At 47.5% G+C, this 60,948-nt stretch overlaps 1 protein-coding gene across 1 annotated transcript; it reads right to left on the bottom strand.

Annotated features, from left to right (window-relative positions):
* Positions 1–213: 213 nt before the first annotated feature.
* On the bottom strand, positions 214–43,880 carry ZNF185 (zinc finger protein 185 with LIM domain). Its single transcript, XM_043974669.1, has 20 exons — positions 43,853–43,880; positions 42,515–42,635; positions 41,737–41,802; positions 38,751–38,789; positions 37,952–38,029; positions 36,651–36,743; positions 31,940–32,026; positions 25,124–25,216; positions 23,941–24,036; positions 21,835–21,921; positions 21,406–21,504; positions 18,048–18,146; positions 14,304–14,399; positions 13,889–13,978; positions 9,944–10,030; positions 9,566–9,766; positions 7,261–7,365; positions 3,278–3,380; positions 1,245–1,343; positions 214–304 (listed from the first exon to the last, which is right to left on the bottom strand). The coding sequence occupies exons 1-19, from the start codon at positions 43,878–43,880 to the stop codon at positions 1,245–1,247; spliced, it is 1,767 nt and encodes a 588-aa protein (XP_043830604.1). The 3' UTR covers positions 214–304.
* Between the last annotated feature and the right edge of the window lie 17,068 nt (positions 43,881–60,948).

Below are 60,948 nucleotides of genomic sequence, written 5' to 3'. Positions count from 1 at the left end.
AAAACTGCATAATTCAAAAAATCAAAACTAATTTAAAAAGCTAGATAATTTAAATAAAACAAAGCTAATAAAAAGCTGGATAATACAAAAAATTAAAGCTGATCAAAAAGCTGGATAATACAAAAAATCAAAGCTAATAAAAAGGTAGATAAGACTAATTATCTTTGTGAAACATTTTCAACTGATTAGAAGGGAAGAGATGAAGGAAACAACTGGGAATTAGTAATAAAGGGAAACAGTGTAACTGGAGATTTAAGAAGATGGGTCCCCATCTTCACGATGACTCTTTGCAGGCTGATTGAAGCTGTAAGAAAAGAGAAGAAAACATGAGATCTGAAATGTGGAGATGGGAAGATGGTACTTCTTCCTCCAGTCATCACCAAAGCCCTGGGGCTGAAATGGAATGAATAGCGCGTCTTGAAAAAAACAAACCAAACCAACAAAGCACCAGCCCACTATTTTACTCAAAATTGCATTACACAAATTGGACCAAATTTTGTGCTTGGGTACCCACAGAGAAATTCAAATGGCTTCATGGAGGAATGCATGGCATTTCTTAGGACAATAACCCCAAGGCTGCTCTAGGAGTGCTTTGGATAAAATTGCTTTTGCTTATCTCATCACTTGTGGAAATATCTGGGGGGTCTTCCTTCACTTAAATGATGTTCTCATAGTTTGACTGTTTTACTGAGCAACTGGTACCAATGGGTGTTGGGTAATCTGTACTTTACAGTATAGACATCTGGAATTGGAAAGCAGGGGTGGTTAAATTGGATATTGTGTGCGTGTGTGTGTGTGTGTGTGTGTGTGTGTGTGTGTCTCGGGCCTGCACACATTCTAGCTCTGTTGTTTTATGATCTGTCCTTGAAATAGGGGAACCTAACCTGTAAAAGTCCAAGCTTAGCAAGTCATCCCCAATTACTCATCTTCAATGAGGTATGTGCCAATGGCCATGCATGCCCATACCCTCCAGTGGGAAATCCAATCAAAGACCCAGACAAAGGCTCACTGCCCTTTGCTCATCAAGTTGATCAGGGGACTCCCCAGATTAACCTCTTATAGTAAGATTCACTGCAAATGAATGACGACATGTGGAAAGTTTGAGGGATGAAAAGGCCCAACTGACAAGAGCAAAGGGAACATCTGCACTAATAATGCATGATTCCTGCATCCAAAGTGCTTCCCAAAAGACCTTAAAGGAACCTCATGTTCTGGGCCCAAAGAATGGAGAAGGGCAGACTCACCTAGAAGAGTCTTGCATAGCATTGGTCACAGTGAATGATTCCCTTGTGGATGTACACATGGTCCAGCATCGTGCCCATTTTTCTCTTGCAAATCCCACACTGCAAATGAGATGAAGAATGGTTATAAGGTTAGTGGAAATCCAGCCCTAAGTAAATAAGCACAGGGCAGACCAGAATCAAAGCAACCAGATGAGGAAGAGGCAGCATCTGTACTGTGGGAGGGAAGTCCTCCTCCTTCAGTCCCTCTGAGACCATGGCCAGTATAGAGAGATGTAACTAAAAATCCACTTCTGACTCAGGAAAGGAATCTGAAAGTTGTTGCAGACTGTTTGTTGAAGCCCTCACCACCCAATCAACTTCTGTGGTCAAAACACCTCAGAATACTCTGGGAATCATCAAAGGTTAATTATGGGAAACGCCCTTAGGCAAACATCTTGCCCTTCAGGACTGGCTTATGGGTTCTATAGTCCAGAAGCTGGACAACCTTCCAACAAGCTATCAACCCTACCATTAGCATTTCATCCCTGGAGAATCAAGACAACTTCACTCTCAGACCTCAGCCCATTAAGACGCAAATGGGGGCGGGGAGGGGAAGAGACACCTTGAGCTCCTATGGGCTAAGACATTAATAATCAATTAACACATGAGCAGGGACTATAATCAGAGACTGGAAAGGCCCTTAGAGATCTAGTTCTACCCCATTTATTTGATAGATAGAGAAACTAGGCTACCATGAGGGGAAGCCACTTGCTCAAGGTTACGTAAATACCTTCTAGCAGAGCTCAGAACTGAAACCAAGTCTCTTTGACTCCCAGTCCAGCTTTATTTCTATTACTGATGCCAGAAATGGGGCACAGCTTGAAGTGGGATTGTGTGTATGTGTGTCTAAGAGAGGTTCTCATTGGACAGATTGAGGGGAAGATACCAAAGACCAATTTGAGTTAATTCACAGTGGGTCTGGGTCTGCAGTTCGAGAATATATATGGCACATACATAAACGTGTATTATAAACGAGAGAGTGTGGGCATGTCCCATCCCGCCTATGTGTGCTGCACAGGTGCCCAAAGGAGCATTTTTCTGGAGCTGTGGACTCTCAGGGTGGGAAATTCTTGATGGCATGTGGCATTCCCTCAGCTGAACCAGATCCTCATAGGTTTAGCATTGCCTAGGGCACTGAGAAGTTAAGTGACTTGTCCAGGATCATATAACCAGTATGGGCCTGAGGCTGGAATTGAACCAGGTCTTCCTGGCTTTCAGGCTGACCTGTATAATAAAAATGTCTATGTGTATATGGCTATATTTTCTATATGAATCAAATTTTATAGCAATGCGTTCCACAATCGTATTACTTTTTTGGAGCGAATAGGGTTGAAATATCATTAATGAGTGGTTAGAGCACCAGCCCTGGAATCAGGAGTACCTGAGTTCAAATCCGGCCTCAGACACTTAACACTTACTAGCTGTGTGACCCTGGGCAAGTCGCTTAACCCCAATGGCCTCACTTAAAAAAAAAAAAAGAAATATCATTAATGATGAAAGGAAAGCTGCCACTCATATCCTATATTGCTGCTGACCCTGGGTTACCGTAAGCCATGCCAATGCATAAACTTTGGAAGGTCCTACCCACCCTGAGCCTGTTATCCAGGGATGAAGTGGAGAGGAGCTAGTTCCCTGGCAGTGGCCCCCCTGAAGCCTCAGCTACTCACAGAGACCAGCTACCAGGGCTTTGGGTTAAGATCCACTGATGAAAATCACTCATCTGTTGGTTTCCTTCTCTACAAAATGAAGATACGTTGATGATCCTGAAGGTCCCTTCCAGCTCTGAATCCATACGGCTCTGAATCTAATGGCTGTAGGTCCTGCATGTTCTTTCAAAAGCCTGTGGATCTACTTGGGCGTAGTTACACAAAAGGCCTCAGCTTTGGATAACCTCTGGAATTTGAAGAACTACCATGCTTTCCCAACAGAGGGGGATGGACAGGGGAAGAGGGAAGTAAATGGATTTGGGTTTTTAATAGGAAAACAATCCTTACCTTGAAGCAACCCTCATGGCAGCAGATGCCCAAGTGCTCCAGAGTAATTTTGGGGCCAGATCTGATCTCGTTGCAGCAGTAAGTGCAGATAACACCACTTATCCTAGGGACAAGGAGGAGATCTTGGTGAATGGCCAAGGGGCAGGCTAAGACAATGCTAGTTTGGGTTCCTGGCTCCAGATGGTTCGAAATCCGTTACATCAGCCACAGGCCCAGGGCCAGGATCACAAACAATCTACCTCCATTCCCACTTTAGAGACGGCCTGAGTACAGTTTCCTGCAGGTCTGCCAGGAGTTGGCACAGAAACTTCTGATTGGAGGGCATGGGACTTGCTGGCTCTCCTCAGCTCCAAGGACTAAGCAGTGGGCATGTTGGGACCACCCTCTTTCTTTCTGCCTTCCCCCTGTCTAGTTTTACAGCTCTTGGCTGGAGCCTTGGATAGCAGAACTGGCACCTGCTATGCCAGATCCACAGCAACATTCCACCCAGCTCTAGATCTCTGAAGAGGTATATTGCAGTTCATTCTCTTAAAATGAATTAGCAGCTTATTTTCCTGAGCTCCCTACTCCAAGGTTAGTCTGGCACCAGAGGTCTTCATTTCACCTCAAACTAATGTCAGCCAACACTTTCTATCTATCTATCTATCTATCTATCTATCTATCTATCTATCTATCTATCTATCTATCTATCTATCTTCACGTCCCATGTACTTATTCATCTCTATGAATTAGCTCCACCCTACCTTCCCCTCAAAAGGCACTACTCAGAAGAAGCAAGCTGAGGGGGCATGTGTTAGGGTTCTTAGGTAAAAGGCAAGTGAAGACTGCTCCCCACACCCAGTGGTTAAATAGCTCCCAAGGACCCAGACCAAGGCACTGACAAATGTCTGTAAGCATTTGAGGCAATTAGCGGCAGACTAAAGATTTGGTCCATTCTTCTAGCCCGTCAAGTTACTTTGGGACTCTGATCTTGTTAGCTATCATGTCATCCCTCTCTCCCACATCTGTCATCTCCAAATTCAGTAAAATGCACTTGTGTGCTATACAACAGTATATGAACATTTTCTTCAGTTGTCTTCCATTCCTGAATAGTCTTCCTTCTCTGTTTTGACTACTGACCTTCCTGGCTTCCTTTAAGTCCCAAATGAAATCCCACCTTCTCCAGGAAGCCTTCCCCACCCCCTCTTAATTCTAGTGCCATCCCTCTATTAATTATGTTCTATTCACCCTGTATATAGCTTAATTTGTATATTTTTGCATGTTGTCTCCCCCACTAGACTGTAAGCTCTTTGAGGGCAGGGACTGTCTTTTGCCTCGTTCTGTAACTGCACAGTGCCTGGCCCATGGTAGGCATTTAACGTTTGTTCATTGATTGACCAGAATAGGGCTAAGGACAGAGAGATCTGTGGCACCTAACATAGGTCTTATTGGCCACTTGGGTCCTATTCAACCCAAATGTGTCATCCTATCCTTTCCATCTCGTTCATAAGAACATAAGTATGCTGTCCTGACACAGATTCACTGTCAACATATGTAGGGTTGCTGGCCTAGTTTGTTATCTAGCTCTGTGCCTCTACAAGCTTCTTAGAATTGTGTTAAGTGAAATCCAACAGGTTTGTAGCAGGCCCAGAGGAGCACGCAGGTGCTGTAACAATTGCTGTGCTGTATTTCCTGGCTCTCATGTTCTGAAGGGTCAGAATTTCAGATCCCAAGTAAGCCAAGTACTGTAGCAGAGCATCTGTGGATCAAAATAACTGGCACAATTTCATTGGTGTGCATATCCTGGTAACCCTGCAAGACCATCCTGTAGTAAAGCCACAAAATGAACATCTCTGGAACAGGCACCCCCACAGGAGTGGACTGACCTCTGTGTAAAGAAGAGACATGCTAGGAGGACTGTTCAGTGTCAGTCCAGTCATCTGGGTTTCTAGTGCTCCAGGAAAAGGGTGGGAAGGATGGACTCTTGGTCACTCATCAAGGAGCAATGGAGAAGCATTCAGCAGAGCTTTAACTGAGGCCCAAGGCAGACCAAAGAGCCCTAGGGTTAGACAGTTTGCTAAGCCAGTCAGAAGAAAGGAGAATTCTGGGAGCCAGGGCCCAAGAGTAAGAATCACCATGTTCATAGGAAGAAACCTTTTGTTGGTAGACTAGAAAGCCGAAACACACCACGGCCTTCCCAGCAATGGGGATTCAGAGAGATATGTATACCAACTCTAATCAAGCATTTACCAACCTCCATGGGGATTCAGAGAGATATGTATACCAACTCTAATCAAGCATTTACCAACCTCCATGGGGATTCAGAGAGATATGTATACCAACTCTAATCAAGCATTTACCAACCTCCATGGGGATTCAGAGAGATATGTATACCAATTTGAATCAAGTATTTATCAGCCTCCTGCTAGGCACAGATAGTCCTTGCTCTCAAGGGGCTTTATAATCTAGAAGAGGGGATGAAATAAAGGCACCTGGAGTGGCTGTAAAACAAATTGGAAAGGGAGGGCAAGTGAGGCTAATGGATTGGAGGAACTGGGGAAGAGCTTGGGAAAGCTTTGTGGAGTAACTGACACCTCAGACAGGCCTTGATTCAGGAGCTGAATAGGTGGAAATGGAGTAGAAAGGGGGAATGGACCTAGATGTGAGGGACATGCAGCTAGATTGTGGAGGCCCTTGAAGGACAGAAGCAGCCCTAGTGTTCTATTCTTTGAGTCAATAGGGATCCAGTGAAGATGTGTGAGTACAGGAGTAGTGGACATAGCCAACTTGTGCATTAACAAGGCGGCCAGATTGGAGAGGAGACAGACTGGAAGCGGGGGCCAACATAAGACATGTAGAAAGGTATACATTTGGCACAGGACTGGCTGGTTGGAGCATCCTCAGGACACCAAAGATCACAGGTAAGCATGTCTGGAGGCTGAAACCCATAAAGTTCAAAGGGACACTTTCTCTTACTTGCTGAAACGTGAGGAGGGCCTAGCAGATGACAGTGCTCGAGCATTCATATACTCCTTTGCGGAGAACATCCCTTTGCTATAGAAAAGCAAAGAACAGAAATGTGGAACAAAGGACTCAGAGCAAGGAGAAACTGAGAAAAGGCTCTCTCTCTCCCTTGTGCCGACTCTTCTCTGAAGAGCTTGCATATTTCTTTTCTTTTCTTTTCTTTTCTTTTCTTTTCTTTTTTTTTTTTTTTGGTGAGGCAGTTGGGGTTAAGTGACTTGCCCAGGGTCACACAGCCAGTAAGTGTTAAGTGTCTGAGGCTGGATTTGAACTCAGGTCCTCCTGAATCTAGGGCCGGTGCTCTATCTACTGCGCCACCTAGCTGCCCTTGCATATTTCTTTTGAGGGGGCTAGCAAATGGCACAGATATTCTCTCTGGAAGCCTTGACTACAAGCCCTTTTATGATATCAGGCAATAACATCCAGCATTGCACCATCTATCAAGCAAGGGGCAAATACCCTTGTCAGTTGGGCCCCAACATTTCATCCCCAGTAGGGTGAAAGGAGAAATGAGGAAGTCAGGTTGTGGCTCAGGTCCACAAAGAAGTATCTCACCCACCCAGTCTGGATCACAGAGGTCCAGTGGACAGATGGGAATCTTGTGTTCTAGAGCCAAGGCAGGCCCAAGTTAAATGACATCAAGGCCAAATGGATCCCACAGTTTGCTTTTCTTGTATGACCTCTCTACCTAGAATGGACCCTGAGGGACTATCATGGACAAGAAGTCACCTCCCTTCTTCTAAGCCTACCCTAGATCAGGCCCACAGGTCTTGGAACTAAACCAGAACTTGGAAGGACCTTCAAGTGGATCGAGTCACCAAAGGGCATTCACTACTCGCTGGTCTTCCTAAGGCAGTGGCCCAGCCAAGAAAAGAAGCCAAGGTATCTGGCTTTAGGCAAGCAGCAGGGGAGCCAAGATGGCTACTCCTCTCCTTTCTTGTTCTGGGATAACAGAGACACTGACCACCCTTTCCCTTCCTTACTTGGCAGGGTTAGAGGAGCCTTCGCTGCCCGAGCTCGAGGCACTGTCTCTGAGGCTGGCAGCCTTGCTGCTTGCAGATGTCTTCTCCCCTGAAATAGGGACACACCTGAGAAAGGAGGAGAAGTCTTTGTGAGTACAAGAAGCCAGGGCTTCCTCAGGGCACAAGGTTCCACAGCAGAAAAAGCAGAAAAGCCATAGCTTGATGCTTCTCTGGAGCCACCATATCCTTTGTAGGTAACACATCCTCTGGGCTTTACCTGAGGGATTTCAAAGTCCCTGTTGAGAGGCGTGCTATGATCTTAGGAAGATCCCGCACAGAAGCAATTGAGGTGATGGACTAACATGCAAGAACCAAAAGAAATTGGGGGATATCTACTCTTCGGGAGCTATGGCTCCTGTCCAGGGTGAGGGGCCCTCCCCTGCCTCAGAGAACCAGCAAGAAGATCCAGAAAGGAGAATGAGTCACCTGAGCTACAAAGTCAGCAAGAAGGCCTCTGGAGTGGTTCCCACAGCAAGAGGGAGACGATTTGGAATGTGCTCGCTGCACAGCCCTAGGAAACACCAGCAAATTCTGCTAGGAGGCACAGCTCCTCAGGGTATGCAAGGCAATCTGAGAGGGGAGAGCTGGCGTATCTCTGTTAGACAGTAAGTAGAGAGAGTATAGGCATAGTGGCCAAGAGCACCAAGGAGGAAGGATTGCTAAGCTAGCAGCAGCAATAGCCCCTAAGCTCACAGCCTTCCTTCTGTTGAGTGTAGGTTGCTCTTGGATGTCAGTGTCAGACCAGTGGGGTCATAGCTTGTTAGCACTACTCCAGAGCCTATCCACAGCAGACAGGAGAACTGTGCCTCAGACCTGGCCTAGAACAGCCTGTCTGATCATCCTAAGTGTGCTTAGTTATACTTTGTCTCCCAAAGGCAGGCATCCAGATGTGTCACCTACAGAGAAGTCACCAAAAGAAGTCAGGCATCCCCCAGTATCCAACTCTGGGGTTCATTCCATCTAAGATGGCTTTGGTGTTAGGGAGGTGCTTAGCACAGTGCTTGGCACATAGTAGGCGCTTAATAAATGCTTTCTCACTGTTGACCGACTTGACCACTTTGCTGAAAAGCAAGTTAATCACTGCTTCAACATGCTTTCCCTTGCCTTGGAGGCCATAAGGGCTTCCTGTAGTGGCTCTCTGATCCTGGGCAATGACACCCAGTGGTTCTAACTTAAGAAGGCTGCTTCCTCAATTCGCAAACCAACAGAAGCATCTCCTTCACCGGAGGTCTGCTCTAGCCATAAATTTCAATGACCTCTATGGGAAAGGTCTTTGGACTGCAGCCCATCCATCTTCTGAGGGTGGACTTAATTTTGGACATAGCCAGAAGTTATTTGAAGTCCTGTCTGGTGAATAAGCTTGGCATACTGGCTTAGGGCTAGTGGCTTTGCCTCTAGTCAACAGGAGTGTCGTCGTGATCAAGAGGCCAATGGCTAGGCCCCCATTCCTGCCTTCCTCTGTTGAGCCCGGACCCTTGCAAATGTTTCAGAACCCAAATGTCTGACCTGCTGGGATGAATTCCTCAGCAACAATACCATCAGTGTGTAACAAACAGCGGCATCATGTCCTCTCGTCCTCACATGCCCAAGCTTTCCACCATAGACACTAACATTTTCTGGTTCCCCGTGGAAACACCATGTCTTATGTCTCTCATCATCGGCTCCTATTTGCCTCAAAAATGTGTTCAATTTTCCAGGTTTCCTTCAAGTCCTAGTTCCTGCCAGACTAGAGCCTGGCCCTGGTCTCTACCAGTCCTAGGGATCCATGTCCTTCCCCTTCAAGTCCTCCCCCCACACATGCTGCCTTCTCCCCATCCCCTCCATTCCCCTACACAGACTTGCTGCTGTTCACTTTGATGAACATGGAAAGAACACTAGCTAATCTAGCTAGAGAAACTCAGTTCAAATGCCACCTTTGACACTAACTACCTGCAACATCGGGCAAATCAATTAGCTTCCCCGAACCTCAGTTTCTTCATCTGCAAAATGAAGAGGTTGGCCCCTTCTAGCTTCCCAAATGATCTCCATCCCCCCACTCATCACCCTCAGCAGATCTGTCTGGGCCCTGGGTCCACCAGAAACATCCAATGAGACTCCTTCCTCCTCTGCCTCCCTGGGCCATGTGAGAACAGTATGATAGAGAGCAAGTATAGCTACAACTGGGTGGGGGAAGAAGCAAGTCCTGGCAGAAGATTTGGCTTAAAAGCACCTAAAACCTACATTTCCACCATCTTTTAGAGTTCACCAGCCTCGCCTCAGCCCTTACCTTCTGGAGCTGGACTCTTGGCCACTGCCCTTCAGGGGCAGCTGGTGAGTAGAATCTGGAGTGTTGACTCTATAGTCACTACTGTAGTGAATCTTTGGATCCGGGCGGGTGCTTCCCTTGGCTCCAGCAGGTCCAGTACTGTCCCATCTGGCCTCCCTGACGATGGTAGTAACACTTCTCTCCTCATAACCAGAGAGAGAGCTAGAAAAGAAGGAAACCATCAATGGAGCCCATGCCCCACACTACACTAACATGAATTTGAGATTTCATTTACAAGCAAAAGCCACTGTCCTCATAGTTTCAGGGAATCCCCTCTTTTGCCACTATTCATTTTGCTGATCAAGTGAATAAATAGAATCCCTAAATCTTTAGGCTAACCTCCTGTGTTCGGATGTCATCATGTTATCCACGCTGGGCAGAGTTCCAAATCTTTGGTCAGTGGAGCTGACAGAGGATGATGCAAATCTGCAAGAACAGAAGAAGATGTGAGATCCAAAGGGACCTTCGAGGTCATCTAAGTCAACCTCTTCATTGTACAGATGGGGAAACTGAGTCCTAGAAAAGGAAAGTGACTTGGCCAGAAGTCACATGGGTAGTGGACTGAAGAGCTCATGTAGGCTATTTGTTCAGTCATGTCCAACTCTCTGTGACCCCATTTGGGGTTTCCTTGGCAGAGATACTGGAGTGGTTTGCCGTTTGTTCCTCTAGCTCATTTGACAGATGAGGAAACTGAGGCAAACAGGGTCAAGTGACTTGCCCAGGGTCATATAGCTACTAAGTATCTGAGGCCAGATTTGAACACAGCAAGAGATCAGAATCTTTTACACATGTACTGTACTCTCTTGCTCCAAACCCTTTCACATTCCTTATCCTTCCTTAACTACACAACCACCTGAAGGAGGGCAAGAGAGTATTCAGCTCATGCTGCCCACCAACAAGTTTGCCCCCCCCCATGCTCATCAGCTTGTTTGCCAATTTCTGGCAAGTCCCAGGAAAATCGTCTATGGTAGTGGGCAAGAACACTAGATTCCCATGTAGCTAACCAGGGTCCAAGGCTTGACTCTCTCTTGCTTTCTCTATGAGCTTAGGAAAGGTGTGATATCATGGAAAGAGCTCTGCAAAGCAAGTTGAAATGCATCCATTTTAGCCCCAGCCTGCTAAAAGTTGGGCCATTGACTAGACATGTGACCTTAGGCAATCTCTCTGAGATCCCTAGCTTAAAGAGGATGAGCTGATCTCTAAAGAGAATGCCAGCTCTCCGTCTGTGATCCCCTCATAGATGATGCTAAGTTGCTTAATTTCTGAGGCTCAGTTTCCATCTATTCACCATGTCTTCCTCACAAGGCCTATTTTTTAATCAGATGAGATCACCTCTCTATTACCTCAAAGGCTTTTAGAACTACAAATTTAGTCTAATCCACAAGTGAACTGGAAACCCCTTCCATAACATCCCTAACAAGTGGTCATCTAGCTTTTGCTTGAAGCCCTCCAGGGAAAGGGAATCCCACTACTTCCTGGGGCAGCACATTGCTTTTTAGCACTGGGGAATTTGCATTTATAACAAACCTAGATAGGTCTCTCTCTATCACTGCTACTCATTGCTCCTAGTTGTACCTTCTGAGGCCAAGAGGAACCAATCTAAGCATTTAGTGTTCTCATGCATATCAAGAGGGACTATCTGGATGAAGGCATCAGCAATGCCTTAGCTGGGACTCATCTTTCTCCCTGGGGTCCAAGGCAGGTGGGAGACTGGGACAATTAGGGGAAGGGATCCCTGGGCATCCCAGAAGCCTTTTCCTGCTTGCATAGAGATCTTAGCCTTGGACTGCTTCCCTCCATGGAGGAGCCAATGTATAGACTTGGGAGGGGCCTTGGGCCTTGGAGGTCCTATCCTCACTTCTGCCCCTAAGTCTCCATGCAATCTTTTTTTTTTTTTGCAGGGCAATGGGGGTTAAGTGACTTGCCCAGGATCACACAGCTAGTAAGTGTCAAGTGTCTGAGTCCGGATTTGAACTCAGGTACTCCTGAATGCAGGGCCGGTGCTTTATCCACTGCACCACCTAGCCACCCTCCATGCAATCTTGGTCAAGTCATCTATGTATACCCTCTATGAACCTCAATTTCATCTTCTGTAAAATGGGGGTCAGCTTAAATGGTCTTGGAAGTTCTCAGTAAGCAGGTTACTCATTGGGTACATGGCAAAATGGATAAGCGTTGTTAATAAGAAAGCCCCCAAGCCTCAGTTTCCTCATCTGTAAAATGGGGGAGTTAGACTAGATAATTGCTAAAGTATAATATATTCTGTGGGCTGATCAGGTAGCTTGGCAGAATAGAAAGAGCACTAGACTTGAAGCTGGAAAACCTGGTTCAAGTCCCAACTCTGCTACAGACTAGGCAAGTCACTTCCCCATCTCTGGGTCTCAGTTTCCTCATTTGTAAAATAAGAGATTTGGAATAGACGATATCTAATACCTGTTGTGGCTCTCAGGCCAAGGATCTAAAAAGAACAGTATTCTCCTGGGGAAAGAGCCATGCATGAGAAGCCTGAGCCACTTCTGCTACTTACTACCCTGGAAGGCTCTAGACAGGTCTCTTTCCCTCTCTGGGCCTCAGTCTCCACATCTATAAAATGGGGAGTGAGTGTGAAGGTGGGACCAAGTGATCTTAATAAATGTCTTTGTTCATTCTTTCATCTGTTAAGTCCCTTTTACACTGATTCAAGAGTTTCTAATCTAAAGTCCATGGACTTTTTTTTTTTTTTAAGAAAAATAGGGGGCAGCTAGGTGGCGCAGTGGATAAAGCACTGGCCTTAGATTCAGGAGGACCTGAGTTCAAATCCAGCCTCAAACACTTGACACTAGCTGTGTGACCTTGGGCAAGTCACTTAATCCTCATTGCCCTGCAAAACAAATAAACAAACAAACAAAACCAAGAAAAATAACTTGACAACTGCATTTCAATATAATCTGTCATCCTAGACTGCATCCGACTGCCACAGTGGGCCAGGGCATAACAAAGGTTAAAAAACCCTGCTTCTAAATACATGAGCCCTGATTCTTTCATGAGAAAGGAGTGCCCTCTAGTGTTCGGAAGAATACCTCACACCAGCCTTCTAATCGGCTAATGCAATATGGCAGCAAAAACACCATTCTCCACCCCTACTCCTTTTTGGGATTGCTGCTGGAGGAAGCTGGAGGGTTGGGAGTGGGGAGGGATCCCCCAGATATTCTGGAACCCTACCTTTAAGCGCTCCATCTGTTTTTCTCTCCTTCCCTCCCTCCTTCTCTCTCTGTCCCTTACACAGTCATCAGTGCAAAAAGGACCTCTCATACATAATAATGGATTCCTCCCTCAAGGGCAGCATAGTGCATAGGAAGAAGTGAGAAAGGAGTATCAGGACATAAGGTTGGGAGATAGAAGTCATTTAGTCTAGACCCAGATCTGCCATTTAAGCCTGGGTAACCTTGGCCAATATCTTCCTTTCTGCAGGCCTCAGCTTCCCCATCTGAAAAACAAGGGAACTGGACTTCCAGCTCATGATGCTAAGAGTCTCTGGATTACAGTCTGGTTGGCTTCTTTTTTGGACCCAGGACAAAAGAGAAAACAATGGCGAGTTGGGAGGGGGCCCCTCCCCTCTCCCCTCAGCCTCCTTCCTAGACAAAGCTTTTCCTCATCTTCCCCAATGATCCTGACCTCTCCTTTTCTAACTACCTGGGATTTATTTAAAGAAATCCCAGTAGACACTGCTCTCAGCAGGGTATTGGCTCCTTGAGATCATTTCTTTTGCTTTGGGTTCTATCTAACACTCTGTATGGAACACAGGAAGCCTTTGACAAATACCTGTTGCTTACTTGAGGGGACAAGTGCTGAATTTGGGGGCAGAGCCCCAAGTTCAAAACCAGGTTCTGGTACAATGGCAGCATATCACTCATTACATGCTGTGGCCATGCCATGTGCTGCATCAGGAGGCAGACAACCTGGGTTCAATTTTCAGCTCCACCACTTACTGCTTGTGTGACCTTGGGTAAATCACTTCCATTCTCTGGCCTTTGGTTTCATTATTTGCAAAATGGAAACTGGGCTACATGACTTCCAAGGTCCCTTCAAGTTATATATCTGTTAAGTAATAATTGATATGTCTCACATTTGGGCGACCTCAACTGAGTTTTCTTAACCTCTGTGGGCCTCAGCAACCTTTTCTGGGCTAGATGACCTCTGAGGTCCCTTGGATTTCCACAGAGATGATCCTGTCATCCAAGGCCACGTTTCGTGTGGCCCTCCCCTTCCAACTAAGGCCAGTCTTGATAAATTCTCCTTGCTTACCTCCGGTTTTCAGATGGTATAGGATCATCCAAGCTGGCTGAACTTCCGTATCTCTCTTCAGTGGTGGTAACAGTGGAGGCAGAGGCATACCTGCAACCACAGAAACAAAGAACCTTTGGAATGAAAGGAGTTTCTGGAGACTGTGTAGTCTACCTCTCTCACTTTGTCTTACTTTCTATGTGGGGGAAACTGAGGCCCAAAGAAGAGGGACTTGGCCAAAAGCACACAGCTAGAGGGGAGGCCAGGCCTAGCACACAGAGTTCTCTCCTCCCTAGACACCATAGTGCTCTTTGCTAAGAGAGGAGAGGGCCTGCATATTGCACACAGTACTAGGATACACAGTTCTAGCACCCGAAGCCTTCAGCCCAGTAGCCGCGGTGGAAGTGAGTGGGTCCCCATTAGTGTCTTTTCCTACTTTGTAGTGTTCTCGCTGGGTATGGAGTATTGCAGGTTCATCGAATGATCATACTGGTCATCTGGAGAAAGCGCACCACATTCCTCGGAGCTGAGCCTACTAAAGACAACAAATTTTAAGTCACCTGAATTAATGGATAGATCTGAGTTCCCATTGGTGAGAGCTGGTGGACAATACCTTGCACTGGAAGGTTTGGATTCTAGTCTAGCATCTACAACTAGCTGACTGTATAAGTCAAATTTCTTCCCTTCTCTGCCCTTAAGATTTTTCCTCTGAAAAATGAGAGGGTTACATCAGATTGGCAAAATTGACAAAAAAGGAAAATGACAAATGTTGGAGGGGTTGTGGAAAAACAGGCACATTGGTATCCTGTTGGTGGAGGATGAACCCTAAATTCTAGCTATTCTGGAAGTTACTAAAGTATACACTCTTTGACCCTGCAATACCACTACTAACTAGGCCTATAGTCCAATAAGATAAAAAGCAAAAGGTTCCATGTAAATGAAGTGAGAAGAACTAGAAAAAGTTTAAACTACAAGTAACAATATTGTAATTTTTTTTAAATTGGCAAGATTTAAGAATTCTGATCAATACAATGATCAACCCTAATTCAAGAAGACCTATGAAGAGTGGTACCTACCTCCTGACAGGAGAGGTCATGGACTCACAATGCAGAATAAGATCCACATTTATGGATATGGTCAATAATTGAAAAAAAGAACTTAATTACAAATTTTCAAAGGGGTTCTTCCCTTTAAGTAAAAGTAAATGAAGGAGTTAGCTGAGCTCCTGTCTAAGGGTCCTTGTAGCTCTAGCATTCTATTCTGATTCTCCAACTCCTGGAGTCTTTTGAGTCAATCAGCTCCACTGATAGGAGCCTCTAGGATGATATAGCTTTCCAAAGCCTCCATGAGCTGGCCCTGAGCTATGTGATCCAGTTAAACTGGCCTTCTCTCAGTTCTTCACACACAGTCTTCCAGCTAGTACCTTTGGGCTTTTGCCCTGGCCATTCCTCCTCACCTCCACCTCACAGAATCCATCTCTTCCTTAAGTACTATCTTTCTCATCCCCATGACTGGGGCTACTGTCCTCTCTCCCAAACCCCCCTGTGTTGAAACTAGTACTTGCTATTTTTTCCTGTACATACTTGTCTCTCTTGACAGAAAGTAAGCCCCTTGAGCTCCATGGACTGTTTTTGTCTTTGCATCCCCAGCACCTAGAACACACTAGACTAAAAGGTCTGTGGATAAATTTCCAGGGGTCGTGGACTAGAATGGGAAGTACTTTTCCATGGCCACATCTTCAAGGAGCTGGCCTGGCTCTGGCAAAGTGAGTGATCCAGAGGGTACTCACTACATGTCCAGTAGCCACTAACTGAAATGTAGCATCACCTTTAACGATTTCCAAAAATGACTCTGGGAAAGGATCCTCAGGGGACTTTCAGCAGCTCGATTAAATCAAAGGGGCTCAGGACCCCAAAAGTAAAGAATTTCTGGGCTAGACTTTCATAAAATTCGGTTGGCTGACTGATTGATCAGTGTGTTTGGTTGATGGCACCAGGGCTCGGGGAAGCTTTAGAAATCGACACATATATAGCATACTAAGAGAAGAGGGAAGAAGGGAGAGGGGAGAGGACAGGGAGATGGAGGCATGCATTCAGTTTCCCTTGAAGAAAAGACGATCAGCCCAGCAGTGAGGAGCATGCTCATTTCTAGGTGTCCAGAAGGAAGCTCCTGGTTAGTTTAATAGAGGCAGAGAACATTAGAGCTGGAATAGACAGACCCTAGAGAGAAACTTGCCCAGCCATTATTTTGCAGATGGTGAAACCAAAGCCCAGAAAAGGAAAGCGACTTGCCCAATATCACACCGCGAGTCAGAGGGCCAGGGCCAGGAGTCGAGTATAAGGTTCTTTTTTTTTTTTTTTTTTTTTTTTGGGTGAGGCATTTGGGGTTAAGTGACTTGCCCAGGGTCACACAGCTAGTAAGTGTTAAGTGTCTGAGCCAGATTTGAACTCAGGTACTCCTGACTCCAGGGCCGGTGCTCTATCCACTGCACCACCTAGCTGCCCCCAAGTATAGGGTTCTTGACTCCCATTCCAGCACTTTTCCAGTATGATGCCATGGTGGGGTTTTTTGGAAGCTCATTCAACCACTTTGCACACCGATGTGATTGACATAGCAGAATAGGAAAGTTTTAAGTGCCTCCCAATTCTGAGAGTTTCTTTTCCTCCTGGATCACTTAGCATAGAGAGGTGTTTGACAAAGCAGGTACCTGTGGCCAATGTGACCAAAGGAAAACTTGAAGAAATGAGGGCCTGGTGGCCTGGTGATCCAGAGAGATCCTCCTGAGGAAGCCTCCCCATGTGGCACGTAAGCCTTGTTCAAGGAGTAGTGGGGCTCATTCTCACTTGTGGCATTCAAGAGTGGATGCAAAGGCACCTGCCACTTGTGGGGCTGCTTTAGTGCTGCCAGCCCATGAAGCCAATGAGAATTCTCCAGGAAACACAACTTAAACTCCCTGTTAGAACAGTAGAGAGGTGTATTCTTTGACCAAGTGTGAAACATGGCTTGGATCCACTGGCTCCTCATTTAGCTCTTCTGGAGGCCTGGGGTTGGAGATGCAAATACCTGTAGTCTGCATCCTGACCAAGGAGCAACGTTAGGCTTTTTGAAAGTTTACTTTTCTTAGGATGGCTCAGAACCAAAGCACTCTGGGTCAGGGAGGGGTAAAGGAGAACAGTGCTGACCTTTTGAGGTTCCAATATGACACTGTGAATTCTCTGCTTGAAGGTGGGGCCAGAGGAAAACCTCGAATAGGGTTCTCTGGGGCAAGCATATCAGATCTGATAAAGGCAAGAAAACACGAGGGCCCATGGAACAAGATTAGAAACATGTTACTCTTCTCTGGAAATCTATGGAGAATCTTAAAAACCCATGATTTAGAACTCTTGTTGAATAAATCAGCACCCCCCCCATGAGAGCCCATCTTTGTAGTTCGGGAAATACAATTTGATATGCCCATTTTGCATATATAGACTTTTCTGGTACATAGTGGATTACGTGAGGTCCAAATCCCCTGGTCTGGGATGAGCAAGAATCCAGATGCCCTGGAAGGCCTGTGAACCATGGAGGCAGGAGACATTGTTTGGACTTCTGGCTTTGCCACTAACCTCATAATAGCACTTTACCTGCAGGGCTATTTGGAGCATCAAATATAAAGTGCTCGGCAAACCTCAAAGCACTGTAGAAATGCCAGTTATGAGGATTGGTGATCATGATGGGGCTGGGCAATTCAACTCCCTTCTCTAAGCCTCAGTTTCCCTCCTATGTAAAAGGAAGGGATTTGGAGTTGATGATCTCCAAGTGCTCTTTATAGCCCAACACGCAGTAAAGTAAGTATTATTTTCCCCCATTTTGTGGTTTGACAAACTGAGGCTCGAGTGACCTATGCAGGGTCACATAAAGAATCAAGAATGTAGTTGGGATGAGTAGTCAGCTGGGAAGTGTAACTAACATGCTTCTCTTTCCATGTTTCTCCATTCCCCTGGATTTAGAAGGTAGGGTTCTCAGTAGGAAACGTTATGAGCAAAGCTAGTTATCGTTCATGTGAAAAAAGTCTTCTCGATTCCCTCTGAGAAATCGTTGTTGGCTCTAAGGCCACATGGAAGATCAAATGGTTGAGGCGAGGAGATCTGGATCGGTGAAGATGAAGGTAAATGTGTCTCTCATTTTGGGAGTTCCCTACCTTATCAAATTCCAATAGGGAAGTCTGTATTCTCTGGGCACAGGTGGAACCAGAGGCATCTCTCGAATACCGCCTTCTCGAGAATGCGGCTCAGATCGGCTAAAGACAAGGAAACATGCAGCAGGTTGACAAATATTTGATTCCTCTCAGGAAGTTTATTTTGTGCCTTTAAAGGCCCTGATTCAGAATGGTTGTTAGTGAAATGTTTCTCAAAGTAAATAGCACTGCTGGCTGGTCTCCGATCAAATTTCATTCCAGGGTAGGCTCATTTCTAAATACCTTATAGCAAAGTCATCTTCAGATGGCATAAGGTACCATATTCATTTACTGTCTATTGGATGGCCTGAGGGGCAGAGAGTAGGGGGCAAGCCATCTTACCTCCTTGGATCTCTTATCTCCTTAGACCTTAGGTGTCCCCGAAGCAAGGCAGGGCCTAGCCTAGGCTCCCTGGCCAGTGTCTGGTGGCATCTAATTGTTTCCCCCTTTTCTCTCCACTTTCACACACAATTAAAGAGGCAGTGGTGATGTGGTGGGCAAAGAGCATCAGAACAGAATTATTCGCTAGATGTGTACATGGTCAAGAGACATTACATGATAGTTTTCAAAATAAATGCAAACTATGAATGATGACCTAAGAAAACTATTCAAAATGATTAATGATCATAGAAATGTAACTCAAAACAAGCCTGTGGTAGGAAGCACTTCAAATCCATCCAGTTAGCAAGGGTGCTAAAAAATGGAAGAACTTATTAATGGAGGGGCTGTAAGAGAGCCATGCTAATTCAGTGTTGGTAGAAGGGTAAATTGCTTCAAATATCCTGGAAAACAATCTGGAATTCTCCCCTAAAAAGTAACTACTAAGACTATATGCCCCAAGGAAGTCCTCCCACTCACCTTCCCTTCCCCACTAGAACCTTGGACTCTGTCCCTGGGACAGCTGGTTCTTTGGCTTTTTATTGTCTAGAACCAGGACTTCATGCAACTTCCTAGACATCTCTGTAACATACCTCCTTTCCCCGCCATCATTTTCCAGCATCCCTTTTTTTGTTTGTTTGTTTTTTGGTGAGGCAATTGGGGTTAAGTGACTTGGCCAGGGTCACACAGCTAGTAAGTGTCAAATGACTGAGGCTGGATTTGAACTCAGGTCCTCCTGAATCCAGGGATGGTGCTCTATCCACTGCACCACTTAGCTGCCCCCAGAATCCCTTTTTGTGTTGTCTTTCCTCATTAGAATATAAGTACCTTGAGGGCAAGGAATAGTAGGCTTGTTTGTATTTATGCCCTTAACACTTCCGAACGATGTCAGGCATATGTAGCTAAGTTCTTAGTAAAGGTGCTATCCAGCCATCTGACCAAGGAAAGTACCTAAATCTACCTTTTGACTCAGATTCTGCTACCAGGACTACCTCCCAGGGAGGTGACCGATAATAAAAAAGACCCATAGAAGTATAATTTGCAATAATAAAAAATCCAAAACAAAATATGTGCTCATCAGTTGGGGAATGGCTGGACACCTGAACAAACATGAAATAGACTGAGAATTTCCATAGAGGTGTAGGGAACGGTGCTGCACCCTGAAGAATCACAAGTGTGAAGAATTCAGGAAAGCATTGCAAGATCTACAGGAAGTGACACAGAGTAGAGGTAGCCAAGCCCCTTCTCCCCCATTGCCACCATGACCTCCAACATGGAGGAGAAACACATTCCAGGTCAAACCCAGTGGTCAACAGGAGTAGCCTAATACCAAAGCTAGGGGACAGAGAGCCCTCCTTTCTGTTAAGAACTGATCATCTGCTTTGGGGGGGGATATTCTTTGTAAAGGGGTTTGTCGGAATGTTTGGTGGGAAGTTATTTTGTACCTTGTTTTCTTAAATACAGAACATAGGATTTGGATCAAAAGCCTTGTGTTTATTCAAATCCCAGTTCCATACTTACTAGCTGTGGGTAAATTAGCTCCCTGCTCTAGTCTCAGTTTTCCTTATCTGTATAATGGTGACCATATCACCTGCATTTAGGTAGTTCAAATAATTGCTGTGAGGGGCCAGTGGAAGAATGGATACCAAATGATCTGTAAGACTTAAGACACTCAAACCAGGTGAGTGAGCTTATTTGGATTTAAGGGGCTAACTACTGATGGCCTTCTTAATGGCTGGAGATTGTTTGATCCAAATTCCTCATATTATAGCTGAACAAAGGATGCGAAAAGGAAAATTATTTGTCCAGGCCATTCAGGAGTTCAATTCAACAAGCATTCATATTAAGCACCTACTATGTACAAGTCACAGTCCTAGGTGCTAGTGATACAAAGACAAAAAGGCAAGAAAAAAGAAACAGTCTCTTAGGGAGCTAACATTCTAGTTAGTGTCCTAGTCAGGAATAGAGCTAAGAATTCCTGATTACATATATAGCTGTTAATCCAAAGGAATGAATCTCTAACAGTTGAATATCAGGCACTGTGACAAACTAGGTTTGGACTAGAATGGTTTCTTAGTTCCTCGAGTTACACCAGTAATACACCTCCCTCAGCTGCCTTATTAAGTGCAATATTAAAAATTGGTTATTACTGGTGAACTGAGGAGAGGACATGGAGGAGAATAACAGGGCATGGGCAGTCATGGCAGTCTATGATCTGCATCATTAGCAGGAATTCTCAAATTGATGGGACTCCAGATCACTTAAGCATATTAATAATCACGTTATATATTAATATCATATTTGAGCATAGCTGGCAAGCAGATATAATATTTACATTGGTATAGGCCCAGAGAGGTTAAGCCAATTTGCCCAAGGTCATACATCTAGTAAGTGTCTGAACCCAAGCCCTCCTGACTTTGAGTCCAGTGATCTTTCTGCTACATACCATGGGCTGCCAGGCTCTGCTGATAAAAATCCAAATCCCTGATTTTCCAGTTGAATTTGGCATGCTCTTTATGCTCTACGACTCATGGACTTCATGATGCATGCTATGACTGTACGTCATTGCTGCTGCAAATGCCTGGAAGAATGAGTTTCCTTCAGAAGATAATGATGTGTGCACTTCACGGTTGGAAAATGAAAGCATCATCACTGTTCTGTCACTGGACCATGAAGAAAATGGCCACTCAGTGATCAGACTGAATGTGAATTTGACTCATTGTAACAAATACACTGCTCTGATGCAATGAAACCAATTTTCACCGTAGTGAAAATAAACACATTTTTTTATCCCTCTTGGTTCTAGTCTTGGCTGTCCAGTAGTTTTACTGTATGACCTTGGGTAATTCACTTGCCCTCTGTAAGCCTTTGTTTCTTCCAGAGTAAAATAAGGACCTTGGACAGGCCAGGCTCTACTTATCCATGGAGCCCTGTGACTCCTCACCTTGGTTTGTTGGGTTCAGCAGCTTGTTGTTTACTGGGACCCTCGTAGCCTCCTCCGTGAGTGCTACTGATGTGGCGGTCATCAAAGCTGACGGTAGATCTGCATGGGAAGAGAAGCACACTCGAGCCCTTTCGGCAGGACTCGGGGTCAGCTGAAGGAATGCTGAGGCCCATTCTGAAGAACCAGGCTGTCTGGGTTCTGTGGGCAGCATCCACTTAGGCCTCGGGAGCCAAGCAGACTGACAGAAGGGCCAAGGGCTTTCTACTGATTTTGGTCCAAGGCCCTTGTGAAGTGCTCCCAGGGTTCTCCTAGGGCTAGATCTGTCCTCTACCTTCCTCAGGCCTCATCTGCCCCGTCTGCCCTGCTAGGAATGCTACTACAAAGTCCAGCACTCACCGGGGAGAGGATGAGCTCTGAAGCCAGACTTACCCTTTCTTAGAGGTAACCTCTATTTCATCCACATCATTTTGTGAACCAGTGGAGCCTTGGTTACTGTCAGTGGACCAGGTACTTGACCTGTCAGAGGTAAAGACCCATTAGAAGCCTCAGGATTCTGCATCTGCTCTCCCCTAACCACAAGTACCCACCGTTAAGACATGAAGCATGAGAAGTTCAAGACTGAGTTCCTTGTGGCAGCACTCATGTGTGTCTCAGTTTCCCAATCTGGAAATTGGGGGCCATTCCAATTCATGTTTGAAATTTCTGGCTCAGCTAAATCCAAGCATAGTAGAGGGACAGAGCATCCTGCTAAGTGGAAATTGCAAAGCCAGCTTTAGGCTCCATATAAACACAAATTGCTAGCAATTAGAGCTCACCAAGAGTGGAATGCATGGCCTGGGGAGCTAGTGAGCTCCCCCTTGCTGGTGGGCCAAGCGAAGGGCTCTTCAAGCAGAGGTTGGAAACAGTTTGTTAGGGCTATAGAGAGAATTGTCAGGAATGAGCTGGATAACGTCCTGAGATTCTAGGAGAATAAGTCATGGGATTGTTGCCAATCATTGAGCAATCTGAAATATGATTTGATTGCAAGGCATTTCCCTGCTCCAGGCCCTGGTTTCTCCATCTGTCAAATGAGGGAGCTGGACAAGATAATGTCTAATGATGGTCTTTGCCAGCTCTGTAATGTTCAGCGATTTCATCAGGTGTCATGGGCTAGAGTGATACCATCCCAGCATTCATTACACCCCAAGCGCTGGGCACTGGGCGACAAGGACAAAAGCAAAATCATCCTGGCCTTCAAGCAGTTTCCATTCTACTGGGGAGACAGAGCATGGCCACAGATACCAAATAGGTGCTAGGTAATGTGGGGAGGAAGGTACCAGCAGCTGGGAATGACAGGAAAGCCCTCCCATAGAAGGTAGCATTTAAGCCAAATGCTCTTGGAGGAGACTAAGGATTCTAAGAGGTAATGGCAAGGAGAGAGTGCATTCCAGGCAAGAGGGACAGCCAGCCAGTGCAAAAAACAAACAAACAAACAACAACAACAACAAAAACAGGGAAACAAGAAATCAAGTGCCACGGATTAGGAACAGCAAGAAAGCTGGTGTGAATGTACTGTGGTGTGTGTAAAGAGCAATAATGAGTAATAAGGCCAAGAAGGTAGGTTGTGGTCAGATTGTGAACGTCTTTGAATGCAAAAAAGAGTTCATATTTGCTCCTAGTAGCAATAGGGAGCCAGTAGAAGGTCTCGAGTAGGGGAGGGACAAAGAGCTGTGTTTTGAGAAAATCACATTGACTGCAATGTGGTAGATTGAATCAGGAAGAGATTTGAGGCAGGGAGACCAGTTAAGAGGTGACTGCAACAGTCCAGGCAAGAGATAAGATCCTTCATTAGGGTGGTGGCCAGGAGAATAGACAGCAGGGGAGATGTGAGAGATGCTCTGGAGGTGGAAATGGAAGATTTGGCAACTGACTGGACATGAGGGGTGAGGGAGAGTGCAGTTGAAGGTGACACCTAGCTTGTAGGCCTGGGTGACAGGGAAGATTGTGGTGCCCCTGATGGTGACTGGGACATTAGAAAGAGGGGAGGGGTTGGGGGAAAAGGTAATGAGTTGTCGTTTGGATAGGTTGAGTTTGAGAGGCCTACAGACTACCCTGCTGAAACTATCTAATAGGCAGTTGGTGATACAAGACTTGGAGGTCAGGAGAGAGGTTAGGGTTAGATAAAGAGAATCATCCACTTTGAGATGATAATGAAACTCTTAGGAATCTATGACGTTACCAAGTAAGACAGAAGAGACAGAGAAAGAAGAAGAACCAGAGCAGGGCCTTAGAGAACACCTGGAGTGATGGATGGGCCACAGATGCTTAGCCAGCTGGGAAGACCACGAAGGTGAACACTCATTTCTCCAATGAACCCACACGTGCCATTGAAACCTGACTCTCAGTGGACAGGTTCATTCATTTCTGTAAGGTCCCTTAGCACGAGTGCCCATAGGCTGGCTCTGAGCGAGGGGCATGGTGCAGAGTAGCCCTGAAGCTGGGCAAGAATTCAGGATCACCCAGAGGGATCAAAGGATTCCCCCTAGGCCTCAGTACCTGTCGGCATCAGTATAGCGTTCTTTGTCCTCTGCTTCTTTGACAATGTCCCCTCTGGTGCTGGAAATGTTTCTTTCCTTATATTTCGAAAATGCTCTGGAGAGGAGACAATTTGCTATCTTTCAGGAAAGAGGCTGCTACTACCCCATGGGCAGTCATCCTCCCCCAAGGAGATTTGTTTAAAGCTTTGGTTTTTAGGTGCCAGTAATCTCCCACCAACCCCCATCCCCACCTTGCCCCTTGTGGGAACATACACACACACACACATATACATATATGCACACACACAGCCCTGGGCATGTAACAAACACCACCACTGAAGTGTCAAAAGCAGAGGACACAGTATCTGGCAGCATCCATCCCATTCCATACCTGCAATGTGATTCCCACAGATCTTTTCAAATAAGTCTCAGTGATCCTCCTACACCAGTCTGCTTTATCAGAGGAGCATAGATACCGTGTAAGAAAACACCAGGGCTTGGGGCAGCTAGGTGGCACAGTGGATAAAGCACCAGCCCTGGATTCAGGAGGACCTGAGTTCAAATCCGGCCTCAGACACTTGACATTCACTAGCTGTGTGACTGTGGGCAAGTCACTTAATCCTCATTGCCCCGCAAAAAAAAGAAAAAGAAAACACCACGGCCCACCCATCCATTTTACGCTGGGAGAAACCCGAGGCCCAGAAAAGGTGACTTGCCCAAGGTCACATAGCAAGTGAGTGGCAGAGCTGAGAGTAGAACCTTGGAAACCAAGTCCATCTCAATTGCCTTCTAGGAAAAAAATGATTAATGTACTTGAAAGTGACAACTTCATTGAGAATCTCCCAGGAGGAAGCAGCACTGCTAAAAGAACAGAATTCTTTGTTGCTAGACCTCTCTCACCACCCTTGGGATAGAGGGACCATCAGGGAAGCACACAGTAGGACTTGGATGGGTTTAACGGTCTCTTTTCCCAATAAAGCTCTCCCCATTCCTACACACACACACACACACACACACACACACACACACACACACACACACACACGTGTATCCAAGAAGCAAGGAAGGAAGGGGCAATGGTTAGCAGCAAAATGGCAGAAATGCAGGATGCACATTAGGGGACCTAGATGAGTCTGCGATGGGCTCTCTGGTTGCTTTATGATTGCCAGCTCATATCCTCTGCCCAATGACCACCATTTTACCTCTTCCGATTGGCCTCTGGGGAAACCTCAAGAAGAGTGGATTCCAGTTTGGGGTCATGGCCTGGCAGAGTGTGACTTTCTTCTCTCTTCCCACTAAGGAAGGAAAAAGAAAGTGATTTGATCCCCCTTCATTCTACCACAAATTATGAATCACTGAGGACCACAGGACATAGATTCAGAACTGGGAGGGACCTCAGAGATCACAAAGGTCTCGGAGATGCAGAGACTTGCCCAGGATCATACAGGAAGTAAGAGTGAGAGCTAGGGTTCATACTCAGGTCTTTGGCATCTAAATCCAATGCTCTTTCCATTGAACCCACATGTCTTCCCACTCTTTTGCTTTGGGGCTAGATGAAAACCTGGTACAGGGGGAAAAGCATGAGTCTGGAGTCAGAAGACCTACATTAATATTCCTGCTTGTGGTTCTTTTATCACTTGTGTAGCCTTGGGAAAGTTGCTTCATCACCCTAGAGCCCATTTCCTCCTCTGTCAAAAGAGGGGGTCGGACTAGAGGATCTCCATGGTCTTTTTTAGCTCTCTTCGTCTCTGATCCCAGAATTCTTGGTTCTTCTTGACTTGCTCCACACCCACCCCATGTCCAACATAGCCTTGGTGAATCAACTGTCTTTTCTCCACACTAGCTTTTTTTTTTTTTTTTTTTTTTTTTGGTGAGGCAATTGGGGTTAAATGACTTGCCCAGGGTCACACAGCTAGTAAGTGTTAAGTGTCTGAGGCCGGATTTGAACTCAGGTACTCTTGACTCCAGGGCCGGTGCTCTATCCACTGTGCCACCTAGCTGCCCCTCCACACTAGCTTTTAATGAATGTTTCTTTTCAAGTGTGGCCCCAAATGGTTGCTCTGATCAAAAGAATGGAGAGAAGTCAGAACTGCTATGTAAGTCAGTAGAAAATCCAGTTGCTTCTCTATTTCTTTCCCTGGGAAAACTGCTCCTCAGTAAAGTGAATGCTAGGTCTGCAGTCAGAAGAACCTGGGTTCAAATCATGGTGTGACCTGGATTAACTCCATGACCTTGAACAAGTCACTTCCCTACTCTGAGCCTCAGTTTCTTTCTTTCTTTCTTTTTTGTTTTGTTTTGTTTTCCAGGGCAATGAGGGTATATAAGTGACTTGCCCAGGCTCACACAGCTAGTGAGTGTCAAGTGTCTGAGGCTGGATTTGAACTCAGGTCCTCCTGAATCCAGGGCCGGTGCTTTATCCACTGCACCACCTAGCTGCCCCTGAGCCTCAGTTTCCTCATCTGTAAAATGGGGATAAGAATATCTAAAATAAAAACCTCCTGGGGTTGTTTTGAGGAAAGGGCTTTGTAAATTCTTAAGTGAGAGTCATTCCTGTTTATTCTCACACTGTAGTTCTGTCTTTTTTTTAAGGATAATGATGATGGGGGCAGCTAGGTGGCTCAGTGGATAAAGCACTGGCCCTGGATTCAGAAGGACCTGAGTTCAAATCTGACCTCAGACACTTGACACTTACTAGCTGTGTGATCCTGGGCAAGTCATTTAACCCTCATTGCCCTGACCCCCCCCCAAAAAAATGATAATTATGATCTTTTTTTTTTTTTTTTAGTGAGGCAATTGGGGTTAAGTGACTTGCCCAGGGTCATACAGCTAGTAAGTGTTAAGTGTCTGAGGCCGGATTTGAACTCAGGTACTCCTGACTCCAGGGCCGGTGCTCTATCCACTGCGCCATCTAGTTGCCCCTAATTATGATCTTTTAAGGCACACTTTACACTTCCACATAATCAATTTGTTGTGGAGATTTGTACATTAGTCAAATTTTTGTAAAGTGAATCATAGCCCCTCATTAACATTGGTGATCATTAGAGAAGAAATAAACAAATGTGGCAAACATTTGAGAGGCAGATCTTTGCCAGAAGATACCTTTCTAATGAAAGAGCAGTAATGGTGAGACTAAGAGGTCAAACACATTAGTGTAACTACCGCGTAGGGCCAGAGATGTACAGCATCTGTACTCGTCAGGGAGACTGGGGGAACTCTCAAGAGGCCTCATCCTTCTGGAGAACAGTCAGCACTGTTTTCCCCTAAACACATGTCAATGACTCAACTCCCCATACAGTTTCTGAGAGCGGGCCGCCTGGAGGCGGCATTTGGAAGCATCCCTACAATGAGGATTCCCTGTGTTTTCCTGGTGGTGAAGATTCTCAGGACTTGGGCGGGAGAAGAATATGGCAGCTAGAGAAAGAATGCACCTGCCTGATATCTGATCGCAGATGAGCAGTTTTTTCTAGGTTCTTTCTAACTATATGTGGCTCATTTGGAATGGGGGGCCTTTTGTCCCCTCTCTAGCCTGGGTCCCTGTCACATTTTCAAAGGGACCCTGGAGAGATGGAGGACCTCCAGAGGAGGTTAGCAAGGATAGGGCGGGACCCAGAAGCCCTGTCATAGGAGACCTTGTTGAAGGGTTAGAGGGTGTGTTTAACTTGGAGTAGGGAAAACCTGGGAAGGACATGAAGGTTCTCTTCCAACTTTCCATTTGGCCTCAGGAAGGCACAATTACAATGAATTAACTGGTGGAAATTCGAGGGGAGTGAATGTCAGCTCAACATGGGGCAAGGTTGCTTGGCCCTTAGAACCCTTCACTGTTTATATGTGCAAGATGTTTATAGAATAGTGATGTGCCCATTCCTGGGATTATTCTAACCGAGGCTGAATGACCACTTCTCAAGGATGTGGTAGAAGAGACTTCTGCATTAGGAAGCTAGACTAAATCACTTCAAAGGGCCCGTAGAATTCTGAGATCCTCCTTTTCAGAATCACTACCATGATGGCCTAAACCTTAGAAATAGGCAGGTAGGGGCAGCTAGGTGGCACAGTGGATAGAGTATCAGCCCTGGAGTCAGGAGTACCTGAGTTCTAATCCGGCCTCAGACACTTAACACTTACTAGATGTGTGACCCTGGGCAAGTCACTTAACCCCAATTGCCTCACTAAAAAAAAAAAAAAGGCAGGTAGAGGGGAAGAATGAGCCCTTCTCAAGACAGAGGCAACACAGGCATTGAATTGGGAGGCAGGAAACATGATTCTAGCCCTGGCTTGCCCCCAACTAGCTGTGTGATCTTAAACAGCCATCTCCCTTCTCTGGGGCTCAGTTTTTTACTCTATCATATAATGTCGGTCTGCCTCCGGCTCAGCTAGTTCTACCTAGTACTATCTGAGTCTAGAGACAGTATTCTGTCTCTATGGCAACAGCTCGACAGTAGCTGCTGGGACTTATCAGGCGACCACAGCTCGATGAAAACATCTATTGAGCCCACCCAGCTCCCTCCACTCTGATTCTTTCCTTGTCACGTAGCAGCCACGTTTTAATGTGGCTTCCCTGCTGGGGTGAGAACAGGTTGGCCACCCGACAAGAACATCTTGGTCTGCTTGGCAATTACACTTATTTTTGGAAATGAATAAATTGGCTTTCTGGACCACATCAGCCATATCTGAGTCATTTCCCCAGAGCCTGATCCTTAGCGGGGGAGCTCAGGAAATTAAGTCTCTCTGCCTATCATGCTGAGGGGCCAGCCTCTGCACTAAAGATGAACCTACCAGGGGGCCAGCAGGCCTGGCTAAGCTCCCCTCACCACTATTACCCCTTTGTGGGTCTCTCCCATCTTGTTTCCCTTCTTGGTTTTTTTCTTTTTTTGTATGTGAGGGTGGGTGAAGGCAAAGGAGCATGTCTGTATATGGATGTGGGTAGATGGGGGGGCTGTTAGGACAACATATGAGACTGTGAGTACATAAGGGTATATGCGTGTACAAGCGGGGTTGGGAGATGTCATCATGGTTAGTAGGGGCACCCAGAAGAGCTAAAGCAGTGAAGGGAAAAGAAGAAGCACACCATATAGAAAGGGATGGCTGTTTTAAGTGTGTGGAGACAGCACACAGCTAGAGAATGAAAGGGGAAGGGAGAGTGACTGCTATTGCTGGGAGATGTAAGTCGGCCATTTTCTAGGTGTGGTAATAGTAACTGACCCTAGTAAGCCTGTTGTATGGGGGGAAGCAGCTAGGTGGGGACCCCAGGCTTCTGCCCCTTTGTAAGTAAGTGTCTGGGTTGTACTTCCTCAGTGGGAAGGCAAAGGGGCAGTCATGCTTCTGGCTCTGCCCTTCTCCCACTCCTCCCAGACACCTTGTGTGCTGCAATTGTGCTTGTTACCCAGAGGTAGGCTGAGGTGGCAATGATGCAGTGATAGGCCTGACTGCCTATCTCCAAAGGGGATCAATGGGAGGTTCTGGCCCAGTCCCCTCAGACGCGATTAGAGGATCTCTGGTGTTACAGCTTCCCCAGAATAGGTGTGTGCAGTCTCACCTTTCCTCTGCCACCCTGGAGGGCATGCTATCAGCTAGCCAGAGCCTTAGGAGAGAGCTGTGGGAATGGCAGCCTGTGCCCCCAGCAAGGGTGTTCTACTTCTATTAGAATGACTGTCCTTGCAGGGCCACTCACTGTGCAAATGAACAGCAGTCCCCCTCCCCTAAGCTGGTTACAGTCCCACTGCCCATCGTTAAATGGATTTCATGGCCAGTGGAGCTAACCCTGAAACCACAGCCTCTCCCTTTTGACAGACCAGGGGCCCCTTGGGAACAAGCAGCTCCTCCGATAGAAGATGGCAGCTGCCTGCCAATGGGCAGCTTTCAGCAGCACCAGGTGGGCTCCTGGAGGGGTTGAGACTAGCTCCATCACAGCAGAAGGGAGACCACTGCAGGAAGACACAAATGGCCTAGTATTGGCAGGGTAGGTGGGTCCCCTAGGTCAGGCTCATCATGGACAACATCTGATATGATGGAGCATGGCTAGCTTGGCCAGAGAAGCCCAGCCTTAATGGGAGCTAAGGCCAGCCTGGAAATTGGAGCCTCGAGTTAAGGGAGCCTGGAGCTGACCTCTTGCCTGAGCAAATCAGAGAAGGGCTGGGGCTGAGCTCCTGGAGGTCAAGCCTCTGGAGCCCAAGTACCTGGCTCAGGTTAAAAGGGTTCAGGACAAGAAGGTACAGTTTGATCCTTCAACCTCCCACCTTGGCAGAACCCGCAAGGCACACAGGAAGGAATAATGAGAACTCAGAGTAGCCATGGGCATCAATCAGAGAGGGCAGAGGCCAAGATGTGGAGGAGGAGGGGACAGGAAGTCCCGGAGGCAGGAGCACAACCATGATACCATGTCCTGCTCTCAAATGATAATGAACAGCTGGTGACCCTGAGGACAATAAGGACTGCACGTATGGCCACATTGTACTGGACCTGCTAGGTCTTCTTTGATCCCTACAACCACTGTGGGAGGGGGAAGAAGGGACTACGGACATTTTGGATGCAGAGAAACAGAACAGTGCCTTTACCTGGTCTCTTGAATTCTGGGAGCTGAATAGAGAGTCCTGGACACACTTCCAGACCAAGCTGAGCAGCCTGCTCTCTCTCTGCTCGAATCAGGACTAGGAGAGAAAGAGAAAGAGAGAAAAAGAAAGAGAGAGAGAGAGAGAGAGAGAGAGAGAGAGAGAGAGAGAGAGAGAGAGAGAGAGAGAGAGGAATCAGATACCCTAAACAAGGCCACAACATGCATATGCTGCTGGAGCTGGGGCTGTTAGGAGAGCCTGGCTGGCCCCTAAAGCACTGGAAGGTGGACAGGAGGGCTTAGAGGGCTGGAAGGGGAAGAGACAAAGAAAGCCTTCTAGGGAGCTGGAGACAGTTCTGCAAGGAAGGGCCAGGGGAGAGGGGAAGAGCTTTATTAAATTTTTTTAGGGGAAGAGCTTTTTGAAAATTATTTTTAATTTCAGTTTTTCTTTTTTGTTGTGAATTTAGCAAACACCAACATTTCAATGTACAAAGAACAAAAAAGAGAAATGCATGAACCATAAACCTCTATTGGGGACAGATTTTTGAAAAGCATCTAACAAATTTAACCCAATAGTAGCAAAGCTGCGGGAGAGGCTGGAAGATTCAAGAACCATTTAGTAAGGTCTCTTCTCTGGGTGGGGGAGGTATGGAGATGGAAGAGGAGGCCCGTCTGCTCTCAGATCTTACACTCCAGCAGGGGAGAGGAGAAATGGAGAGTCCAAGTTCTCAAACGAGGAGGCTGGGCTTGGAGATAGACGAGCTAGGGGCAAATCCAGGGCTTTGGTGCTTACTAGTTGTGTGACCCTGAGCAAGGCACCTAACCTCTCTGGGTTTCAGTGTCCTCATATGCCAAATGAGGGGATGGGCCAGATACGGCACATTTCCTCCCTGCCCCCCAGCCTTCTGATTGCATAGGTATAGGAGGGCGCCTGTGCCTCCTTACAGACTTTTTTCTTTTCTTTTTTTCTTTTTTTGTGGGGCAATGAGGGTTAAGTGACTTGCCTAGGGTCACACAGCTAGTAAGTGTCAAGTGTCTGAGACTGGATTTGAACTCAGGTCCTCCTGAATCCAGGGCCAGCACTTTATCCACTACTCTACCTAGCTGCCCCTATGCCTCCTTTACAACTTCTCCTTGCCCACTAAGAAGAGATGGGCCTCGAGCAGGGGCAGCCAGAACATGGCAGGCCAGGGTGGGCCTTGAGCCCAGGATTTTCAGACTCCAAGGCCTGCTCTCTATCCACCAGGTCACGATACCTCTCACGAACTAGATGACAGATGCACGAAAATGAGTTAGTGCATAGGAGATGTCAGCCAGAAGGCTCTGAGTGTTGGAGGTCTCCTGAAGCCTTGCCCCCTCCCCAAACATGCTCTACTCTTGGGGGTGGAGAGCTGAGGCTGCTGCCTCACTAAAAGATGGAAGGAGAGCCCTCTTAAGCCCATTGCTCTTAGGGAAACAAAGGGGAAACAACTACCTGGTGAAGCTGTACAGCTGTCTCCCCAGAGATGGCAGCAGGCTCTGACTCCTCTCAGGAGGGACTTCATCCTCCATGATTTCAACCCTTCGAGGCAGCAGGAACACAAAGATTCTCAGTAAGATGCCAGACACCTCCCGCACTGACTCTTTGAAAGCAGAAGGCCAACCCAGAAGTAGCCTCACGTCCCATTCTGGGCTCTCACAAGGCACCCTCTTCCTTCGGGGGATACTTCCCTTAGATGGGGAAAAGGCTGTTCAGAGCACCCATGCTATGCTGGACATCTCCCTGTTCCTCTAGGAACTGAGGCGTAGGTGATTCAGTCCCAGGGGCCAAAAGGGAGAGGGCTACAGCTAAAGGGAGTCCTCTTCCACCCAGCAGGTTCAGGACTGCTGTCGGCGGGGGGCTCTGCTCTCCCAACACAAGAGGCTTGCCTCTTTGGTGCAGCAGGCCCCAAAGCTAGAGTTCATTGCCTTTAAGGCTTTGCAGAGCCCTTGACAGACATCCTTCCATCAATCAGTAAGAATTTATGATATCCTTACCATGTGCTTATTCCCCATAAGGTAGGTGCTCCTATGAGCTCCATTTTAAAGATAAGGAAACCAAGGCTCAGAGGGAAGGATCCCAAAGAGTGACCAGAGCCTCCTGCCTCCAAGGCCACAACACGCTGCCTCCCCACGAGAAAAAGATCTTTTCTGAGAAGGCAAAATGGTTGACGATTCTTTTCCTTTAAGTGCCTGTCACTCTTTGGTCAAAAGATGCAGCACCCCTACTTTTTTCATGGGCAGGGGAGCCTAGGGCACACCCTTTTCCATGGACCAAGTGCAGGGAACCCAGATCTGTTTGGGACTTCTAGCTCCACAGGCTTAGCCTGTTCAGTATAAGGGGTCTATGCCTGCCTCCTGAGTCTTTCCCAGGCTGGCAGTGCCCAGTGAAACTACTCAAACAGCAGCTCCTGCCCTCCAGGGCCCTCTGTGCTCCAGCAGAGCCCAAGCCCTTCTCCCGTCCTGGCCCATCCCACTGTCAGGGGAAGAGAGTGTAGAGGCATCCTTCTGCTTAGCCCAGCGAGAGAAGGGCTAGAACCCTCCTGGATAGAGCCTTACCTCTTAGCCATAACGGGAGGTGATAAGTCCTGAGTGGAACTCCTCGAAGGGGGACCCAAAGACGATACCGTAGGTGCTGACCTGTCAGATTACAAAATGGAGCGTGTGACACAAGACTGCCACGGTCCTTGTTGCCCCCAGATCAGATTCAAATGCTTTATAACCTTGCACCCTTTAACCCACCCCTGTCCTACCTCCCAGTCTCCACCCCCTGGTCCCTTTCCTCTCCTCTCCCTCCCCACTCCAGGCCAAGGTGTAGGCTGTCCACCTCCTCATCTCCCCAGGCCATGCACTCACGCTGAGTTCTTCTTGGCAGCAGATATCACATAAGAGCGCTCCCAGGTGGCAGATCTCTGAGGCACAGTGCTAGAAGCTTCAGGTCTAGAAGGGCAAAGAGTGATGAGGGTGAGCCCGAGAAGAGGCCTTTCCCCCATACACTCCACATGGCAGGGTCTGCCATCCTGCCCACCTGGCTTCTGGCTTAGGGTACAGGGTGGCTTGGATGAAAGAGCAGGAGGTCCTGATACTCTGCCTACTCCATGCCAACCCACCCATTTCAATCAGGCAAGCAGGGAGAAGGGGCCCCTCACTACTGTAATTTGCCAAGAGTTCAATTCTTCCTGAGGGAGAAAAATGCCTGGAAACTGGGGGCCATCCCCACAACTGGAGTTCAGATAGGCCTTTAAGGGTCACCTCCGCCCTTCCAACCATCACCTTGCCAGGTGGGGAGTATGATGGGTTGTTACAGCGAAGGAAATTGAAGCTTAGAGAGGCGAGGTGACTGACCCCTAACCAACAAAGCTAAGGACTTTGGACTCCTGATCCAGGAATTCTTTTCCACCACACTGAGTTACCTCATTATTCCACATTAATGTTGGAATAAAATCAGCCTCATTAGCCGGGCAACTGTTTAGGGGAGTGGGAAATGAGAAGGGAGAACGAGAGAGCCCATCTAGAGGACCCCCTTGGCCAGATCTTCCCTTTCCATCATCTCTATCATGTTTACACACTAACAATACAATGGGTATGTGGGGGGAACCTCCCCAGATCTGGAGTCAGAGGATCTGGGCTTAAATTTCCTTCCTTCCTTTTACCTTGGCCAATTGCTCCCCAAACCCATTTCCTCATCTCTACAATGGAAGGGGTCAGACTAGAAGATTTCTGAGCCCTAAATCTAAGTTTCTGTGATTTTGTTAGCATAGGGTAGTCTTAGTGAGTGAACACTCTCTCCCAATGCCAGCTGGCAACTCCTGGGCATCTTCCAGACTTGACACTTGGGATTCCCTACAATGGCTCCCTCCAGCATAATAAAGCAGGGCCTTCTTCTAATTCACTTTCCATCAAGTATATGGATGTGGGTAGGAGATCAGATCAAGGAGGTCATAAGAATTTCAGCCCTCTCAGTTAAGTCAGGTAGGCCTTGTAGCTAACCAGAGGTGCACCATTCAGAAGACAGCAAGCAATGATGGAAGCTGAATCCTGAGGGGGTTTGGCATACCAGCCAGTCCCTCTAGTTTTACAGAAGAGCAAGGGGAGGCCCAGCAAGGGTGACTTGCCCAAGGTCACAAGGCAAATAGGCAGGAGAACTGTGATGTGAAGCTGGGCTTCTCAGGTGTCACCCCCAGTATCCACATCCACTGTACCATCTGCCCATCCCAAGAGGGAGCGCTATGAGGTATGATATCAACCCAATAGTACCAAGGTAGAATTTCCTGGACTGCTGCAGAGAGGAAGTAAAAGTGAGAGAGGCCCCCCTCTGGCCTCCTCCGACCTTTCCTTCCAGTCATGGGACCTTCTTTGCTGTGCAGTAACAGGGAAAGCTAAGGCCCTGTCATCCCCATCCATGGGACTGTGTGTGATACAGTTGGGCACTGTTTTGGCTGGCAGTCCACTCTCTGGGTTTCAAAGTGTTCTGCCTGGTATTCAAGGCCTTCTATAAACTATACCTCACCTTAGCGAGACAAATTTATTTGACCTACTAATAAACTGATCATAAACAATGGTGATGATGATCGCTAACATTTATAAAATGCTTACTATGTGCCAGGTGTTCGGTTTTACAATTCTTAGCTCATTTGATACTCACAACAACCTTGTGAGGGAGGTACTATTATTATACTCTTTTTACAGATGAGGAAACTAAGGCAGACAGAGGTCAGGTGATCTGCCCAGGGTCACACAGCTAGTAAGTGTCTGAAGTCGGATTGGAACTCAGGTTTTCCTGACTCTTGGCTCAGCATTTTATCCACTGCAACACATAGCTGACTGCAAGGGACCTCACATAGGTAGTCCAGTCCCATCTTATTATTTTCTTTGTGGGGCAATGAGGGTTAAGTGACTTGCCCAAGGTCACACAGCTAGTAAGTGTCAAGTGTCTGAGACTGGATTTGAACTCGGGTCCTCCTGAATCCAGAGCCAGTGCTCTATCCACTGCGCCACCTAGCCGCCCCCATCTTACTTTATGGAGGAAGAAACTAAGACAAAAAGTGGCTTGTCCTCTTGACTCCAACCTGGCTGGGCTTTTTACTGTCCCCCCCCCCCAAAAAAAAACCAGTCTTTCTCCTATTTATGCCATAGATTCTTCAAGCTGCAAAGCTGGAAAGAACCTTTGAAAACACATCTAAAGGCATGTCAAACACATTTCTACATTCGCCACTTTCCAAAAAGAAAGACCAAAAAAAATCAACGTCCAGTGAGGTTCAGTCTCCACTGAGTCCATCACTTCTCTATCTGGACGTAGAGAGCATTTTTCATCATGAGTCCTTAGGAGAGGGAGGAACTTCCAAGGCCCTTTGGTAACTTTAGTTGAAATTGAAGAAGCAGCGAGGCCCAAGAGGGAATACGAAGGCTTTATACAGTTTTACTGTGAGTTCTGCAACTCTCTCAAAAAAAAGTCATGTTGCTTCAACCTTGATGGGCCAGTTAATGAGATGATTGAACTAATTAATAATAATAATGAGCATTTATATAGCCACTTTTGGGGGGGAGGCAAAGAGGGTTAAGCCCAGGGTCACACAGCTAGTAAGTGTCAAGTGTCTGAGGCCGGATTTGAACTCAGGTGCTCCTGACTCCAGGGCTGGCGCTCTATCCACTGCACCACCTAGCTGCCCCTATGTTGCTACTTTAAGGCCTGCAGGGTGCTTTACAACTATGACCTTATTAGAGCTGCACAACCATCCTGAGGGGTAGGTGCTATTGTTATATCCATTTTGCAGATGAGGAAACTAAGGCAGCCAGCAGTTAAGTGACTTGCCCAGGGTCATACAACCAGTGTCTGAGGTCAATTTGAAACTCAGGTCTTACTGACTCCAGGCCCAGCTAACTGCCCAAGTAATAATAAAGTGCAGTACAAATATCAGCAAAATTCCATGCCCATGGGACAATTATTATCATCCCTCCTTTACAGATGAAGAAACAGTCCCATAGTGGGCAAGTGACTTGCCTAAAGACACACATCTAAGTGCGTGGCAGAAACAGAATTAGAACCTAGTCCTCTGACCCCGAATCCTCTGTTCATTGTACTGTATACCAAGTCGTGACCTCTAGGGTACCTTCTAGCCCTGGCACACAAGAAAAAGAAAAGAGGGCCAATCCTGAAGCACACTCACATCTTCTTGCTGCAGTCATCAGCAGGCATTTTGTAGCCAGAGGCCGAGGGCCGGGACAGGCTGGCAGTGACAGGTTTGCCTGGAACTGTAGATCTGGAAAAGCCAAGCAAAGGCAGGCCTGTGGAGCTGTCCAGGGTCCCAAACATCTGAATGTTTGGTTGATCAGATCCATAGATGGATCGGAGGCAGTCTCTCCCTATTTATTCTCTCCTTTCAGACTGAGCCATGCCCGTGGAGGAGAGTACTAACCAGGCCCTCAGCTCAGCCTTTTGTGGATGGAGGTCTTGGGTTCTCCTGAGCCCAGGGGGTGGGGTGCAGGCTGGTGGAATGCATATTTAAAGCTCTTTGTTGAAGACTAAGTATGAGATGGCTCTCTAGCCAGACCCATTTGAGGGTAGCACTTTGTACTATAGCAATGTGAACTATTCTGCTTGCGGCTCCACTGATATGCTTCATATATCCCTCACTGGGCCAGAGCAATGGAGATATGAAGCAGCCTGCTTTCTGAGGACCAGCCTTAGCTATGTTGGGACAGGCTCAGCACCAGGGGGAACCAGATGGGCCCCAGCAACCCAGGAATCCATCAAATAAGTTATTTGTATATGTTGTGGGGGGGGGAGCCATCAGGACTAGAAAAGGGAGTAGTATCTACCTTCTCTGTGAAGTTCCTATGTGAAGCCCTTTGGGAATCCTGGGCTACATATAAGCTGTTATTATAGGCATAATTATTTTAGGGATGCTGTGAGGAGCCAATTAAAACAGGAACCTATAAAAACACTCAGAAGAGGATGCTGGGGCCAAGGGGCCAAAACAGCTCCAACATCTAGCATGGTGCCTGGCATGCAGTAGGTGCCTAATAAATGCTTGTTGATTAACCAATCCATTGAGCTCCTCACAGCAATAGCCAGTGACGCCACCCCCACCCTGGCACTGTTTTCCCTCTGGCTGGATCAGTCCTGACCAGAAGGAGGACTAATCTGCTGCTCCCACTGATGTGATGAGAGATACCCAGCCGTAGTTTTCTGGGTCTCACAGTGCCTTCAAATCTATCACAAGCCTCCATGTGTGGAGGGCAGGGGGTGAAAAGGCAAGTTGGCTGGTGGATTCCTAAAAGACAAGTAATCCAGCATCACCTCAATTCATCTGTAAAGACTGGCCATGGTTCAGCACTGGCCACCTCCACCTGAGGAGCTGTTGGTTGCTCCCCTGCCCCCCCCCCCCCACTCCACACTTAACAGTTGCTGGCTGAACTGGGAGCACCCCTTGATGAAGCTTCTTCTAGTGCCTCCCACCTGACCAACCTTTTCGGGGTTTCAAAAGTCACCGGGCAGTGAGTCTGCGGCAGAGGTGTGCTGTCAATGGGCTTGGTGAACACGCCCCTGTATGAAGCCAAGGAGGAGACACCTCATTAGTGCCTAAAGTGACTTAGAGCAGGTGGTTGAAGGGGAGCACAGCTGACATGATCCTAGAGGTGGGCTGGGCCAGGTTTGCCAGAGAGGCTGGTAAGCAGGATTCTAGCGTGGGGGTCTCTTCGAGTTTGACCAAGCTCACTGCATGCTATGGCATGCCATCTTGCCTAGCCAGAACCAATAGCATGGCCCCCTGGCTGTCACGCTGTACCCTAGGGGGATGCTAGGTCCATCTGGGATCCCTCCATCTCAGGGGTTTTACCTACAGAAGGACTCTCCCCCACTCCAGGGACTCACTACCCTGGAAGGTGTCTGCTGAGGACCCAGCTTGCAGCATAGTCTTTCCTGACCAGTAACCTTGCTCCCAACTCTGAATTTATTAGAAGTCGCCTTTCTAGGCCTTGGGGGAGCCTCCTGAGGCCCTCTCAGGCCAACCATTCTGAAATGGGCTTACCAAAGACAAGGCCTCCAGCCAGGTGGTGAGTGCTACCAAATCCACCTCCTTGGGGTCAGTTACCGCAAATCTGACCCCACCATTTCCTTTGCTTAAAAATCCCACGCGGGAGATTAGGCATGATCTCCCTAAGTACACTACCAGTCTCTAGGCTAGAGTCCATCACTGGCCTTGGCAAGCACCCAGAGCCCCACCATTCCCCTACTGTCTTTGGCTCCCCTGCCTGTTAACACCCACCTGATAATGTAGCCCGATGAAGGCTTGGGAGCTGGAGGCCTGCACAGGGAGAAAAAAAAAGTCAGGAGCTGTCAGTTCCAACAGCTAGGACGGTTAAAGGTCCCAAAGGAGGAGAGCCACCAAGGCATCCCGAGCAAGCATGCAGGCCCTGTCCCATAGCCTACCGCAGCCCAACCAGCTTTGTTGGAGCACTGCTTATTATGACAGTGACCCTGCCTCCCTGAGAAAGGAAAGCGATGGATGTCCGCCTGGGAGTCAGAAGATCAGGCCACCTGGAAGGCCTTGGGCAAATCAATCACTAGTCCACTCTGTGCCTCGGCTTCTTCTGCTGTAACAGCAAGGGGGTTGCTAAACAAAGGCAAACTGTCCCTAACAGTTCATTTCCCATACTAGCTCCTTTCTCGTTCTTTTTTGTTTGTTGCTGAGCCTGGCTCCCTTCGTCTTTTCCAGGGATACCATTTTGTGAGCCTGGATCGTACTGCAGTCATACTGATGTCAAAGGATTAGAGAATGAGAGGTAGCAGGGACCTCATCTAGTCCAACTCCATTTGATTTGTTTGTTTGTTTGTTTGTTTTTTTGGTGAGGCAATTGGGGTTAAGTGACTTGCCCAAGGTCACACAGCTAGTAAGTGTTAAGTGTCTGAGCTCAGATTTGAACTCAGGTCCTCCTGACCCCAGGGCCAGTGCTCTATCCACTACGCCACCTAGCTTCCCCAACTCCTTCATTTTAAAGACAAGGAAACTGAGGTTCAGAGAAGGGCAAGGAAGAAGCATTTCTACGGTGCTTACTACATGCCAGGCACTGAGCTAAGGAACTTTGTTTTTAAACAAACAGCTCATTTGATCCTACACGTTATTATCCCATTTTGCAGTTGAAAAAACTGGGGCAAGGGGAAGTTAAATGACTTGCCCAGGGTCATGCAATTAGTTAAATGTCTGAGGTCATATTTGAAGTCAAGATTCCCTGGTTCCAGGCCCAGTCCTCTATCCATTGGGCCACCAGCTGCTTCAAGAGAAGTGACTTGCTCAGGGTCACATAGCTCCCAAGTAACAATGTGGATTGGAACCCAGGTTCCCAATCCACTGAGCTGCCCCTATTTAACTCCAATGTTGTAGTGCTTTCTTTCACATGGATATTTCCTTTGTCAGTGTAGACCAGAGGTGTCAAGCAGGCTGCCCTCTGGCTAATGAGGCCCATCACACTGTCCCAGACTGAGAACTAGATTAAAATGTAATTGGAACAAACAAACAAACAAACAAAATGTAATTGGGAAATGTTTCACAAAAGAAAGAAAACTATAGTATACCATAGGGAAGGTTACCACATGGTTTTCCAAGTCAGTACGTGGCCCGAAGGGGATCCTGATACAGGTTTCTATTTGAGCTTCACCCCAATGGTGTGATTCTCATTCATGCTCTGCCTCTAATCTTCCACAGAAGATCCAACCAACACGATGGAGGTCATTTTTTTTGCTTCTTTTTACGTCTTGGGCTGTCCTTTCTAACTCTGGACTTGAAGCCAGAGGGGGTTCCCCCCCCCGTCCCCCTGGCCAATTTACCACTGGTGCTGCACACCCTTGGACAAGTCCATTCCCCTCTCTGGGCCTGGGCTCCCCTCAGTAGAAAGAGTTCTGGTTCTAGAGTAGGGGACCTGGATTCCAACAACAACCTGTATTACCTTGGACAAGTCCCTCTCCCTCTCCCTCCTCCTTTTCCTCACCCAGAGGAGAACGGGTTTGGACTACGTGGTCTCCGAGGTCCCTTCCACCCCTAGTTTTCTGACCCTTTGAAAATAAAGGGGCTGGGTGGACTATTATGGTTTTGTCCAGTTCCCACATCTATGACACCCTGAATTAGAGATACTCAGCATGGGGTCCATCATCTAGCTCCGAGTGTCGGCCAGCCCAACTTGAAGGAAAGTCACAACATAGCATCCATATGTCAGGAGGCTCTCAGGACATATAGCCACTGCCCCTAGTTGGTAAGCACTTGGAAGACATCACTGTCAGGATGCCTTGCAGGACAGCATCCTTACCCCCAATTTGTAACTGGCATGCACCTTGTGCGCCACCAAGAGGCTGGAGTGTGTATGGATGGGGGTCCCTACAGTTTTCAAAGCACTTTTACCTACCCCCTCATTTGATATATAGAGAGCAGGGCATGAATGAATGAATGAATGAATGAATGAATGAGAAAGCATTTATTAAGTGCTTACTATGTACTATGCTAACTGCTGGAGAAACAAAAATAAAAAGCAAGACAATTTCTGTTCTCAGGGAGCTCACATTCCAGTTGGGGAAACAATGCACAAAAGAGGGCTCGGCCTCAGGGGACAAAGACAGGCCTAGAACTCTGACAGGTCCATTAGCAGGGCAGATGGCAAGGTCCAAGAATCCTTAGGATATATAAGTCAGTCAGTTGACAGTGCTCAAGCATCTGAGTATAGAAACCTCCGATTACACAGAAGAGGAAAAGTGAGGCCCAAAGTAAAGAGAGTGACTTGCCCAAGATCCCACAGCTACTAAATGGTAGAGCCAATTCTTTACTCCAAGTCTTCTGGCATGTCCTATTTCCTCTTTACACAGCCCACCTCCTTTTCAAAGTTAGGGCAGCAGACATGGACTAACCAAGAAAATCCTCTCCCTAGCATGGAATATCCTCCACTGTCCATGATCATTGATTGATCAAGCCCTTTATTCTGGGTCTAACAATGGCAGGAAGGAATTACCTATGTTCTAGCAAATCTCCTGCAATGCATAGAAATGTGCTGAATGTCATGGAAATTCTCGCCACTTCTCTTGTAGCATCGGACCCACTGGCCATCCATATGACTCTCAAAAACCTACTTATCCCCTGCATTTCAGGGGAAATGTGGTGTGGTGAGAAGTGCTAGGCTAGATGAGAAGGCCCCCCTCTACTTGGTGGGCTATGTTCCTGCCTCAGTGGAGAACAAGCAAAGGAGTTTGGAAAGGTTCCTTCATCATACCTGTCCTTCCGGGTCGTTATGAGTGGAGGTGCCATTGAATAGTGCTCCCCGCTGGGAGGTAACTCTCTGGGGGAAAAGAGGTATAACTTGGCTGAGGGTCCTAGGCAATAGTGTCCCCCTCAGGGCTATTTCCCAGAAGGAGAAAGCATATCTCCCTTTATCCCATGTCCCTAGCCCACGCTACTGGCCCAAATCTACCCCAGCCAGTTCTACCCCAGCCAGCCAGTATACTCTCTCCCCAATTGCCCCTTCTTTCACTAATTGCTTCTGCTTCATACACCTGGTGGCCTTTGGGCCACATTGATAGCAGCTCTTCCTTCCTCATTCTAGCTAAGGGGTGAATGAGTGACAAAGAATATGGGAAGTGACTTAAGATATCTGACAGTTCCAATCCCATTAAGTAGAATCAGGAAGCTAGCTAGGTCGACCACCTGAAACTCAGAGAAAATGTCTCTAGCTACCACTATGACAGGGGAAAGGGGTATTCAAGGACAGCCAGGGATAAGGGGCACAAGGAGTCAGTTGCAATCACACCTAAAGCTCTGTAATCTCCTCCCTCCCCCCCACACATACACACATGATGCCTTGGGCTTGACACTGGCATGCTATTTAGGGCCTGGCTCTTGACCAAGTTGGTCCTCTCTTACCATCTTTATCAGGCCCCCTTTCCTTCCCTGCCCTTTTCTATTCCTTCCCCACTTCATTCAGACAGAGAACTATTGGGTTCCAGTAGGCAGCTTTCCAGAGTCACACCCAGATGTTTCTCTAGAGTACTCACATGGTCTGGCCTTGTGTATCATCTGGTTTGTGAATCCAGCTCTTGTCACTTTTGATGTTGGCTCGGACTTTCATTTGTTTGATGACATTTTTCCGATCATCTTCTCCAGATTGAGAATGTCCTAGAAAGAAAGTACAAAGGAAAGTGGAATTAGGAGCAGAGGGGAGAAGGCACCATGTCATGGGTAAGGATGAACTGGATGAATGTCCCTTGATAGGCAAAGCTGATGAGCCCATTTGTTTGGAGATTCCTATTCATCTGTGTTAGCTAAGTATGGTCCTATGCCTGGGGCATCATCAGCATGGGAGGACAATATTCAGTGATTCTGGATGGTAAATGTATCATCGTACAATTGACCTGCACTTGGTCCTTTTAAGTATCAATCCTGCGCACTGATGGTCACAAATGAGTATAGGACACCAAGGTGATCTTTGCTCAAACAAATGGTTACATCTGAAGACTAAGGTCTTCTTTCCTGCTTCTTGATTACACCCAAGTTCAGTCTTTATCTGTGACAGACATGTCCACTGTCTACTTCAGGGACACAAATGGAGGCAAAGTTTTGCTCATCTCCATTCTAGAGAGTAACTGCAGCCCAAAGAGTCTTCCCACCTAGTGCCATCTTGTAGCTAGAGAAAAAAATGGCATCCAGAGTGGACCAGAGTTCTAGCCAAGTCTGCACAATGAGTCACTGGCAAAGTTTCAGTGCCAGCATCCCCTCTGTCGCTAGAAGTCCTGAGCTATGCACAGAGCTTGGGAGGGAAGGAGACATGGTCCTTGGCATTGAGGGAGCCTATTATCTAAGGCAGACAAGGATGATGATGGTGGTGGTGTAGATGATGGAATTCCAGGGTATGAATGAAATAGGCAGCTGCACCGAGAAGACCCCAAGGTGAGCTCATGTCATGGAATGGGTGAGGATAGAGGCTGCCCGATAGTGCCATGCCTTGGAGGGGAGACGAGAAGCCTGCTGGAGCCAGGGGAAGGCTTCCCGGTGTGGGGTAGGCAGCCTTAAGAAGAAAAGCAAAGAATCTGCAGTCCCCAGGCTTCATGTCCCATCACCAGACTGGGATGATCCCTTCCTCAGCCAGGGAGGTGGCCGACTTGAAGCATAGGCTTACAGGGCGTGGAGTCCCACAGACCACCTCAATGTGTGCTAGTAAATGGTGGGGACATTCACCAGCTTCTCAACCAGAGCAATGGCATCTAGCTCAGGCAGCTGGCATGGCATTTACAGTCCAATCCTCTCAGCTGAGAAGTGCTCAGAGAGCAAAGAAGAGGGGCAGGGGCCTGAAAGAAAGGGATGGGGACCAGTGAGGCAGGAGCCAAGGGACTTACCTTTGGGGTTTTTCCCGAAAGGCATCATATTGTGGTCGAGTATTCACAAGTCAGAGCTATACAGCAGATGGTTCTGGGGAAACAAGACATTGACCGTTGTTGCAGCCAGTGGCAGAGCTTGGTTCAGTGCCTCAAATCCCACCACTCCTGGAGAGAGCTCTACCAGGCAGCAGTGGCTCCTTCTCTACATCTGTGGGTAATCAGATGGGGACAAAGCCCACCACCAATGACCCCAGAAGCTTTGAGCAGCAGAGCGTGCTCAGAAAACTAACTTAATCAAAGTACCGAAAAAATGAAAACAGTTCTTGTCCTCAAGGGGCTTATGTTCTGCTGGGAGGAGGGGGAAGCAGCTTAGTACATACCTGATAATTGGAGGAGGAGGGAGAGAACACTAACCACTACAAAAAAGCCTTCAGGAGCTGAGCCTTCAGAGAAACCTCATGGAAAATCATGGGATTGAAGAGAGTGCGCTCAGCTAGAAGGGACCTTTTTTTTTTTTTTGCGGGGCAATTGGGGTTAAGTGACTTGCCCAGGGTCATACAGCTAGTAAGTGTTAAGTGTCTGAGGCCGGATTTGAACTCGGGTCCTCCTGAATCCAGGGCTGGTGCTCTATCCACTGCGCCATCTAGCTGCCCCATAGAAGGGACCTTTGAGATCAGTTAATCCAACCTCCTTATTCTAGAGATGAGAAAAATGAGGCCCAGAGAGATCAGTTGGCTTGTCTGAGGTCTCACACACACATAAGAGCAAAATAGGATCTGAAGCTAGTTCCACAGACTGCCACGAATACAATGCACCTAGAAAAATCTCCTTCCTCTTCCTCCAGGCTCTTTGAATGTTAGACCTAGGAGAACCTTCAAAGATCATCCTGCCTGACCCCATAGCATTAAATATGGGAAAACTGAGGCCCAGAGAGGTAAAGTCAGGGCCAAGTATGAAGCCTAGGCTGTGGCAATTGCCAAGACTGCCAGGGACTTTTCTTTTCTGCTAGATCCTAGCATGAAGACCATTAGTACTGTGCCCCATAGAGATTGGGATGACAATCAACTATTCCAGAGGTTCTAGTTCTCAGTACCCTCGGAGACTACAGAGATCTGACAACGGCCCAAGCATGCCTTGTGGTGGATGCAGCCTGGAGTTGGACTGGATCTCGGGGGGTTTAGAACCGAGGCCCTCCCTACCTTGTCCATGACTTAATAAGTACTTACTGAATGACGGCTCCATAGGCCAGCCTTCCAGGTACTTGAAGACGGCTATCACATGATGACTGTGCCTTTCAGACCCTGTCATCTCTTAATGAGCCCCTTCCCCAGCCCTCAAATCATCTTTTCATCAAGCTAAATATTTCTGGTTGTTCCAGCTGATCTCAGCCAGTCCCCTCCTCATGCTTGGTTGCTCTCCTCTGGGCAGTCTCCAGCTCATCATTGACCTGAGCCCATTTCCCCCAGACGCGGCCCTTCCAGGGCATTCCAAAATGGCAGGGTTCCTTGGCTTATGATAAGAACCCTTCTTAATGCAACCTAAGATTATGTGAGCTTTGGGGGCTGCCATTCCTAGTACTGCCCCATATCGAGCTTGCAGGCAACTTGACTCCCCCCCGCCCAGCACTTCCTAGCTAAAAATGTTGAAGAACAGAGCTCAGGTCCCTGGAGGACTTTTGCTAAGAAGACACAGCCCCACTAGGCACTGTTCTTTGGATGCAGCCATCTCGCCTTTTCCAAATGTATCTAACTGTAAAGGGTTGTGCCCTAGCTCACATCTCTCTGTATCATCCACACAGAAAACATGAACAAGTTGGGCAAATGCTCTGCTAAAATCTATGTAAACTCTTATTTACAGTACTCTCCTCATCCAGCAATCAAGGGCCAGTCTCTCATGGCCTGTTTGTGAAGAAGTCATGCTGGCTTTCTCTGATTAAACACTCTCTTCTCTATATGTTCCCTAACTGTCCCCTTAAGATGTGTGAGATGTTTGCCAGAAATTGAAATCAAGCCTGTTGGCCTATGATCGGCAGGTAGCTTTCTCCTCTTATTTGAAGTCTGGGACATTTGCCCTTCTCCAGCCTGGGGCTAAATTCTCCTGTTCTCCAGAATACCAATAGAGCCTTAGTCATTACATCAGCCAGTTCTTTCAGTACCTAGGCATGTGGTTCCTTTGGAACAAGTGACTTACCCTCATCAAAATGTTCTTATTATCTGCCTACTTATCTTGGGTTTAAAGCCATTTTTATTCTGTTCTTTCCAGTCCAAAGATCAAAGATCCCTGGCAGAGAAAACGTAATCAAAATGAAAATTGAGTTGTGCTGCCTTCCCTTGGTCAATGATCCATCCCATCATGCCACCACCCCCATTCCCTGAGCAGCAGTGGCCTGAGCCCCTCTTTCACCCCCTCTTCCCCATTAGAACTGAAAATGAAAACAAATGAATCCAAACCTACAGAAGAAATTAGCAGCCCATGTGCAGTCAAGTCCTGGTGAGGCTGTGTAGCCATTAGGGTCAGGGCATGGTGCTAAGAATTGCCACTGTAGGCTCAAGCAGTCTTAAGTGCCCAAGAGCTCAGACTGATGGTGAAGCGCCTCAGCCCTCTCTGATTGGAGGTTTCGTCCACTGAAAGGGTCACTGACTCTTAGCTGGTGCTTTGTGAACTTTGAAAGGTAGCAGTGGCCGTGCTTTTCTAGAAGGATGCATGTCAAACAATGGGTTTCCTTCCTATCACTCTGAATTCTGCTCTTATCAGGCTGGGTACAGTGGAAAGCCTACTGGGGCTGAAGTGAGAGGACCTGAGTCCAAATCCCAGTTTTGATACTTACTAGTTGTGTGACCTTGAGAGAGTCAATTCTCCTCTCTTGACTTCAGTGTCCTCAACTGTAAAATGAGTGGGTTTGACTAGGTCGTTGGAGGGTCATTGCAGCTCTAGATTTGTGACCCTGTGATCCTCTATGATGTTGTAAAATGTTTCTTTTCTTCCTCCCTCCCCACTATGGTCTAAGGCAGCCTGTTATAGTGAAAAGAACAGTGTCCATGTAGCCAGGACACTGGCATTTTAGACCTGGCCCTGCCACTCATTAATCATGTAACTTTGGCTCAAGTTACTTTACCTTTCTGAGCCTCAGTTTCCTCAACTGTACAAATGAGGGCATTGAGAGGTTCTAAAGCTCTTTTCCCATCTTTTCCATTCTGTTCAGTTTGTGCAAACCCACAGATCCCATCAGTCATTTCTTCCTTCCTCTGCTTTCAACCTGTAGCAGTTATTCCATTGGCATTCCCAGCCTTTCTTGGATGACTTAAAAAGTGGGTTCCAAACTTCCATGGAAAAGCCACTTTAGTAAAGGCCACCCAAAGACCACACACTTTGTTGGGTTGACCTCCAACCCTGGGTTCATGCTTCAGACCAATCTGGGCATCCCTGGCCTCCAGGGAAGGCCCTCCTATGCCCCCTGTAAGCAAAGCAAACCAAATCAACAAACAATGAAAAACACCTGCTACGCGTAGTAGCTCTTTGGTTTCCCAAACTGGTTGTAAAAATAGAATCCTACCTCCAGGGGACTGTTTCTTGGTCTGTCAATTTCCAGAGAACATCACGAAATCTTTCAGGACAACACGGGCAGATCTCTGGCACACAGGTGTTCATCGGCTCATACATTTTGAGTGAGAAGGGCACTTAGAGGGCATTTAGTCCAATTCTCTCATTTTACAAATGAGAAGACCAAGGTTCTGAGAACAATCAAGATCACCCCCATAGCAAAAGTGGCAGGCACCCGCTTTGCTTAATACCCATTTGTTGAGGGAATGAATTGAATTAATGAGGGCACTAGGATCATAGAGTGTGAATGTGACCATACAGTTGAATCCAGATAGGAAAAAGAATCCTGGTGAATGGTCATTTCCCGCTCCCTTTGGCTTGCAGATCTCCAGCAAGGGGAAAACTCACTGCCTCCCTTGGCACCCATTGCACTTGGGCCATAGGTGGCAAATGGTAGAGAGCAGACTTGGGCCTTTATTCCTCTGAATGCAAAAATGACTTCCTAAGCCCTCCTCTTTCTGATCTTTGAAATGGTCATCTTAGGGAAGCCACTCTCCCTTCTCCCTGAGCCTGGCTCCTCAGCTTTCAAAGCTCTGCCCATGACAAGGATCATCCCCAAGACTTCTCGAACCAACCTACTTGACAGCTTTGGAAGGCAGAAAGGGATTAGCTTCTCATTATCACCCTCATCATCCCCAGCAGGAGGGTGCCTCCTATGGGCCCTGATCCAGGCCCATCCTGGCAGGGCTTGCTGGGTCTGGGGTGTGGTGGGGCCTTTGCAAGCAGCCTCTCGGGCGCCCTGGTGGGGCCTGCTAGGTAGGGCTGTGGGAGGCTGGCAGTAGTTACCCTCAGCTTGTTTTTATAGACCTGAATCACTTGGCTATAGTTTCCCCAGTCAGCCAGTCAAAGCCTGTCCTGTCCTAACAAACCCTACCGGTTGCTTCAGTCTCCCATCTAGGTGAGAACACATGGGCTCATGGCTGGTCCAAGCTGGAGAACCCTGCAGAAGAAAGGCAGATGCCAACCACCCCACCTGCCCATTATTTTCCAGTCCCCTCTGTATCCCCAGTGGGTCCACAAGCCCACAGAGTAGAGTCCTCCGGAGGGTCTAGAAGGAATCCTTTCTGTCCACTCATTAGGTTACCAACCTCAGGCAGGGCCTAACCATCTCTTACCTGGACTATCATAAGGCCCTCCTAGTCAAGCTCCTGGTTTCTACCATCTCTCCATTTGCCAAATCATTTTGCTAAAGTGCAGGCCTCACCACATCACCTGCCCCGCTCCCCCTCCCCCTCCCCATTTAGCCTAAACAATAAGGTAGATGCCAGTTTTCTTAGGGAAACCCATCCATCCCACAAGGCTTGGCTCAATGACCACCTCTTCCAGGAAGTCTTCTTTGATTGTCCTCCATCCAGTATGGAAGGGGGAAGGTGGAGTATGCATTTATACAGTCCATTTCTATATAGCAATAGGCCTCTCTCCCTCAAGTGAACTCATCAGCCACATCCTTCAGACTTTTCTCCTACTCTTGTCATATCTTGTCCATTTTTATACATCTTTCGTTTCCTCTAACACAGGAATCTCTCTGAGGGAAAGGGACCCTGGAGTCCTGTTTCCTCTCCTCTCCTTTCCCCAAAGCCTTGCAGAGAACAGGGGCTCAGTAAATCCCCACTCGTGCTTACAGGGTTGAGTCCTGGAACTGTGGAGAAGGAAGGAAGGAAGGAAGGAAGGAAGAGATAAGGGGAACAGATACAGGGAGGAAGGTAACAGGGAGCCAAGTAGAAGAGGAGCCAAGGACGTGCCTGGGGAGGAGGGGGCAGGGCTAGTGCCAACACCCCAGGGTGGCCTACCTACACCAGGATGATCTCTCTTGCCCACAGCTCCTGGCTGCTGGGGACGAGGAAGGGCAGGGGGGTCCCCTGCTACCATTTTCATTTCTCCCTGTCACTGGTCTTCCTACCCCGAGTCAGAGCAGGGAATCACACACACAGCCCTAATCATGGCATTACAGAGGGGCATGGCTTACAAGATGGGCAAGTGGAGACTGCTGCCTTGGCAGGGCTCAGCAACTATCAGGCTTCGAGGTAAAAAGGTTATTCCTAGCCAGGGGATAGGAAGAAATGTCTCCTTCCCTGGCCTTCATCCCACCAAGCTGGGCAGACTCTGGGAGCTGATGTCACCTCCCTCTGGGTCAACCCTTGCTAGCAGTCTCTCCTGATGCTCTAAGCTAACAGACAGGCAGTTAGGTGGCACGGTGGATAGAGTGCTGGGCCTGGAATCAGGAAGACCTGAAAGACACTTAGTTTTCTCAGCCATGAGATGATGAGGGCTGAACTATCTGTTCACTAAAGAACCTTTCCAAACTGACTAAGTGCATGGTAGAGGGGATAGTAGATTGGTCTTGGAATCTAAAGACCTGGGTTCAAATCCCAGCTCTGCCACTTAGCAGTTGGGTGACCTTGGCCAAGTCCCTTCCCCTCTCTAGGGATCATTTCACTTATCTGTAAAATAATGGGAGGAGAGGGCAGGTTGGACTAGGAGATCTCTGAGGTCCCTTGTGAAGCTAAATAATCCTACAAATCATGTACCAGACCCAGGCCCCAAAGGTACAAAGAACCTCCTTCCTCCTCCTTGCTCCAGCCTGGCAGCTGAGACCAATGAATGCCCATGGAGAAATAGAGATACTCTGAAACTCTGAAAGGTTGGCCTTAGCATTCCTCGAGCCTTGAAAGTCATCGATAGAGTGCGGAGCAGGGCTGATTATTCAGCCTGTGGGTCTTGTCCTACCTCCTGGAGACACTACAGGGCCAGGCCTAGGCCTGCCCTGCACAGGAAAAACTCAGACCCGTTTTGGGGTGCCAGCTGAACCAGGCATAGCTACCTCCTGGGCAGCTATTCTACAAAGGAGGAAAAAAGAGGCCAACCCCTCTCTTCTTGCTTGGTGCCTCCCAGCACCAGACGATATGGGGCAGCCTGTGTGTGTGTGGGGGGTGTTTGGGCTTGTAGGTACTGAGGGTATATGCCAGTGTACACCTCTCTATTCCTATGAACACTTACACTTCAAGGAGCTCATGTGGCTGAATGGTTTGTTGTTTGGTGCTCAGGGTAGGGCTGAGCTGAGGGATGGGGTAGGCCAATCTTTCTGTAAAAGACCAGCGAGAGTGCCTCCTCCTCAAGGCTTCTTCTCATAATGTCATGATTTAACTTACTGGTGTCAGAGCAGGGGACTATGGAAAGAATGCCGAACCAGGAAGAACCTGGGGGACCTTGGCTGAGGCACTTGAAGGCATCCATCAGATAACAGCCCAGGACTCATCCTTGGAGGTCCCTCCAATTTTAGATCATTATGCTATAGTTTGTTTTAGACTGGAAGTTCCTGGGGCCTGAGTTGGCTTGACTCTTTGTCCTTCTTGGGGGCAAGGGGCAGGGACTGTGAGCTGCCTGTCCCCAGAGATGAAGCAGCAGCAGGCTTAAATTGTTTCTAACTGTACTGTCCTCATTCCTTAGAAGTTTGACTTGGTTTGAGTTGCTGGCATTTGTAACTCATCCTCATTCAGAAAGAATAGGCCAAACTCTGTCATGGACTCATCGCAGCTGGAAGAGACCTCAGGGGCCCTCAAGCCCAATCTGCTCCCTAAAAAGTATCCCCTCTAATACATCATTCCACTTGGAGGCAGCTCAAGTTGGAAGGGAGTTTTTTCCCCCGACTTTGCATCTCGATTTGTACACCTCTTAATAACTGCCGCTCATCGCTTCTCCTTCTGTCCTCTGGGGACAAGGAGACCAAGGTTAATCCCTCTTCTATGTGGAGGTTCTTCAAATACTTAGAGAACTATCATGGTTTCCCCCAAGTCTTCTCTTCTTCAGGCAAATCACCTCCAGTTCAACCTGTTTACCTTTGGCCCTTTGCCACCCTGGTTACCCTCTAATTTATCTGTGTCCACTAAAATGTGGTGCGCAGAAAGGAATACACTATTCTAGATGAGATCTGACTATCACCTCCCTAGTCCAGGACATTCTTCCTCTCTTAATAACATTTCTTGCTCTCATTAGCCTTCTCAAACCACTAACTCATCTTGAGCTTGCAATACATACACTAAGACCCCCAGATCTTTTTTTGAGACACCCTGCTGTCCAGCCACACTTCTTCCAGCTTGTGCTTGTGAAGTTGGTTTTTGGTACTGGAGCTTCAAAAGGTCCCTGTCATGGGGCATCAGCTGCAGAGAGGAGGGCTGCTGCTGGGACAGAACACAGCTTAGCCCTATCAAGTCTCTCCATCCAAAGATTTAGTGAGGGTCCATGATAGTAGACACTAAGGACAAAGAACCCTGGACCGACAATGTGGGAGACCTTTGGTCTAGTGCTAGATCTTCTACTGAACCATTCGTGTTATTCTGGGGCAAGATGTTATCATAGGGCCCAGCGTTGGAAAGGCCCTTACTTAAAGGCCATTTAATACAAATACAGGCCTAGAGAAGGAAAGCGACTTGTGCACTTAGTAAGCCTCAGGGGTAGGATTTGAACCCAGGTCCCTAGTGGCAGACCCAGTGGCATTTCTACTCACCCCACTCTTACTATTTCACTTCTCTAAGCTTAGGTTTCCCCAGTTATAAAATCCAGTGCTAATGCAACCATCCATTGGTTCATAGGTTCTGGAAGACAATTTGGAATTTTTTGACAAAAGTCACTCAAATGTTGAAATCCTTTGCTCCAGCAATCCAGTTACCAGGCACATACCCCGAGGAGGCCAAAGATGGAAAACAAAGCCTCACATATACAAAAATGTTAACAAAAAAGTGGCAATAAAGTGGACATCCTTCAATTGGGAAATGACTAATCAAAGTGGAGTATTTGAAAGTGATGGAATATTACTCCACCATAAGACACAATGACCATGAAGAACTCAGAGCAACATGAGAAGATGCATATGAACTAATGCAGAGTAAAGAAAGCACAGCCAAAAGAGCAAGATCTAAAATGGCAATGATGACTGGAATTAAAAGAAAACAACTTGGGGGGCAGCTAGATGGTGCAGTGGATAGAGCACCGGCCCTAGAGTCAGGAGTACCTGAGTTCAAATCCGACCTCAGACACAACACTTACTAGCTGTGTGACCTTGGTCAAGTCACTTAACCCCAAATGCCTCACTTAAAAAAAAAAAAGGAAAAAAAGAAAACAACTTGAACTTCTCTTCATGGTAATGACCAGTCTTAGACATGGAGAACCAAAGGTGCAACAGGATTCCCTGGGCTTGGTAGAATGGTGGTGGACTAAGGAGCAGAATGTTGCGTACGTTGGCCAGTTGGCCAGCTCAACTTAACTTTTTATTTGCTATAAGTGAAGTTTAATGGAGGAATAGGGAATTTATATTGATAAACCCACCCATATCTGGGGCATAGAATCAAGTAGGACAGGGTCACTGTTCTCATGACTATCCCTCTACATTTCAGGAATGGACATCCCAGATGTGATATCCAAAACTAAAGGGCATCATGAAATCAGTAGAAGTCACTGTGGCCTTTTGTGAAAGAAAGAAGGGAGGTAGCAAAGGGAAAAATATGGCGGCATGTCTACGTGGGCAAAAATCAGGGGTAGAAGCAGAATGAGACCCAATTCCCAGGCTCATGAAGATTCTAGTACCTCAATGTATCCTGCTTATTACTGCCAAGCAAATTCCTTCATTCCTGTCTCTCTGAGGGGCATGTCCTATGTATGCCCTTTCAGTGGAAAAAGTGGCAGATGTGGCTTCAAATCTCAGCTCTGCGCTCAGTACTAGATTATGACATGCTGGAGGGCAGGGCCTATGTTTATAGCCTTTCTTTGGATCTGCAGAGCTTGGCGCAGTGCCTGGCATATTGCAGGAGCTTCTTAAATGCTTCTTCACTTCCCTTGTGACCTTGGGTGAATACTTAAACCCTGCTGGGGGCTCATTTTCCTCATCTGGGAAATGAGGGCATAAGACTAGATGGACTCTATGGGCCACTCAGATTGATGTCGATGGTGCAGTCATGGGGATTGGCCTGTCTTTTCTCGCAGCCATCACAGTCCCCCAGAGGACCCTTGGATCTGAACACCCTGACGATTTCTACCCTGCCCTACTGGTTTCCAGCCCAGCTCCTCTGGTAAAAGGGAACAGTGGGGCATGAATGCATGCCATGATCTTATGGCCATCCATCTTGCTGAGCCTTCTGGCTCACTGCTCTCTACATTTCCCCCTCTACCAAGTAACTCATGTTTGTCATCCATCCTTCCTTCCTTCCTTCCTTCCTTCCTTCCTTCCTTCCTTCCTTCCTTCCTTCCTTCCTTCCTTCCTTCCTTCCCTCCCTACCTCTTTCTCCTCTTTTTTTTGAGGCAGTCGGGGTTATTTGACTTGCCCAGGGTCACACAGCTAATAAGTATCTGAGTCTAGATTTGAACTCAGGTCTCCCTGACTCTAGAGTCAGTATCCACTACACCCCCTGCACTGCCTCCATGCCTCCTTTCTGAAAGGCTTCCCATGTCCCTCCATGCAGGCACCTTTCCTCACCTCCTGGACCCTGCATCTGAGACCCCGTGCTCAGAGCTCTAGCGAGCAGAGCTCAGGCCTATCTGTGTTTCTTTCTTCAGGCCTTTCTGGGCTTGCGCAGTATCAGGTTTCTATGGCAATAAAAAGCAGTAGGAAGTCACTTAGAAAGAAGAAATGACTATGGCCAACAGACACCTGCTGCTTTTTCCCATTTCATTGTTTCCCTCGGTTTCTGTATGAGTTATCCTTAGAGTTTGGCCAACCAAATCAAGAGAAATAACCGGTTTAGTGAGAATAGTCTTGGCCTGAGTCTCCAGCCCTGGCTTCAAGACCTAGCTCTGCCCGTCCTGGCTTTGTAACCTTGGGCAATCACTCCCTCCCTTTCCAAAAGAATCACTGAACCTTAGAGTTGGAAGGACATAGCATCATCGAGTCTAAAACATCTCTCTGGAACTTCCACCCACTGTCCTTTGGGGCCAAGGAGGACAAGTCCAGCCCCAGTACTCCAGAAATGGTCTCACCAGGGCACAATAAAAGGAGACTAGTATCTCCCTGGCTAGCTGGCACTGGAATGGGCCTGGACTCAGGAAGACTCATCTCTCTGGGTTCACATCTGGTCTCAGATACTTCTGGGCAAGTCACTTCAACCTGCTTGCCTCAGTTTCCTCATCTGTTTCCTCATCCTCATCATGAGCTGGAGAAGGAAACAGTAAACTATCCCAGGATCTTTGCTGAGAAAAGCCCAAACAGAGTCACGGAGAGTCAGACCAGATTGAAAACAACTCAACAATAAAACAAAGTCCTCAATTCTAGGACTCTTCTTCATGCAGTATGTGATGAAAATCAGCTTTCTTGGCTGCCATTGTTAACTCCTGAAGTCTTTGGTTAGTTTACTAATACATACCCCACTCCTCTATGGGACCACAGGTTCCTGTGTGGGTTATCTGATGGCCAGCAGCCTTAGTAAGCCTCTCTTCCAGGCCCCAGAAGGACATTCTGTAGGCAGAGATTCATTCAATTTGCCAAGTGGAAGAGCCAGGGGCCACAACCAAACTACTCCATGAAGCTAGGCCAGTTTACTAACAACTTCTGTCTTGGCCACAAGCCCTCACTAGAAAGGGGCATACTGGGGGCGGCTAGGTGGTGCAGTAGATAAAGCACCAGCCCTGGATTCAGGAGTACCTGAGTTCGAATCTGGCCGCAGACACTTGACACTTACTAGCTGTGTGACCCTGGGTAAGTCACTTAACCCCAATTGCCCCGCAAAAAAAAAAAAAAAAGAAAAAAGAAAGGGGCATACCAGTCCAGTAGTCCTATGGTCCCATTTGGCTGCCAAAGACAAGCTCGTTATTGGGCCACAGAAACATGGCCCCCTCCTGCCCTTAGTCTAGCTGGTATATGAAGAGGAGGAGGAGGAAGAGTAGTAAAAATCATCATAATTATTATCATTAGAGCTAAGATTTCTAGAGGGCTATGAGGTTTGCAAAGCACTTTATAGAGGGGCAACTAGGTGGCGCAGTGGATAGAGCACTGGCCCTGGAGTCTGGAGGACCTGAGTTCAAATCCAGCCTCAGACACTTGACACTTACTAGCTGTGTGACCCTGGGCAAGTCACTTAACCCCAATTGCCTCACCAAAAAAAAAAGAAAGAAAGAAAGAAAGAAAGAAAGAAAGAAAGAAAGAAAGAAAGAAAGAAAGCAAAGCACTTTATTGACATTACTTCCTTTGATCTTCACAATATCCTGCAAGGTAGGCTCTATTATTATTCCCATTTTATAGATGAAGAAACTGAGGCTGAGAGAGGTTATAAGTCCCAGCTAGGAAATATTTGAACTCAGATCTTGACTCCAAGTCTATCCGCTGCACCACCTAGCTGACTATTAGTAAAACAAAGTGTCACAAAGTATATTGGTCTAGGAGTCGGGAGCCCTTGGGTTCCTCAGGTGTCCAGCTATGCCACCTATGTATCAAGGTGCCCTTGCCCAGACAGATGAAGAGCCTCCATGTGTGTTGTACAAAGCCCCTGACCAGGCCTCGGATTTGAGTAGAGGAAGCACATTAGTGGTATCCTGGAAAGGACGCAGGGGTCACTGGAGTTGGGGTGAGAATGCTACTTCTGACATGCATAGGCTGGAAAGCCATGGGCAAATTCTCTCAGCTTCCTTGGCGTCTTCCACGGACAGGGAAGGAGGCTGGAGTCACTGACAGGTGAACAGTCCCCTCCTGCTGCATAGTAGGCAGTTGCTGGCCCTTTGGGCAGAAAAGGCCAAGAAGCCCAATGCCATCAGCTTAGGGAGCAATAGTTAAGTCGAAGTCAGATGCTCATTCCAGAGGCCATTGGAGTTTTCTCCAGTGGGGCATTGGGGCATCTTCCCCAAACTCTGTACCCTGAGCATTCCATGGCCCTCAGCCCTGGCCCATCTACCCAGGCTTCAGGACAAAAGACTGTTTGCTGGCCCACCTGTGATGGCAAGTTTTCCATCTGAGTGGGCCGGGTGAGTGACCAGGAAGGGCACTGGATTCAGGCTCAGATGATCTGTTCTGCTACTCTATACCCCAGCAGCCAGCCATTGAACTTCCCTGGGCCTCAGTTTCCCTCTCTGTCCAATGAGGTGGTTGGGGTAGATGGTTTCTGAGGGCCTTCTTTCCAGCTTTAACTCAATGAGCCTGGGATTTAGGAGAGGTGGCCATAAACATGCCCTTGGACCTATTTATTTTCTTCATGGGAACAGATTCTGAATGAATTATGAAGAACAAAGACGGTGGGGGGAGAACTATGTGTTCACAGACGTTCACAGCAGCATTATTTGGCATTACAAAATGCCTAGAAGCAACAAAACATGAAACAAGAGGACGATGGATGGTTAGAGAAAGTGTGGTCCATTCATGTTCTGGAATGCTCTCACGCCATTAGGCCTGATCAGCAGGAAGGACAACACAGAAACACAAGGCAGAGCCAGACAAAGTGATGCCGTAGAAGGAAAAGCCAACGATGATTAATGGACAGAGGATGCCAATAGAGACAGAGAGGGCACAAGCATATTCTTTCTTATTACCATTATTATTATTAATATGAAAGGCCCCTTGTGTAGTCCCTAAATGGTGACCATGGAGTCAGAAAGACCCAGGGCCAAGTCCTGCCTTTGACACGTCCTGGCAGGGGGATCACAAACAAATCCCTGAAGCTCTCTGGGTGGGCCTCAGTTTTCTCATCTGTAAAAGACGGGGCTGGACCAGGTGGCTTCTGGGGTGCCCATCAGCTCCCAGTCTAGGGTGCTTCTAAGATCCCTTCCCTAGGTCAGATCAGTAACATGTCTGTAACTTAGACTCTTAGTGAGAGGATCGAGGGAAGTGCCCAATGGCATATGGGCAGGGAGCTTCCCTATCCTACTAAAATCGGAGTAATACTACACAATTATTCCTACTACTAACAATAAGGATGATAATAAGCTGCTCTTTCTCTAGTGTTTTAAATTTGAAAAATGCTTTGCACACATCACAGCTGAGGCTTACATAGTAAGGTAGTTATGATAGCCTTATTTCCCTCCTTTTACAGATGAGGAAATTGAGGCTGAAAGAGGGCTGAGTACCATTTTATGGATTGAAATCAATTGAAATGTAAATCATTACTAAGCAAGTTTAGTGAGTTGTATGTTATCATCTTGTTGAAAAGGGGAGGGGTGACCATCTGGGGAGGGCATGTTAGGGCTTATTGGCACAGGGAAGGAAGTTGGCACAGGACCACAGGCCCTGATTGTTTTCTGTCTATCCTGGGCTGTGATGATAAAACAAGGTCTGACGTAGTTGGTCAGAATTGAAAGAGATCCTGGGAGTCCAGGATCACAGATTTAAAGATGGAAGAGACCTAAGAGAGGCCACTGAGTCCAACTTCCTCACTGAGGCCCAGTGAAGAAGAAAGAGACTTGCCTAAGGTCACACACACAGGGAACTAGCTGGATCCCATTCTTAATGTACTTCCTATGCTACCTTCCTGCTTAGCAACAGTAGCACCTTGTCTCCCCCCAAATACTGGCTCCCTACTGGCTATGGAAGAGGGGCAAGAAGCAGAGCTGGGGGATGCCAGGAGGGGAGAGGATGGCTTGAGTGAAGTGAAGAGCCACGGGCTCTCCCCAGCTCTACTTGTCAGCCCTCAGGCTTGGCCTTGAGGGCCCTGTCCTGTCCTCCTGTGCAGCACTCACAAGGCCCTGTATTATGGAATGACTTCTCCATAGTAGATGTCCATATGTGAACCGGAGCCCTGGCGAGCCCCTAGGATTGGACCTTAGATAAGGCCTTTCCTCTCGAGGTCCCAGCCTTCCCCTCAGGAAGACAAGGAGGTTGCACCAGATGCCACCTTCCTGTTTGGCTGCTATAGGCCTTGGTCACAAGCCAATAGTTTCAGTGGGACTAAGGTCTGAGAACCTAATTACCGCGTAATTGTTGGACCCAGGCAGGCACCGCAGCCCAGTATGGAGTGGGACGAGTGGGGTGGAGCCCCAGAAGACTCAGTGGCCAGGGGGACCAACCCCAAAGGCCGCCCCTCTCAGCCCTGAATTCTTCTACCTCCCTAAGCTCCAGGGGCACATTTTTCTTCTTGGGGTGACATGTTGTGGGAGCCACGCTCTGATTGGCAGAGGGGCATGTTAAGAAGAACACTTACAGGTTTGCAAAACACTTTACCCCCATCATCACATTTGTGCTTCACAACAACCCTGGCATGGAGGTGCTATTATCACCCCCATTTGACAGAAGAGGAAAGTGAGGCAGACAGATTAAGTGACTTAGTTATTACCCAGGACCACTGAGTGTCTGAAACCAGATTTGAACTTAGATTTTCCTGACTTCAAGCACACTATGCTATGTAGCTGCCTAGGCTCACATTCTCTGTCTTAATCCTGAAGTGTCAGAAACACACAGCTGCCGCTGCCCCCTCCCCTGGCAGAAAGTCAGGAGAACACTAGAGCCACGGACTCTCCGAAGCCTAGGGGTAGCAGCGGCCTGGCTAGGGACAAAACAGACACTTCACTCAAGCCATCCTCTCCCCATTTGTAAGAGCAAAGCCAGGTGTGTGTTATCTCTTTGGGAAGGAGGTGCCCTCTACCTCTGCTCTACCTCAGTCCTCAGGGTACCAAGGAACACATGACCTTGGTGCCGTCTGACACCAGCTTCCTTAGTGCCTTTGCCGCTGAAACCAGGAGCTGGATTTTCAAGTCTGGCCTCTGAAATCTCCATCGGAGTTCCCAGAGGCCTCCAGGGCCAGCCAGTCCAACCTGTATTTGAACACAAGCACCTCTGCAGTAACTGCTCCTAGGTGATGACAAGCAACTTCATAAGAATAATGAGAGCTGGCATTTCTTTATTTTTTGGCTCCTTTGTAATACTATATACTTCATACCGTGCATTGAAAAACATTCTTCTGAGATAACAGGTAATGTTAGTTAACAGCAGTGCCTACTGTGTGCCAGGCACAACCCTTGGAAATAGGTGCTATGATGACCCCCATTTTTCAGATGAGGACACTGAGGCAGAGGTTCAGTGCCTTGGCTAGGGTCACACAACTAGGAAGTATCTCAGGCTGGATCTGAACTAGATATTTATAAAGTAAATCGCCCCTTTGAGATAACTCATTATCGTGCACTTTTCCTTCCTACCTAGCTGCTCGTTGTTTGGGTTTGGATGGCTCAGAGTGAGAGTTAATAACCCTTGTTTCACTTCTGGCCAGAAATCCTGAGTGTGGGTCTTCCCCTCCCAGTCTGATTTCTTTTTTAGTAGGCAAACAAGGCCATCTTTTGCTTCAGTTGTTACTTACCCTTAATCACTGACTGGGCGGTGCCTCAGACCCATTGGGACCTGGGAAAGACCTTAGCTTAAAAAGGCCATGCAGTGGACTCCAAGGACTCTGGATGAGAGAGTGAGCCCTGCCTCACTTCAATCCAGCTCACTTGCAAGTCAAGACCTCACCCTCCTGATGTCATTGGTCCTCTCTGACAGTGAAGGACAAACAACAACAAACTAGCTGAAATGGGTCTCTGGACCCCATTCCCCCTAGTTCACTGGGTCCTTTGGCCCAGGGTTCGAGTATAGCCCAGTTGGTCTGAGGACATTTAGAAGCCAGGACTCCCGTGCATTGCCCGTGGGAGTCAGGCAGGATTCCCGAGTACCTCCTAGGTGTGCACTGAGGGAATGGAGAAAACAGGCTGATGGGCATGGGTGGAGAGAAGACCCCAGAGCTTAAAGTCCACCGAGAACGTGCACTCTGCAAGGCCAAGGCTTGTCTTTGTACCCCCAGCACCTCACCATGCCTGGCACATCAGAGGGCCTTCATCACAGTATCTGGAACTTTGAGGAGGGCAGGAAATCTACCTTATCAAAACTTGGCATTTCCCTCAGTAATACTGTACAGTACACAGTAGGCACTCAATAAATGCTTTTTCCTGGGATGAAGGACAATGACATGGTCCATTGGAAGGAAGCTCCTGAGCATGTGCTCGACCTCAGTGCCAGCCAAGGAAACAAAGAGCAGGTTACTATCTTTCCTGGGAGACATTTACTCGTCTGTCTCTTTGGTACCCATCGAGAGACCTTTTCCTTGTAAGACCCAAGCAGAGTTGTCACCCTGGGGGCTCCTGGGCCTCATTCTTGGTGACATCCCTCCCAAAGCTCCAGCCCCCAAACAGAGCTGGGAAAGAGAAGCCCCATGGCCAGTGGCTGGAGGATGCGGTCCTGAATAACCTTTAAAAAGGGCATTTGAGGGACAGCTAGGTGGCACAGTGGATAGAGCACCAGCCCTGGAGTCAGGAGGACCTGAGTTCAAATCCGGCCTCAGACACTTGACACTTACTAGCTGTGTGACCCTGGGCAAGTCACTTAACCCCAATTGCCCCACCAAAAAAAAAAGAAAAAAGAAAAGAAAAAGGGCACTTGGAAGCTGGGCAAGATGCTAACTACAGCCTTGAACCCCAAAGTTCCTAGCCCCAGAAAACAGGCCTCATGGGGAAAGGAGGCTCTCAAAGGTGAAGTGACTTATCCAAGGTCACTTGGCTCCACAGTGGCAGAACTGGGACCACAG

This window comes from Dromiciops gliroides, chromosome X (assembly GCF_019393635.1).
Source record: "Dromiciops gliroides isolate mDroGli1 chromosome X, mDroGli1.pri, whole genome shotgun sequence".
Lineage (NCBI taxonomy): Eukaryota > Metazoa > Chordata > Mammalia > Microbiotheria > Microbiotheriidae > Dromiciops > Dromiciops gliroides.
Note: the sequence above shows the minus strand (reverse complement) of the source record. Positions and strands in the feature narration are given on the sequence as shown.

Coding starts and splice junctions, on each gene's coding strand:
- ZNF185 (XM_043974669.1), bottom strand. CDS start 43,880: ATGATGCCTTTCGGGAAAAACCCCAAAG. Junction 38,790..41,736: donor ATAACGACCCGGAAGGACAG/GTATGATGAAGG, acceptor CTCCCTGTGCAG/GCCTCCAGCTCCCAAGCCTT. Junction 3,381..7,260: donor GGCTCCTCTAACCCTGCCAA/GTAAGGAAGGGA, acceptor CCTTGTCCCTAG/GATAAGTGGTGTTATCTGCA.